At 40.9% G+C, this 60,991-nt stretch overlaps 1 protein-coding gene across 2 annotated transcripts; it reads right to left on the bottom strand.

Annotated features, from left to right (window-relative positions):
* Nucleotides 1-10,328: 10,328 nt before the first annotated feature.
* FST (follistatin) lies at nt 10,329-15,878 on the bottom strand. Of its 2 annotated transcripts, none has more exons than XM_004380458.3 (6): nt 15,449-15,878; nt 13,391-13,582; nt 12,732-12,950; nt 12,149-12,373; nt 11,200-11,430; nt 10,329-10,465 (listed from the first exon to the last, which is right to left on the bottom strand). In XM_004380458.3, exons 1-6 carry the CDS (start codon nt 15,531-15,533, stop codon nt 10,383-10,385), a joined length of 1,035 nt encoding a protein of 344 aa, XP_004380515.1. In that variant the 5' UTR covers nt 15,534-15,878; the 3' UTR covers nt 10,329-10,382. The 2 variants fall into 2 exon arrangements, with proteins under 2 accessions (XP_004380515.1, XP_023590739.1); XM_023734971.1 differs by having other exon boundaries at nt 11,200-11,427; nt 15,449-15,667.
* Nucleotides 15,879-60,991: the final 45,113 nt, after the last annotated feature.

Below are 60,991 nucleotides of genomic sequence, written 5' to 3'. Positions count from 1 at the left end.
GAAATGCAGATCAAAACTACAATGAGATATCATCTCACCCCAACAAGGCTAGCATTAATCCAAAAAACACAAAATAATAAATGCTGAGAGGTTGTGGAGAGACTGGAACACTTATACACTGTTGGTGGGAATGTTAAATGGTACAACCACTTTGGAAATCGATTTGGCACTTCCTTAAAAAGCTAGAAAAAGAAGTACCATACGATCCAGCTGTCCCACTCCTTGGACTATATCCTAGAGAAACAAGAACCATCACACGAATAGATATATGCACACCCATGTTCATCGCAGCACTGTTCACAATAGCAAAAAGATGGAAGCAACCTAAGTGCCCATCAATGGATGAATGGTTAAACAAACTATGGTATATCCACACAATGGAATATTATGCAACAATGAAGAACAATGATGAAGCTGTGAAACATCGTATAACTTGTTGGAAGCTGGAACTTATTACAATGAGTGAATGTAGTCAGTCACAGAAGGACAAATACTGTATAAGACCAACTATTATAAGAACTAAAGAAAAAGTTTAAACACAGAAGAAAACATTATTTGATGGTTACGGGGGTGGGGAGGGATGGTGAGGGGTATTCACTAACTAGATAGTAGATTAGAATGATCTCAGGTGAAGGGAAGGAAAGCACACACACTACAGGGGAAGCCAGCACAACTGGACTAAACCAAAGCTAAGAAGTTTCCTCAATACAATCAAATACTTTGAGAGACAGAGTAGCAGGGATGCGGGGTCTGGGGACCATGCTTTCAGGGGACATCTATGTCAATTGGCATAATAAAGCTTATTAAGAAAATGTTCTGCATCCTTCTTTGGTGAGTGGCGTCTGGGGTCTTAAAAGCTTGCAGACGGCCGTCTAAGATGCATCAATTGGTCTCAACCACTTGGAGTAAAGAAGAACGAAGAACACCAAAGACACAAGGAAAGTATTAGCTCAAGAGACAGAATGGGCCACATAAACCAGAGACTTCATCAGCCTCAGACCAGAAGAGCTAGATGGTGCCTGGCTACCACCAATGAACGTCCTGACAGGGAACACAGCAGAGGGTCCCTGATGGAGCAGTAGAACGATGGGATGCAGAACTCAAATTCTAGTAAGAAGACCAGACTTAATGGTCTGACTGAGACTGGAGGTGCCCAGGAAAGTATGGCCCCTCGTCTCTCTATCACTCCAGAACTAAAACAATTTCTGAGGCCAACACTTCAGACAGGGATTGGACTGGACTATGGGACAGAAAGTGATACTTGTGAAGCGTGTGCCTCTTAGTCAAGTAGATACAAGAGACCAAAGGGGTGGCTTCTGTCCAGTGGTGAAACGGGAAGAGAGAGAGAGCTGGTTGAATGTTCATGGGGAATCAGGGGCAGAGGGGAGGAGTGTGCTGTCGCAGAATGGGGTGAGTGGTTGGGGTATCATAACAATGTATGTAAAAAAAAAAAAATTCTGTATGGGAGACTAACTTGAAATGTAAACTTCATTTAATTACAACAATAAAAAAAAACTGTAAAAAAAAAAAAAAAAAGAAGAAGCATTTTGGTTGTACGTCTTCCAAGACAGATTTGTTCATTGGTCCCTCCTGATTACATGTCTGAAGTATGTGAGATGAAGTCTTGTCATGCTTCTAAGAAGCATTTTGGTTGTACGTCTTCCAAGACAGATTTGTTCATTCTTCTGGCAGTTTATGGTTTATTCAATATTCTTTGCCAACATTATAAAAATTATGTCTAGAGGGAGATAGTAGAAGGTTTTTGAGACCAATAGCTGGAGACGGGCATGAATGCTTGGTAAAGTAGAGGGTCAGTGAAAAAGAGGGAGACACTTAATGAGATGGATTGACACAGTGGCTTCAGCAATGGGTTCAAACATTGCAACGAATGTGAGGATGGTGAAGGACTGTGCAAAGATTTGTTCTCTTATGCATAAGGTTGTTATGATTCGGAGCCAACTTGAAGACACCTGACAACACCTACAACATATATATATATAACTTCAAATTAGATGAACTTTATTAATTTTATTATTTTAATTTCTACAACATTATAAACATTTTTTATGAAGCATATTTATAGACTCAGGTTAATAAAACCACTGTACAGGAAAATGATGGAGAGAAACATGGCGCAAGTTTCTCGAGATGGGAGGGATGTCGTGGTAAGCACATATATGAAAACGAGAATCTCCTAGATTGGAGGGAAGGAAATTAGAAATGGTATAGAATTGGGCAAATTTATGGGTGACATAAAGTTCACTGATTGTGGGTTGCGGGTAGATAGCTGCTTGAGGAGAGTGGTGAGGGTTTGGAAATACCAGAGAGCAGAATGGGAAAGAGAATGCACATAAAATATTGCTCAGGCTTTTAAAGAACCCAGTTGAGAGTAGATCTCATACTTGTGTAGGGGCACCAGTTGCTACTTTTTGCAGATTTCATGGCTGTTCTGCATCAGAGATGTATGTGTGGAGAAGGTGGATTTCACTGATCCACAGTTATGATTTTGGCAGGAGGGTGTGGAGAAATGGACATGAATTCACTGAACTAAGGCTCTAGAGAGATAATAGCTAAGATGCATCCGGTAGGAAAGGAGATGAGGCCTGGAGGAACAGAATGGCAGAAGGTGGAGAGACAGGATCCTTCATTTTTGGTTCAGGCTATAGACCTTGGGACCTTGTTGCTTCTGAGTACATCCCTTGGAGCATTTCACTTAAGATTGCCTCTAGCCTGCACTGCTAGTGCAGCTCGGTTGCTTAGGCGTCCTCGTTCTTAGAAGAGGTGTTATGAGATGAGTAGCCATTTTGGCTTGCTGACTGATAGATGAGGCTGAAGTTCCATTCTAAGAAGATGTGCAGAATTCTTGAAAGAAGTCGCAGGCAAGTGCCAAGAATGGGAAGTGGACAAAATGTTAGCTTTGAGGCAAGACCAGGGTTGGAATGTCACTACCCTTCATTCAGAATTCTAGTCTCTTCTTGGCATACTTAACAAATACATATGGCTGGGAGGGATGGTCAAGGCAAATCCACAATTCCTAGTCAGTTCAGCCTAGGTCTAACTGGGAGAGTCTCCTTTAAGACAGCAAAGAGTAAGAATATTTTGTTAGGAAAATTATGCCTCTGATGTCTATGGCAAAGTGCCTTTGTCACCAGCAGGTGCATTCCTGCAGCATAAGGCCAAATTGCACGTGAGGATCTTGGCCAGGTCAGGCTGGGGTCATACAGGCTGAACCTGGTTCCTCTGAAGGGTGAACAGAGACCAATGCATGGAAATTCTGGCTGCCTTTGGCGTGTCTGGCAGCTATGGCTTTTACAGGGCTTGAAGTGACTCTAGGGCAGTACTTCTCAAACTTCAGTGCACATAAGAATCACCTGGAGAGTTTGTTAAACCATAGATTCCCAGGCCCTGATCTCAGGGGATTTGATTCAGTAGTTCTGGAGTAGTATCTGAGAACTGTTTTAGGGTAAAAACATCACAAAGTTCAGTAAAGCAAAAAGTAAGCTTTTATTCAGCATATATTCAGAGGTAAAAGTGGGAAAATGGACAAGCATGATGCTAGAGCCATGTCTGTCTGAGTCCAAGGAATATTACAGAAAAGACAGAAGTGGGAAAAAGGATAAGTATGCTGCTAGAGTCATGTCTGTCAGAGTCCAAGGAATATTATAGAGTGATCAGTATATATTAACATTACAAATGGGCAAAACTATTGAGAGTTTCACCTTTTCACAGATTGGCTAGAAACTGTTAAGTCTCCTTGATTCTATATTTTGAATGTCTTTCTTATCATTAGTACAGGTTTCAGGTTTCAGGAGGGTCTTCATTGGTTCAACAAATCTTACATTCACTAAATGTTAATAGAAAAAGATAAGATTGGAAAGTCTTTTGTGTTCTGCTTGATGATTTGTTTATGTGAAAGTTTCCCTAAAAGATGTTTTCCAAGATTGTCCTAGCTATTGTCTTTATACCTCAAGGGCCCAGTTGATGTGTCCTTGTGAGTCCAGCTCCAGCTGCCTCACATTCTAGGACAGGGAATAATGGCTCCATTATTATCTCCTAAATCAGAACTCACACTTCTAACAAACTTCCAGGTAATATTGATGCTGCTGGTCCAGGTACTACACCTTGGATTAAACTATTCTGTATTTGGAAACTTCACTGATTAGGTCCTGGTTCCACATGCCCAGCAGGACTGGGCAGTGTTTCGTTCTGTTGTACATAGTGTCGCTATATGTTGGAAACAATTCTGTGGTACCTTACAACAACAGCAACAAGAAGTCCATTTTAGTGACTTTTCCTAGGACACTGATTCTACCTCAGGAGCTGCAGGTATTACTGGCCTTTTGAGTAAGCCACCCACTCTGTTACCTGCTGTCATTGAGTCATAGGCCCAAGGCAATCTCAAGAAACTAGAAGCTGGCCTTTACCTCCATCTTTCAATGCTTATGACTGCACCATGATCATGAAATCTCCTACCAATTTTCTTGGTGCTAAAAAAAAAAAAATTTCTACCAAGGTCCTTTCTTGGAACTGGGATGGATGTAGCAGCCCTCTCTTCCTCACCAGAATTGTAAGTTATCTCTGACTTTGGGCTAGGGCCCCAAGTCCTTGAGAAAAGCTTATACTTGCTCTTCAGCTAGAGACCTGAGTCCTTGGGGAATGAATACAAGAGACCTTTGGTGGGAGTGTATCTGTCTCCCAGCATGACCAGTTGGTTCCCTGGCCATATTCTTAAAATAGAAGAATGACAAATTATAGCTCTGCCAGAACTACATTTGATCTGATCCAGAGAATATGTTTTTAAGTGTCTGAAGGACTCAGCTGCAGGAATCTTGATGGTACCAGCCAAGATATCTGAAGTCCAGGGACGGCAAACCCCAGGGACCATCCAGTACTCCTGGTGGGGTTCCAGCTAAATAGAAGCAGGGATTTGGACATGTCTGGGCAGGTCTGCTGAATACGTAGGACAGGCATGCCTGGAGTTTATTTACATGACAATTTTTGGCTGAAGAAGGATTGAGTGCTGATCTGAATGGAAAGTGGAAAGGGGAGAACAGAAACATGTCAGTCTGAGGACCCAGGCTTTGAAAACTGTGTTTAATAAATGACATTCGTTAATTGAATAATGTGTGCAGCATTTTATATCTGATAATTGTACAATTACATGAAGATTTTTGATATTTTGGAAACGTTTATCCTATCGATATCTTTAGGAATCTATTGTACTCATGTAGGAAGTTATATTAAAATTAGAGAAGGCCGATTTTATTTTACTACCAGGAATTTTGTTGTACGTGTGATAAAAAGGGCAAAAGGCACATTCTATGGCTTTGCAAATTGTTGGTGGATAAATGAATTTCTTTCTAAAGTGGCATGATAAATACTATATGTAATCCTATTATCTTGAAATATGAACTTATGCTGTAATCCCTAGAACATCATGAAGTTTTGTTAAATATTAACATAGTTAAAATACTTAAAAACTATGTTTATCTCCCATTTAAAAAAAAAAAATTTCCACCCATGCTTATGATCTCAATTGGTGCCATCTCCCATTCATTGCACTTTCAGTGTAGGATTTGGTTGATCAGTCACAGTTCCACCTTTAATTTTTTTCTTTAATTAACAATTATCGTAATACTGTTGTTTTGTTGTTGTGTGTTGCCAAGTCGATTCCACCTCATAGCGACCCTATAGGACAGAGTAGAACTGCCCTGTAGAGTTTCCTAGGCAGTAATCTTTACAGGAGCAGATCGCCAAGTCTTTTCTCCTCTGGAGATGCTAGTGGGGGAGATGCTGTTGGGTTAGATCCATTGGGCTTTTGGTTAGCCGCCAAGTGCCTAACCATTGCGCCACCAGGGCTCCTTATTGTAATACTAGAGGAAATTTATTTAGTGACTTTTTTTTTACGTACTAGCCACTGATTTAAGCATCTTACACACATTATCTCTTTTAATCCTCACAACATTGTTATGAGGGAAGGACTTTTATTATCCTTATTACATAGATGAGGAAACTGAGGTATAGAGAGGTTAAATTGCTTGTCCAAATAATAAACACCCAGTAGTGGAAGAACGGGCTATTGGGTCTTTGGGGTAGTTTATGAAGATATTAATCACTCTAAATGTTAAAAAGATTCCAGAAAAGGGAAGGCTGTTTCTCAGTTTGGGAATGGTTTAGGTGTCAGAAATCCTGTTATTGCCAATTTTGATTCTCTAAGGTGAAGCCCTGGTGGCTCGGTGCTTAAGAGCTACAGCAAGCTACAGCTGCTAACCAAAAAGTCCACGGTTTAAAACCACCAGCGACTCCTTGGAAACTCTATGGGGCAGTTCTATTCTGTCCCATAGGGGTCACTATGAGTCAGAAAGGAATCGACTTGAGGACAACAAGTTTGGTTTTGGTTTTTAAGTGGCCCTAAAAGTGACTGGAGTTATTATCTAGAGTCTTTTGATCTTATGAAATGATTTTTTTTTTCATGACTCAGACATTTCAGTTGCTTCCCTAGAGAATGGGGAGAGCAGACTGCTGTATACCTCTCCTTCTTAAGAATGACTTTAAACTTTCTTTAGCTTATTATTTGGATACAATTTCACTTACCGAAATCTTGCAGAAACAAAGATAGCAAAAATACCCATACACCTTTTACTCAGATTCGCTTATTGTTGGCATTTTATTCCATTTTCTGTCATTTGTGTGCTCTTTCTCTTTTTGAATATTTGTGAAAAGAATATAAAAAATCAGTTTCAATGATAACTGTATTTCTCAGCAAATATATAAATTTTTGCTCTAAAACAGCTAATATTTTTCTTTCTAAATAATTTGAGGGTAAGTTATATACATTTTGGCCCTTTCGCCTAAATACTTCAGTGTGTATTTCCTAAATTTGGGAATATTCTCTTACATAACCACAGTGATCAATTTCAGTAAATTTAACATTGATAAACAATATTTTAATCCATGGAAACGATACTAATTTTGTCATTTGACCCAATAATGTTATTTATAGCATTTCCCTCCTAGGGTACAGGATCCAGTCTAGGGTAAGGTACCTCATTTTGCTGTCATGTTTGAGGATTATTTTAATTATGCCAGGTATTTTATTTTTGTCATACTCAAGAAGCCATAGTCCATATGGTACACAAAATCTTAATTTCAGTGCACATATGATGAAAATCAGACTTCTGATAGATTTTTTCATTGTTGATTTAATTTTGCAATTCCTAATGATTAGGATGCACTCATTAACTCTAGTTACTAGCAACTGTTCCTATTAACTACATTATACACAAAAGTGAATTAGACTTTTTTGGGTCGTAGTTGAAATTCCAAACAGTCTAAACCCAAAACCCGTTGCCATTGAGTCGATATCGACTCATAGCGCCCCTATAGGACAGGGTAGAACTGCCCCATAGGGTTTCCAAGGAGAGGCTGGTGGATTCGAACTGTAGACTTTTTGGTTAGCAGCAGTAACTCTAAACCACTATGCCACCAGGGCTCCAAAAACAGTCTACTGATATCAATCTAATTCTAATTTAAGAAGAGACCGTTTTTTGTACTAATTAGCTTAAAAGGAGCCCTGGTGGTTCAGTGGTTAAGAGCTGCAGCTGCTAACGAAAAGGTCGGTAATTCGAAACCACCAGCTGCTCTTTTGGAAACCCGACGGAGTAGTTCTACTCTGTCTTATAGGGTCACTATGAGTCAGAATCAACTTGACGGCAATAGTTTTTTTTTTTCGTACAGGGTCGCTGTGAGTCGGAATACACTCGACTGCAACCGTTTCGGTTTTCTGGTTTTTTTAATTAGCCTAATGCGGTATTACTGGAAAAGTAGGGAACTCGAAGAAGGAAAATGAGATACTGTCTGGTTTTTGAAAGGAATGATTGATACTGATAAATATGAAATCAAAATTTAAATAAATAATCTGGATGTTGTTTAAAAGGCAAGCTGTTGGTTTTACCGCTCCTCCTTGACAAGACACATCGGTGCCCGTTAAATTCGACATTTTTTCTCTGATCGTCAACGGCAGCTTTAAAGCATCTCTAGCATCCTAGGACAAAGTAACAAATCAGTTCAGGAAGGGCTGTGAAATGGAATCTGTCCAGCTCTTTCCTCTTCTGAGCCTATCCCTAGTGGCAAGCCAGTAGTCCTCTGCGCTGGTGAAGTTAAGACCCTAGTCTTCTTGTGGTTAATGGCAGCCTGCGTTTTCTGCACTTCCCTTTCCTCTCTGAGAACCTGAAAGCTGAAGGGCAACAAAACCTTTCAGGGTCCTAATCATTAAACAAACTTTGCCTACCAAAGAGGCTCCTTTCCCTTCATCAAATTTTTCATTTGGTGAGTTCAAGAGAAAGCCAACGTTCTCTGATAAACATTTTAATAATTATTCATATTAAAAGAGGGTTTTCACAAAAGGGAGAAACTTTTAAAAAGTTTCTGAACCACTGTCGTTAAAAGAAAGAACATATTTACTCAGCAGTGTTGGCTGTATTGACTGTTCTTTGCTTTTTACTCCCCCAGCACCACTCCTCACTTCTTTGATTTTTAATATACTTAGGCTTTGAGGATGTAGCACACAATGAATTGGAAATTTGCCTTATCTAATTTATGTATTATACAGGGACTACCAACTGATGCCTCTAATTGCAATCTGAGATTATAATCTTGTGATTTGGCCACATGTAAATGGCAAAATATTTACCATTTCCTCTTCTACCTTAAGGGTCATTATTTAATCTCAATGAACCATGGACATCATTGTAGAAATCCACCTAGCCACATCCTCACCTCACCTAGTCCCTGAAGCCTATTTCTATAGTCAAATATTCTGGTTTCTAGAATGTTCCTCATATAGGTTGCTTGTCAATTTTCACTTTTCCTTGTGATATGTTCTGTTTTTTAAAGCTCTAAGAGTCACTTTATTTAGATGAAGAAAATAGGGGAAATGGCACTTCTGGATATGAGGATAAGCTTCCAACATAGATGGTGTTTTTAAAGAAGAAACTTTATAGTCTTGTTATGTTAGCAGGGTGGAACCCACATCCACAGTCTGTTTCCTTCCATGGTTAATGACAAGTATGCTATCATTCCTAAAAGGTGATGTGGGACCTTAGATCCCTTTAACTTTCTAAGGTGATTTATAATTAACCTCAATTTGGAATGTCTACCACCCTGGCCACTTAATTTCAATGATAACTGTATTTCTAAGCGAAGATATTGTATACATTTTGCTCTAAAGCCTAAACAACTTTTTTAACATCATCAGGAATTGAGACCATTGGCTTTTTAAAATTTTTTTATTTTTTCACTCATCATGTATTTACAAATACACATTATAACTTTTATATACATTGCACATTTACATGGTAGAAAAGTACAAAACTATATATTTAAATGAATTTATATTTAACTTGCCATGTTTGAAAATATAAAATTGCATCAGAAAAAAGTATTATGAAAAGCAAGAAACTTGAACTGATAAAGCTTTGATATAACTTTTAGTGACACACTGAAAAAAAACTAATTTAAAAGGTACAACAGATTAGCTTAAAGGAAACACTTAGCAAAAGTTGAATGTGTAGCATTTCCTTTCTTCAGTCTTAAGACACCCATATCACTCAATTTCTTTGGATCTGTAACATCTTAAAAGTACATTATTAGAATTCTAACATTGCCATTACCCCTTCTCTCTCACAAACGTCTTCATCACAACAAGAGAACTGAACTAGGAGTTTTCTCAAAGATGCATCCACTGTACCTTGTATTTGAGTCAGTTATAATGCCTTTTGGTCAGTCAAGATTCCTTGTAAACAAAACCCGAGGGATCATGTAATCATGTATGTACAGAACAGGCAGCAGAGAATCCAATAAATAAACATGACAGAAACTGACATGCAAGTTTGTTAAAGTGGAAAAGTCTAACAGTGAAATGAGGGGAGACAGATGAGTGAGTGAAGAGTAAGGAATGGATTTAAATGGTTTACAAGGAAAAAAAAGCTTTTACTTTACAAGCAAGAGACCTCACAATAAATAACTGCTCTTCCTTTCACGAATAAATTTCTTCAAAAACAAGGTGTACAGTCAACCAGACATTTTATGTATAAATTATAAAACATGACACAGTATAAATAAATGTCTACAAGTCTCAACTATAGGCCTCATCCAGTAGACCTCACAATGACTGCCTCTCCGTGTCCAATGAGTAACAAGGTGGCCTGGGAGAGAGCTTTAGGACGAAGGTCCTTTATGTATAGATTTCCCCCCAAATAAATAAGCATACACTTATTTACAGTATGGACAATATATTTTTTTCTTTTTTTTAAGGTTTTTTTTGTTTCTTTTTTTTTTTTTTCGCCCAAAGGCTATATCAACACTGAACACTGGTGGAGGGTTTACCACTCTAGAATGGAAGATATAGGAAAGCTGTAGTCCTGGTCTTCATCTTCCTCCTCTTCCTCGGTATCTTCCGAAATGGCTAGATGGGGGAATACAGGGGAGCTGCTGTTTAAATATGGACAACAACAGCGCAGAAGCAGCTCAGTGTATGTTTTCAAAGCCCTCTGATACAGCCATATTACAGCGTTGCATTTTTATGTGACTTGCAGTGAGATGCTTTATTTTTTGGCAACTGCTGTTATGTAATAAGTTTAAATTTTTTTAAAAAAACAATCTATGAAGTCAAAAACTGCAGAAAGTTCTGAAGAATCAATGGCTCAGGTTTTACGGGAAGATTCCTGAAATCAGATAAAAAGCGCTCGTGTTCTAGGTATAACTGCTTTGGGTCCTTAATTCAGAGTTAGTAGAGGCAACTGCGAACAGCAGCAGCCCGTGTGTGATAATATAAAGCTGCCTTTGGAAAAGGAAAAGAAACAAAACAAAACTTTTGAAGCAGTTAGTTTAGATTCAAGTGTTAATCAAGCAGACAGCAAAGCACAGTACTAAAGCAAAAGAATTAAAGCAAACGACCGGAAATAGGTTTTAGCGGCAATCCCGGCAATCCCGTTGCTGATCACTGAACTAGTCCTAAAAGCCAGGAAACATTCCAGGGAATTTTTCTGTGGATCACTGAATTGCTGGTGAAATTTAGCAGCTACCTAACTTAAACAGAAATGGGCTTACGTGGGAGGTGTGCGTGCTTTTTAAGTTTCCATTCCCGAGGGCTTGCCTGGGAAAGCCTTAAATTGCAGCAAGGTTAAAAATCGCACTTACAGTTGCAAGATCCGGAGTGCTTTACTTCCAGCAGCACACCTGAGGAGCAGGCAGCTTCCTGCATGGCACATTCGCTGGCGTAAGTGGCATTGTCACTGGCACAGACAGGCTCGTCAGACTTACTCTCAGGGCACAGCTCATCACAGAGGGAACACCGGCCTCTGCCAACCTTGAAATCCCATAAACATTTTTTTCCACCAGTGCACTGGATATCTTCACAGGACTTTGCTTCTAGGATATAATACATCTGTGATGAGTAAACTGATTTCCCCTTCCTTCCTTTTCTACCTTTCTCTAGTCTCTCTCAATACATATGACATATATCTTACTCCTCACAAATGGCGGTAAAGGAGACATTAGGTAAAAATGCTTGATAATGAAGCTGAAACTCAAATTCAAACACATACTCACACACATACCACAAAACCCCACAGTTTCTTATGAACTACATTACAGCATGGAAATAGTAATTTTTGCATCAGGATTTCATGATCTCTTTGAGTTAAATATGTATCTGATTATTTCCCACAAGTGGGATTTTAAAAGGAAAGAATTCCCTCAATTATTGGAATCTGGTAATAGATTCTAGAACTGTGAAGTAATTATTTCTCTCTTCTAGCAAGTCTAGCCCTTAAAGAACAACCAGAAAGGAAAAAAACTTGTGAAACTGAGTGAATTCTAAGTTTTTTAAGATGAAACATGGCTTTCTGCTTCTTGCTGGCATTTGAATATATACATGCCACTGCTTCTGAAGACAATGATTTCCATGAGGAATGGTATGGTCAAGACAGTTTATTCAAACTGGAGAGTATTTATCCCTCTACGAAATTATGTGTTTGGGGAGGCAAATTTGGCTTTTATTGATTGGCTAGCCCCACAGCTCTAACACAAGAATCAGCCATCTGGCTCCTCTCTTTTCTCTTTTCCTTCCTCAATCCAGAATACCTACTGATACACTTTCCCTCGTAGGCTAATCCAATCGATCTGCCCAGCAGGCAGGTAGCCTTTCTCAGGTGACAGGCGCTGGAGTAAGTCACTCCGTCATTCCCACAGAGATACTGTTCAGAGGAGGTGGGCTCTGGGCAAATCCGATTACATGTCACACAGTAGGCATTATTGGTCTGGTCTACCACACACGTGGAGCTGCCTGGACAGTAAACATCCCGACAGGTCTCTGAAACAAAGACAGAAATATACATTAATAGGCATCTTCTGGTCCTTAAGGAGTGAACATTTGATATTATCAGGGAAATCATGAAACTGAAAAGCAGTTTTGAAAAGCTACTTCGGGAACCCTGTGGCTCCCAAATCTACTACTCTAGGTTTGTCCCTTTACCGTTCTTAATGAGTCTTTAGAAGTTAAGAAATGGTTCCTTTATTTGGTATCACCATTATTATGACAGTGATTATGATTAGGCTCTTACTACAGACTATCCCATCCCTGCCAGGGATTCCAGAGGGTCTACTTCAGGTAGAAAAGTGGCGGCGGGGGGTGGAGGGTAGGGTGGTTCACTCAAGGAGCAGTGACTTACTTTTGCATTTGCCCTGGTACTGAACCTCCAGTTCTGGCTGCTCTTTACATCTGGCCTTGAGGAGTGCACATTCATTGCGGTAGGTTTTGCCATCCAGCCCACAAACCGGGCCCTTCCAGGTGATGTTGGAACAATCAGGAGCGCAGACGCAGCGGGGTTTGTTCTTCTTGTTCATTCGGCATTTTTTACCCGGTCCACAGTCCACGTTTTCGCACGTTTCTATGAGTTGGAAAGAGGCATGGATTAGAACTAGGGCCAGGCAGTCTGCAGGTCAGCCAGGAGAGCTTCGGTGTCTTGCGCAATCTGCAGACGTGAGTTCGCACGGGGGAGCCCAGGCTCTCTCCTAGGAGCCAGCGAGGGGACTGAAGAAGTGGAAACAGTGGGTTGAGTCTCCATACGCACATCTCTCAAAGAGCAGGGTTGGCTGCCTTTACCACCACACTTGGCAAAGAAGTCTGAGAACCTCTGACAACCCTATTTTGCCTGCCTGCAGCATCTAACAGGCCGGATTCGACCCCAGTGGCTTACTAGGACTAGGGGAAGGAAGGGGGAACCCACAAACAAAGCTTTCCCAGTCCCAACCCCCAGCCAGGCAGTGAGGAAGCTGAGGGCAAGATGCCATCTACTGAAGGCCTCAAGTTGGGGAGGAATAGTCCTACCTTTACACGGGATGCAGTTGGGGGCACCTCCATTGAAAATCATCCACTTGAAGAGAGTGTTGTCATTCACGTCCTCCTCGGTCCACGAGGTGCTCAAGCGGCCGGTGCTGCAGCACTCCTCCTTGCTCAGTTCGGTCTTGTACAGGACTTGGCAGCGGCCGTTCTTAGCCTGGCGGAGCCAGCAATTCCCAGCTGCAAAGAGACAGGGTGGGGAGGTGGGTGAGTGCGCGGCGGGGTAGGGGGAGGGAGGCTGCAAGCGCTGGAGGGAAGGAGACAGAGAGGGATGGGGAGGGGGTGAGCGTGGAGGAGGGGATAAGAGAGCCAGAGCGAGAAAAGCAGAGAATAAATCCAAGGGGGTGGGGGTAGGAAAAGAGAGGGTGGAGAAGGCTCACACAGGAGAGTTGGGAGGTGGGCGAGAGGCAGGGAGGGCGAGGGCCAGAAGCCAGAGGGCCCCAGCCATATCAATGTCAGTTAGCAGTGACCCAGACAAAACACGTGCAGCTTGCATTGACTTTTACTAGACTGTTTACTTTTATTCGTCCCATTTCATAACCTGCAGCGACTCGAAGAGCAGATTAAAGAACCTGATAAAAACAGGATGCGACGGATGTTTTTACATGTTGGTTTCACGTAGGCGGTACGGGTATTATTTGTGACAGGGGATAAGAAAGTAGAACTTGAGAGAGAGGCAGAGACAGACACACATAGGAGCAGATTAAGCAAAAGGCACTTGTGAAAAATGAAAGCAAAAAAGCATCTGGGCCCGGTTGGGAGCTGCCTCAGAGGCCTCCAGGCGCAGTCCGCCCGACGGGCCCGTTTTGCAATCGGCCAGCCCCGGAGGACGCCCGCGGCCACCACAATCTTTCGAAATCTCCGAGGGCTGCGTCCCCGGGCTCCCACGTCCCCGGCACCGAGGCAGCGCCGCTGCGCAAGGCGGCAACCAAAGCGGGGCGATGCAGACAGAGGCAGTGCCCAGGGGGCCGGTTCACAGCGTACTTAAAAACGTTAACGCGAAAGCAGGTAAAGTTACACGTTCTGTCTCCCGGGAAGTGTAGAGTGTAAGAAAAGGAGGAACGCTTCCCACAATTTCATGGCTACATAGACCTAGCTCCTACCTACAAATAAATATTTGCAAGCAATTTCTCTCCCTCCTCCCGCCCCCTCCCTGGTTAATGTTCGGAATTTGGTCAGGAAAAGCTCCCATGAATCACCAATATGACTTCTCCAACAATTGGACCTCAAGTTGCTATTATGATTTCTAAGTTTTGACAAAAAATCCTGCCCAAAGACTAAACGAAATAAAAAATCGAATTTGAAAGGGCACACTTTAAAAATGGGCTGTTAATACAGCTCAGAATTGGAGTCAGTTGTGGGCTCACTGTTCTACAGAAAGTTAAATCAGAGGAATTAGGCAAAGGAAAAAAAAATGTAAAACTACTCTTAAAAACACTCCGGGTTAATAGTTTGAGGATTTTTTTTTTTTTTTTTGCGGGGTGTGTGTGGGGGAGGGGGTTGGAAGAAGCATCCACTAGGCAGAAAGCTACTTCCCTCTAAAAATTTCAGCACCCACATTTCCAAGTTTGGGCAAAGTTTCTGAAACCACATCGCCCAGCCACCGAAGAAAATTCAGCATCTGCCCCCCCTCTGGTCATTTTTTAAAGTATCCAAAAGATGTGGGAGGGAGAAATGTTAAGGTTGCAAATAGGTCGACTGAAATCTCCAGGCTACTGATGCTTGTCCTGTCCCCTTCTTCAGAGCCAAACAGGGGAGATAACATCTCAACTCATTATGGCAGAACTTGGAGTATCTAACCCTAACTACTGAGAGAGCCTCCAGCTCAGTCCCTTTCCTTTTTAAGGATAACCGAGCTCCAAACTCCTCTTTCCGTCCGAAAGTGTCACTACCTTCAGTTTTCCCACTCCTCTCCATCCCAGAGTCGTTAAGTTGGTCCAACATCTTCCAGGAGCTGCGATGCTCACAAGAGACAAAGTGGAAACGACAGAAAAGTCCAAACCCGTGTCCGCAGTCGAGCCTCCCCAAAGCGTCCCCCTCGCTTACCCTGGGCGCTGCGGTCCTCCATGAACTGGCAGAGCAGCAGCAGCAGGAGGCAAAGCCCGCCGGGCTGGTGCCTCGGACGGACCATCCTGGGGGCTGGTGCTGGGCAAGGAGCGCAGTGGGCGCAGCGACTGGTGGCTCAGGCAAGCGGCGCGCGTCGCAGAGGCGAGCGGCGGAGGGCGCAGCGATCCCGGCGCAGCCCTGCGCTCGCCGCCGGCCGCCCGCGCGATTCAATGGACGTCAGAAGCCGGGCGCAGCCGCGCTTTAAATCTAGACGGGGGTCTCTGCGGTTTGCGGTGGGCGGTCTCCCAGTGTGTGGGGCTGTGGGAGGGCGGCCGCGAGCTAGGGTGTGCGCGGCTCCTGGGGGTGGGGAGCTTTTAAAAGTTCAGTGTGAATCAGGTGATATTTCCCACCTTCTGGAAACCCTTCCCAATTATCTGTTGGAGGTGCCTGAAATCAAAGCGGCAGGAGGGGAATCGCCGAGTTCTTATTTGCGTAGGAGCGGGAGGGAGGGGGAAGGCGACGCTTCGGGGGTGGGGAGTGGGGAAGAACACCCACTTCAAGTCTTGCACGCCGCCGCTCGCAGGCAGCGCCGGCGCGCCCGGGGTGGCGGGTGTGTGTGTGTGTATGTGTGTGTGTGTATGTGCGCGCGCGCGCGCGAGTGTGTGTGCGAGTGAGCGCGGTGGGGGCGCTGGAGGCGGCGGCGGCGGGCCGAGCGGGGGAACCCGGGAGTTTGTCTCCGCACCACCGCTCCTCCGCTCCAGACAGACTTTGCAAACGCCCAGAGAGCCCCGGGCTGCCAAAATAGCCCACTTCGGCTTGGGGCAGACCGCGCCGGCCTGGTGGCTCCGCCGGGGCGTGCTGCAGTTTTCGGTTCCCGCAGCCTGGGCGCGGGACCCGGCGACGTTTTGTATCTGGGTCTGTGCGACCCTTACTTTGCTGCCGCCCCCAGCCCAGAGTTAGTCCCAATAACCCCGGCCCCTTCCACACTGGCCAAGCGCACCCGAAACACGGCCCTTCGTATGGACGAGTCAGAAGCAAACAAAAATGTTTAACACCTCAGGCCCAGCCTCCCCCCTAGTCACAGTCGCGCCCTCTCCCTTTCTTTTCTTCCCTTTCACTTCGCTGTGTCTGGAGTCGGAGCCCCGAGCCGGGGCGCCGACGTAGGCGGTCTGCTCACCGCCACCCTCCCCCCTCGGCCCCACAGCTCAGAGACTCCCCGGTTTCTGTCCTGTATGTCTCGTGTCTCTGTCTCTCCCAGTCTCCTTCTCGACTCCCCGGTCGTTCCCTCTCTTTCCCTCCCTCTTTCTCCCTCTCTCGGTTCGTGGAATAAAAAGGATTGCAACATCGATAATGAACTTCTGTAGCCTCAGTTTATTAAGCACAGTGCCTGGCATTCTTCGCTGAAAGTTGGCGGGTCTCTCATTTATAACATTTTTGGCATCGCTGAATGAAACTGAGGAGGCGATATTTCCTTTTATAAAAAACGATTACTTCACGGAAAATGCTATATTGTTTATTCCAAAGCTGCCTTTTTAATTTCTATTCTTTTTGCTTCTGAAGCCCGAAGGACAACAGACAGCGAAGTATGCAGACAAAATTCTTGGACATTTGCAGGTCACTGGGATTTGTTCTCTTACGGATTTCAAATCCGCCCCTCTTCGCCCCCCTCAACTCTTCCGCCAGCTACCCCCCCAGTCTTCCTCTCGCACTCCCGCCCCCCCATCTTCCACCAACCCCCCTCCCATCTTCCACCAACCCCCCTCCCATCCCCTCCACAACTGCAAATAACTCAGTGATAACAGATTTTTTTCCACCAACTGCAGGAGATAGTGCTAATCTTTTAATAAAAGATCCCATTACAATGGGATCTGTCTGGACAGACTATAATAGATCCCGAAATACAGCCGTGCTAATATTAGAAGACAGTTGTTTGGGTGCCTCTCAGACGGGCCCAAACCCCCCTTTGAAAGTGGGCATGAATCACAAAACCCCGCGGCCGCCGCACCTGCACCGCGCGCATTCAGTGCAGCAGCCTGGTAAAAACGGGTGACCTCGCCGCTGCTTTTCGCTTTATAATTACCGTCGTGAGGACGGGAGGGGAGGGGCGCGGGCGGCCCAGGGGAGGCTGGCGTTTTGCTCACTTCAGACGGCTCTGGGGGCTCCACATCCTTCTTAATCTTTCCAGATTCATTCCCTCTCTCTCTCACTCCTCTTCTCCCTCTTTTCCTCCCGTCCTCCCACCTCTTCCCCTCTTTTCTTTTCCTCTCTCTTCCCCCACTCTGCTCCTTCTCTCTCCCCACCCCCCTTCTCCCTCCCTTCTTTTCCCGTCTCCCTTTCTCTCTTCCCTCCAACGCAGCAGTAATGTAGGGTTGTTTAGTGCCCTCTAATGGCAGACGACATTAACAATTAATAGCAAACTGTCCCCTTTGCAGGAGCCGCCACTCAATGGCAGAGTTCCAAAGCCGAATTTATTTGTTCTTTATTCAGGGAGATGGATATAGTTCTTCTAAATGTGCTGAGCGAAAGTTTGTTTTCTCCCCTTTAAGGTTCCTCCTCCCCCCACTCCCACCTAAGGGAAAACGTAGTTGAAAGGAAGGGGAAAGACAACAATTTTTGTTCCTTGACTTTTTTCTTTTTAAGAAATTCGTCTTTTTAATAGCAGCCAGAGACACAGATTCTGTTTTAGCTAGGGTTATCAAACCGTGTATCTAGGTTTGCAAAAATAAATTAAATATCATAAATACATAAAAGATCTTAGATGGTAGGTGGTTGGATCTTATGGTAGTGCTATACCAATGGGCATTACAAAAATTTTAATACCCAAACATACTTACATGATTTTTACATTTGCCCTGAGTTTAAATACATTTATTGACCCTGAATCTGCCTGTAGCCTCTGAAAGCTGGGGTCTTTTTCTCAGACTTTTCACCCTAGGACCATCAAAACATGTACATTTCAGTCACTCCCAGTTGTACATGAAGCCACCTTGCTAGAGAAATATAGGGTCACATTTTAACCTACAGTGACAGGACCATAATTTTCCTATATTTTATAACACTGAAACAGAAAAAATAGTGATATAACTTGCATGTTCTTATTAGACTTAAATCTTGTTCATTTACATATGCACATATTGATATAAAAAGGAGTGTACAGGTAAAGGGACGGGTTTCTGTGGCTAAATGAAACATATAATAGAGATAATTTTGGAGGTTAATAAAAAAATATTTATCTGGATTTTTGAGCAATAGTATTTAGTTTATCCAGATAGTTTATGTATATAGAAGTAACTGGTGTCATAAAAACATTCTAAATCAATTTAATCCAAGATGTGTTCTCACAATTCCAGTATAACTGGGTAAAAGAGTAAAAATTTAGTTTCTACTTTTTTTGGTCTAAATAATGCCAAATACTCTGACCAGACATTTGACTAAATCGACTGCACTGACTAGTTATTTTAGCATCATGTAATTGCCTTGGCGAGGCCCAAGCAGACTTAGTACTCTCATTGTAGAACATGTCACCACTCAGAGGCGTCCTCCAGCACCAGAGGCAGACCCAACATAGGATTCTTACCCCTGAGAGGGTGGTTCTGCAGGTCAGGGTTGAGGTCACTGGCAAATACACTGTGGAAAACAGAAATGCTGTGTTGCTTTTGCCCTTGTGAATAAGCAGCTTGGTGTTTGTTTAACGGTACAAGCTCATCCTGTTTTTCAGCTGCACCTTGGATAGTATTGATCTGTTTGGGAGAAAGTCTGCTCTGAGTCTACACAGATCAGTCGTCAGGACTCTTGTCGCCCCAGGTTATTTTTTGGCCATACCTGAGAAAGTGAGACACAGGTCAGTACTGTTTCCATATGGGTCTCCTGTGGACATCAACAAGAGATCCATCCAATTTCAGTGGTATGAAGTGATATCACACCTGTTCAGTGGCATCACAGAGAAACAGCTGCTGTTTCTTTTATTGTTTTATCTCCCGTAAATGTTAAATATTGGGTTTGTAGAGATCTAAAATGTCAAGCAGACATTTTAAAATGAAAATGCCTTCTTTCATTTTTGTTGTATGCCTCCAAGTTTGACTTCTTCTTTTTTTCCTTTCTGCATTGCCAAAAAAGTAAATGTAAATTATGTGAAACACAATAGGACCACTTTGTAACTGAATTTCTGGGCAACACACAAAAAGACTGCTGTTTTCTGATTGTTTTTTGTCAGCCTCAAACGATATCTTCCTTCTGAAGTTTATAAATTTAAAATATTAGACTTTAGCAAATGATTCAACGTAGCTCCCAAGATGGCTACTTGAAATCATATTAAATTGCTTTTTGAGACCAAAATTGGTCTGATTAAATCTTATTTCCTAAAAAGAGAATATGTAAGGGGTATGGTGAGGTTATTATGGAAAACTGGAAAATGATGCACTGAGCAGCTTTTATTTTGTGCCTGAAAATTAAATGCCTACATTTTTCGAAGTTAGGTGTTGTGCAAAATGAATGTTAAGTCTGCAAATGCAAATAATCAATCTTGATTAAGAAACAGAATTAAAGCATTTGAGTAGTAGGCTGAAATTATTTTAAAATCAGATTTTGTTCTTCTAGGTAGAAAAACAATTACTTAATGTGTCACCATGGTCTTTGGAATTGGGCAACTTCATAGGGCTAGAATGAGGATTTGAGGTGGAGGGTGGAGGCAAGAGTTTTGTATTGGCTGAATTGTTGCAGAACTAAGAAGTTAAGAAATGTGAGTACATAAAAGCAGTATTTATCCAAGGTGTCCAAACCACCAGTTGATTAAGCTTTTTTAAGAAGTCATCACAATATATATTTTCTATACAGTACTGAGAAAACAGTTAATCGATTAATCGAACTTTTCTCTTTTCAGTATTGCTTTGGTATTATGTTGAGTCAATCGTGGAGCCTCCTTTCTTTTTGAAACTACTTGTTTCTGTATAAAAATTTTATGGTCTTATTTTCCCCTCTAATTTTAGAAATATTTTGGATTTTCAGAAGTTGTCTATATGTGCTATATAGTCACTTAAACTAGCAATATCAGCATATTCAAATTTATCATAAATTAAGTCATTAAGAAACCTTAGTAAATGATTCAAATTATGCCTCTAGTTAGGAATGTTCTGTTGGATTAATAGAAACTTCTAAGTATTTTACTGTAGTTTAGGTCAGTTTGACAATACAAATGATTCATTTATTTAGACGTGACTGAAAAATAACAATATAAGAGTGACCTTTAGCACTTTTAACCCTGATTCCATTTACACTTTCTATTGCATAGAATATGTGAGGAGGGTCAACCAGTATTTGCTGTTCTCTTTCCCTACTTTTTGTTCAAAGCAGGAAGTCGATCAAGATCCAGGTAAGCACCACTCTTCCTGGATTATTGTTTGGCTGATGGTCAGTTGGTATGTTGCAGTTTCTTTTGTGCGTTTTGGTTTCCACTACCTCATTCTAGCTTTCCATGGAGTAGCAGTGATTTACACGTTTTATAATTAGTTCTTTTATAAGTGTTTGCTTATTCAGTATTGCAATCAGCAGTTGATACAATTGCTGTTTGATCATCCATCATGTTGCCACCCTCGATTTTTTTATTTGATGTGAATCCTGTCTCGTCTCTGATGCATAATTGGTCCAAGAGGTGAAGTATTATGTTTATGATAGGTCCAAAATTCACAAGGCAGTTAGGCATGATTTTAGACAGCCTACTGCATGCCCTACGTATTTCCATTTAGTCATCTTTCATCAAAGGGGAATTCATTGCAGGTCCATTTTGCATCTTGCTTTTGCACCTTTGTCAAAAATCAAATGGCCTCATAAGTGTGGATCTATTTTTGGGCTCTCTATTCTGCTCCAGCGATCTATTTGTTGATCCTATGCCAGTACCACAGTACCTTGATTACTTTAGCTTTATAGTAAGTAGTGAAGTCAGGTACTATAATTCCTCCAACTTTGTTCTTGTTTTTCAGGATTTCTTTGGATATTGTAGTTGCATTTTCATATAACTTCTACAATCAGCTTGTCAATTTTTACAAAAAAGCTTGATGGGATTATGATTGGAATAGATCAATTTGGGGGAGAATTGACACTTTAACAACATTGAGTCTTCCAAACCCTAAGTATGGTATATCTTTTCATTTATTTGGGTTTTTAAAAATTTATCTCAACTATGTTTTATAGATCCATTTTGTATTTTGGCTGCCATTGAAAAACATTGTTGAAATAGGATAAGCTATGCAGTTTCAGCTCTGTATCTCAAAGAAACTCAATGGGTTATAAAGATGTCCTGGTGCAGGCTAATACTTATCTTCATACTCCGTAAGGTTGGTTTCCACAGCCAGTCAAAAATATTGTATTAAGCATACTCTTCAGGAGTGGTGTGCTAATGTATCAAAATCACTTGCATGCCTTCTTTTGGTGTTTCTTTTAGACCATAGTCACTCCCTTAAATGAATAATCTCCGTCACCATGAGATTTATACTCAGTGAGTGTTAAAAAAAAAATCCTGTATTGGATAGTGTTTTGTGGAATATTATTTCATCATTTTCATGTGAATAAGTTTCTACTCAAAACAATCCATTATTGCTTAAGTTTTGAGAGGTGGAAACATTTCATAACATACATTTATATACATCCCAACATTTGAGTGGCTGTTACTTCCTGAATTTATTCTTTATTGGATAATTATGGCATCTTTTCTGTTGTTATAGCTCTCCCTGATCAATTCATCCTCCTTATAGTTTCCTCTACCTTAACATCTTATTTTCCATTCATTAGAATGGTAAGTACTTAAACCTAAACTTGTACCTTTTACAGCATGTATTGACTTATTTTTTTATGTAAAAGACACACTCAAAAGTAAACTATACTTTGTATTGTTTATCCAACAGTACTATTAAATATTTAACAATAAGTTGAGGTCAAATTGTGATGACACAACATGTGGAAATACAGGACAGATGATGCATTAAGTGTTGAAATAAATTATTTCAACACATGGCAAGCCTCGCTATTTTTTGGAGTAGAATAGAAATATATGAACGTATATTATGAAAACTAATAGATGAATGACTTAAAGGCAGTCTTGGTCAATGTGTGCTAATCTCCCATAAATAGCCACTCTTTAACAGCATAGAATTGTTAGTATATACAGAAGGCTCATTTATTTGGTTTTCCAATACATTAGATAAATGATTCTTTTGAACTGGTTTCAGTGCAGTTTCTTTGCAAACGAGGATACGAACATCATCAACAGAAAGCATGTATTAATGGCTCATATGCTGGACAGATGGAAACGTAGTATAGAAGAACCACTTGGTTGAGTTTATTTTGGTCCCAATATTTCTAATCTTTGCCTTAGCAGAACATATTACTTTGGCCAGCCAGATGACATACCACCACACAGTCAATATTACAATTCTTGCCAGAAAACCAGATTTCCTAAAGAATTTTTTTTCTTGTTCACAGGTCCTCTGAGAAGGTATTGAAAGCCATGAACCATCTCCTCAGAATAGTGCATAGACACAAACACACGTACACACATACACAACATTGTACATTATTTTTTAAGGAGATCATAGACACTTTTAAGTCCATACACAAGTCTTGTAGGGTTTCATGGACTCCAGATTAAGACTCCTGATTGTGAATGAACCAGATGCTAGAAGGGCTGATTATTCTACCAGTACATTGCAATCAGTCTATTTGCCTTTTAAGATGTCTTCAGACGCTCAATCAGAGTGTCCTTTGGTTTTGCTACTCCCTGGCATAACTCCATATATTAGAGTGTCTTACAGAATCAACCACTGTCACCATTACAGAAATTGTCTTGAAAGAATTCAATACACACACACACACACACACACACACACACCCCACATACACCCAGAGATGCATTTATCTGTTATTTTGTTCTTTAATAATTGTTGGCATTAACTGCTGATCTGTCAGCCTCTGACTCATGATGACCCCATGCACAATGGAACTAAATGCTGCCCGGTGCTGCGCTATCCCCATGACTGGTTGTGGGTCAAACCATTGTGATTTGTGATGTTTTCCTTGGCTGATTTTAGAAGTAGATCATCAGGCCTTTCTTCTTAGTCTATCTTAGTCTAGAAACTCAACTGAAACCTGCTCAACATCAGAGCAACACTCAAGCCTCCGCCAACAGATAAGTAGTGGCTGAGCATGAGGTGCATTGGCTGGTAATCGAATCCAGGTCTCCTACATGGGAGGTGAAAATTCTACCACTGAACCACCAATACCTCCACCCCCTTTAATAATAGCTACCATGTATCAAGTAGCTATTTCATACCAGGCACTTAAAATGTATCGACTCTATTCCTCATAAACACCTTGCCAAATAGATAATATTATCACCATATCTCGATCCCTCCAACATATAGGGCAAGGCTGAGGCAGGAGAATTTTACAGCTCAGTATTTAGAAAGAGACTGAAATTTAGGATTCCCAAGGAGTAAGAAGCAAAAGAAACAGCTCCATAATTACTACTGTATTCTAAACAGCATTCTTTTAAAGATAATGTTTTTCAGCTGCTATTCATAAAATCTGCAGTTGAGGCACACAAAATACGCAAATGCAAACAGACTTAGGCTTTCTGAGGTTTAGTTGTCAACAAAATTTGAACAAATATTTATTAAACGTCTATTATGTTCTCCAGATTCTGTGCTGCGGATAGAGAAACAAATAAGACAAACCTAGTGGAGCTTCTAGAATAGCAGAGCTAGCAGATATTAAACAAGTAAGTAAAATATATTGTGATGAAGAGGGTCAGGGAAGGTCTTTCTGATGAAGTGACAATTAGCTGAGACCTTAAAAATGAGAAGGGGTTACCCAGGAGAAGGTGGTGCTTGGGAGAGATGGTGGAAGACTATTTCTGAAGCCCAGGAGGCAAGAGATAGGATGCCCCATTAGAGGAACCAAAAGAACCAAGTTAAGTGTGGTATGACAAAAGCACAGAGTTAGAAGAGTGGAAAGTGAGGAGACAGGAGAAGTTGATGGGCCAGATTATGTAAGCTCTTGTAAAACTTTGAGTTTATTTGTTTTGCAGAGGGAAGCCGTGGGAATACTATACGTAGGGGATGGCATGAGCTGCTATTTACTTAGAAATGCTCTCTCTGCCAGAACTGTGAAGATATATTGGAAGGCACTAGCACTCGTGAAAGGGCCACCTTTTGGGATTCCATTCCAATAGCAGGACTGTATGAGGGGATGGCACTTGGATTGAAGAGAAGAATAGATTCAAGAGATGATTAAGATGTAGAATCCATAGGATCTGCTGATTGAATGTCGGGGATGAGGAAAAAAAAGGAGATAAGGATGACTCTTGAGTTCCTGTCATAATTAATTGGGTGGCTGGTGCTATCATTTCCTGAGATAGGCTATGTTTTAGGCTGGGTTCTCTAGAGAAGTAAAACCAGTAAAATGTATAAATGTATACACAGAGAGATTTATATCAAGGAACTGGCTCACACAGTTGTAGAGACTGGAATGTCCCAAGTTTGTGGGTCAGGCTGGGAGCTTCTCCTGATTCATGTAGCCACAAGGGCTGGCAAACCCAAGATCAGCAGGTCAGAGAGCAGGGCTGTGGAGGTCGGCGAATCCCTAGATTGGCAGGCAAGACCACAGGTAAGCTGCTAGCTCAAGTCCCAAGAACCGGAGGTTAGACAAATAGGAGCCAGCTGAAGGATCCAGAGTGAGCAAAAGTCTGTGAGCCTTGCCAGAATGTCCACTTATATTTGATGCAGGCCACATGCCCAAGGAACCACCCTTTCAACTGATTGGCTACTCACAGAAGATCTCATCATGGGGTGATCATATTATATCAAATCTCAAAATGAAAATGCTTACAACGTCATAAGACTGCCAAACCACTGAGATTCGTGTCCCTCCAAGTTGACACACAATCTTAATCATCAGAGTCCACCCCTTGTCAACTTGGCACCTGTACACATCTCCTTAAACCATACATAATCTCTGAATAAAGACAATTATAAAGTCATACTTGGCACCTAACATGATACAATGAACGCGCATACAACTGAAAATGCACTAGCCATGTTTACATCCTATATTTTATAAGTGAAGAATACAAAAATATTTGATGCACACATACAAATTAGAAACTCTCACAACAATTACAGCCCTCAATTATACAACCAGTCACGTGGTCATAACTGGTATTTAGAACTTCCTTCTTCTACCACCCATTCCATATTCCCTTTGCCCTCAGCAAGCACCTCAGCTAATAGTGGTTCCTGAAGGATCTGGGCCATTAGTAGTCATGTCGGAATTGAGTTGCTATAGTTTTCCATTGACTTTAATTACCGGGCATGGTAATACTAAGAGATGCCCTAAGGGATCTCCTTTATTCCAGACATACTCTTCTTTACCTCCATTATGTAATATCAATCCAATTTCCTCTTGGTAATCAGGATTAATCATCAAAACAGCCAGTATGGTACTCCCTTCTTTGCCTGTTGACCCAGAGGCATAAGGAGCCCAAAGTGGCCAGGTGGCATTCTTAGCTTCCAGTTCAATGGAATTAGTGATGTGTCTCCAGGTGGGAGCATTCCTTCCTTTGGAATTAAGACCTCTAGACCTGCAGAGCATAAGGTCTCTGGAACAGGAAGCAAAAATCTTGTGAGTGGGTCATTAGGGATAATAGTGAGTGGTACCACTCCCATTTCCACCCCTTGATTCCTGGACCCATGAATCCTGGTCATGGGAGATACAGCATCATATACTGAACGCTAGTTTAGAGCATATACAGCCTCCTGGAGAGCATTGCCCCAACCTTCCAAGGTATAGCCACCTAGCTTGTGCTGTAATTGTGTCTTTAGAAGGCCATTCTATCATTTTATCAAGCCAGCTGCTTCAGGATGATGGGGAACATGGTAAGACCAGTGAATTCCCTGAGCATGGGCCCACTGCTGCACTTCTTTTGCTGTGAAGTGAGTCCTTTGATCTGTCGCGATGCTGTGTGGGATATCATGATGGTAGATAAGGCATTTTGTTAAGTCCATGGGTGGTAGTTTGGCAGAAGCATTGCATGTAGGGAAGGCAAATCCATATCAGAATAAGTGTCTATTCCAATAAGAAAAAAATGCTGCCCTTTCCATGATGAAAGTGGTCCAATGTAATCAACCTGCCACAAGCTTGGTGGCTGATCACCTTGAGGGATGGTGCCATATCAAGGACTCGGTGTTGGTCTCTGCTGCTGGCAGATTGGGCACTTAGCAGTGGCTACAGCCAAGTCAGACTTGGTGAGTAGAAGTCCATGTCGCTGAGCCCATGCATAACCTCCATCCCTGCCACCATGGCCACTTTGTCCATGAGTCCATTGAGCAATTATGGGAGTAGCTGGGGAAAGAAGATGACTGGTTTCCACAGACCACATCATCCTGTCCATTGATTCTTAAAATCCTCTTCTGCTGAGGTCACCTTTTGTTGAGCATTCACATAAGACACAAATATCTTCACTTCTTTGGTCCATTCAGAGAGGTCTATCCACATACCTCTTCCCCATACCTCCTCCCCATACCTCCTTGTCTCCAATTTTCCAATTATGTTCCTTCCCAGTCCCTGACCATGCAGCCAAACCATTGGCCACAGCCCATGAATCAGTATACAATAGCACATCTGACCATTTCTTCTTCCAAGCAAAGTGAACAACCAGGTACACTGCTTGAAATTCTGCCCACTGGGAGAATTTCCCTTGACCATTGTCCTTCAGGGAGGTCCCAGAAAGGGACGGTAATGCTGCCTCTGTCCACTTTCGAGTGGTGCCTGCGTATTGCACAGAACCACCTGTAAACCAGGCATGATTTTCTCTTCTTCAGTCAACTGATCATAAGGAACTCCCCGTGAGGCCATAGATGCAGACTTGGAAATGGAAGGTAATGTGACTGGAGTGGAGCCATGGGCATTTGGGCCACTTCCTCATGCAACTTACTTGTGCCTTCAGGTCCTGCTTGGGCCTGATTTTGTATATACCACTTCCATTTAATGATAGAGTGCTGCTGTGCACGTCCAACTTTATGACTCTGTGGGTCAGACAACACCCAGTTCATGATGGGCAGCTAAGGCCACATGGTGACTTGGTGGCCCATGGTTAAGCATTAAGTCTCTACTAAGGCCCAGTAACAAGCCAAAAGCTGTTTCTCAAAAGAAGAGTAGTTATCTGCAGAGGATGGCAGGGATTTGCTCCAAAATCCTAAGGGTCTGTGCTGTGATTAACCAATAAGGGCCAGCCAAAGACTCCAAACAGCAACTGTATCTGCCACTGACACTTTGAGTACCATTGGATCAGCTGGATCATATGGCCCAAGGGGTAGAGTGGCTTGCACTGCAGCCTGAACCTATTGCAGAGCCTTCTCTTGTTCTGAGTCCCACTCAAAACTAGCAGCTTTTTGACTCATTTGATAAATAGGTTGGAGTAGCACACTGTGTTGCCTCCAAAATCCAAAGAGGCCCATTAGGCATTGTGACTCCTTTTTTAGTTGTGGGAGGAGCCAGATGCAATAACTTATCCTTCACCTTAGAAGGAATATCTCAACAATGTCCACACCTCTGGACTCCTAGAAATTTCACTGAGGTGGAAGGCACCTGAATTTTTGTGGGATTAATTTTCCACCCTCTAGCATGCAAATATTTTACCAATAAATCCAGAGTCATTGATGCTTCTTCCTTACTAGGTCCAATCAGCATAATGTCATCAGTGTAATGGACCAGTGTGATGTCTTGTGGAAGGGAAAGGTGATCAAGTTCCCTGTGGATTAATTATGACATAGGGCTGGAGAGTTGATGTAGCCCTGAGGTAGGTAACTGAAGGTGTATTGCTGGCCTTGCTAGCTGAAGGCAAACTGCTTCTGATGGTCCTTTGAAACAGGTATAGAGAAAAAGGCATTAGCCAGATCAATAGCTGCATACCAGGTACCAGGAGATGTATTAATTTGCTCAAGCAATGAAACTACATTTGGAACAGCAGCTGCAATTGGAGTCACTACCTGGTTAAATTTTTGATAATCCATTCTCATTCTCCAAGATCCATCCATTTTTTGCACAGGTCAAATAGGTGAGTTGAATGGAGATGTGGTGGAAATCACCACCCCTGCATTCGTCAAGTCCTTGATGGTGGTGGTAATCTCCACAGTCCCTCCAGGAATGCGATATTGCTTTTGGTTTACTATTTTCCTAGGTAGTGGCAGTTCTAATGGCTTTTCCTACCGTAATAACCCTTACTCCATTTGTCAGGGATCCAATGTGGGGATTCAGCCAGTTGCTGAGTATATCTATTCCAATTATGCATTGTGGAACTGGGGAAATCACTACAGGAATGGGTTAAGGACCCACTGGGCCTACTGTGAGATGGACATGAGCTAAGACTCTATTAATAACCTGACCTTTCTCTGCCCCCCTGTGAGTGGTGGGCCACAGTGACATTTTGGGTCTCTTGGAATTAGTGTCAGTTCAGAGCTAGTATCCAGTAATCTCCAAAGTTTGATTATTTGCTTTTCCCCAGTGAACAGTCACTCTCATAAAAGGCCATAGATCCCTTTGGGGAAGGCTGGGAGAAAGATTAATAGTATAAGTTTTTGGCAGCATATTGGAGTCCTTCCTCAAGGGGATCTGCTCTTCCGTTCATTCAATGGGCTGTGGGTCTTTAAACTTGCTCAAGTCTGGGAATTGATTGACAGACCATGACTCTCTATTCTGGCGATTCAAGTTAGACTGCTGTTCACTTGACCTAGAATTCATGCTCATGTACAGATCAAGTAAATATTTAGTAGATTTCCTGTCTATTTCACTCCTAGGGACACCATGACTAAGTAGCCAATGCTATATGTCCATATGAGTCAGACTATTTTGATTACTGCTTTGACTCTGCTGTCCATTATGGTAACCACACCCACCTTGTCTTTGTTAATTGAGTGCCACCACTTGGCCCCTACTACCGTGGGGTCCAAACAGCCCCATTGTAGGTGGGTGTCTTAATTCAGTTAGGGTAGTTCCCACTGTCAAATCCAACTTACATAAAATAGCAGTCACAGCAGTCTTCAAAGATGCTGGGGCTCCCTTCACAAATTTGTTCCTCACCGCTGTGGTAAAAGATGTGTCCTCTGGGCACTCCATGGCTGGGTCTGAGGGTCTAATCCACTCTAGCATACTAATTTCCCTAAGCCTTTGGATACCTTCTTCTACAGTATATATACCAAGGCAGGTCCGGTATTTCAACTTGATTTAGTGTAGGCAACTGCATAATCCATGTTTCAGTAACCCAAACAAATAAACTATTAGATCCTCTCCTAACTTCTCAAGCTGAAACACTGAATGAACAATCTGTGCTTAGTGGGCCCATATCAGTAAACTCAGACTGATCCATCTTTATGTTCTTTGCTCCATTATTCCACATCCTAAATAGCCATTCCCACACATATTCCCCAAGTTTCTGTTTGTACATATTAGAAAAGTCAAGCAGTTCTTTTGGAGTGTAGCTTACCTCCTCCTGGGTCACACTTTGTACTTCACCTTTTGGTGTTTGCTAGGACTTAAGTCTAGTTATAGGTCTAGAAGCCAAAATTGGTAGTAGGGAAATGTTTTGAGAACATTCAGCATTGCCTTGTAAAGCATCTGCCTCAGGCGATGCCCCAGGCAATGACTCAAAGGTTCTTTAGAGGCAGCTGGGTTAATCTCATTAGGTGAGAGTGGAGGGGCTAATGGTTTTACTGGGAAGGGTGCTTTAGCAGACACACATGGAGTAATCTCTTTAGATGGGAATGAGAGGGCTGGTTCTGTTGACAGGAGTGATTCAATAGAATTTAGGGGCTCAGTGTCTCTAGCTTCCTGATTATCTGCCCATATGTCCCCATTTCAAGTTTCAGGATTCCATTTCTTCCCAATCAATGCCCTCACTTTAACTTCAGACACCTCTTGAGGTTGACAATTGTGTTGGCGTTATAATTCAGCCATTCTTACAATAAGACTCTGGGTTTGGTTTTTGGCAATATCAGCGCTATTACTACCAGAAATAAGGCTTTCTTTCAAGGAACGAGTGGAAACTTTGAGGTCTTTTATGAGGCACTTGAGCTTTGACTCTAAAGCCCTGAGCTCATCTATTTCTTTCACCAGTTTGTCTATCGAAAGTAGGACTAACCAACCAGCTTCCTTATACTTCGCATTATGAAAAAATTGTAGAACGGTATTACACGTACAATCACCCAGAGCCTCACCTTTCACCAATGACTGATCTATTGGTGGTGATATTTTGCATATTTGTATTGCCACCTCACAGCATGGATTAGCAGTGCCCTCTTTACTACTGGAAGCAGAGTCATTAACATCTTTAAGACTAACCAGATTTGAGGACCAATTTAGAAAACTCATCCTTACAATTTTGTTTCTCTAGAACCATTCTCGGTATCAAATGTCTTAGACTGGGTTCTCTGGAGAAGCAAAACCAGTAAAGAATATATATATACATAGAGCAATTTATATCAAGGAAATGACTCACATGGTTGTAGAGACTAGAATGTCCTGAGTCCATGGGTCAGGCTGGAGGTTTCTCCTGATTCATGTAGCTGCAGGGGCTGGCAAACCCAAGATCGCAGGTCAGAGACAGGGCTGTTGCTCATAGGCTGTGAAGATCAACGAATCCCAAGATTGGCAGGCAAAACGGCAGGTAAGCTGCTAGCTCAAGTCCCAAGAACCAGAGGTCAGACAAACAGGAGCCAGCTGCAGGATCTGGAGTGAGCAAAAGCCCATGAGCCTTGCTAGAATTTCCACTTATATTTGCTGCAGGCCACACCCAAGGAACCTCCATTTTAACTGATTGACTACTCACTGCAGATCCCATCATGGAAGTAATCACATAATATCAAATCTCAACATAGAAGTGATCACAAAATCATAAGACTGCCAAACCACTGAGATGTCCCTCCAAGTTGACACACAATCTTAACCATCACAGGATGTAAGGGAGGAAGAGCAGATTTATGTTTGGAACTAGAATTCAAGGAGCCTGTGGGATTCAAGAAATTTTGAATGTCCTAAATTGCCAGGCTCACCTTTGCATAAATCTATTATCTGTAACACAGATCAGTCTTCATTTCTGACTCTTGAAACAGATAGATCTACCTAGACATGGAGCCATTACAGCCAAGAAGAGAGTATATAGGGATGAACTAACCAAATGAATGAAGGAAAATCAGGGGCTGTTTTCTAAACCGGTGCCAAAGAAATTACATGGTTTCCCTTGCACATTCCAAGCACTAAATTTAAAGGATAGCAGTAACTCAAGCTAAAGACTCACATGAGGATAGGGTGAAAGGGGCCCAAATACTCTCAGTGTACACAACTGTTTGGGAAACTTTGTCATGTAAAGAACAATCTCTGAATCTCCTGAAGGCATTGCCATCTAGGACCCAATGCCTGGGATGGTAGTGGGGACACTGGAAGATGAGAAATTTATCCTCAGATATCTCTGACACTTATTCATATATTGTTGTTGTTAGGTACTATTGTTGGTTCTGACTCATAGTGACCCTATATTCAACAGGACGAAACACTGCCCCGTCCTGCACCATCCTCACAATCATTGCTGTGCTCGAACCCATTGTTGCAGCCACTGTGTCAATCCATTTTGCTAAGGGTTTTCCTCTTTTTTGCTGACACTCTACCTTACCAAGCATGATGTCCTTCTTCAGGGACTGGTCCCTCCTGATAACATGTCCAAAGTATGTGAGTTGAAGTCTTACTATCTTCTCTTCCCAGGAGCACTCTGGCTGTACTTCTTCCAAGATAGACTTGTTTGTTCTTCTGGCAGTCCATGGCATATTCAGTATTCTTCGCCAACACCATAATTTAAATGGGTCTTCTTTAGTCTTTCTTATTCATTGTCCAGCTTTCGCATGCATAGGAGGCGATTGAAAATTCATACATTGGACAATGTTTATTGAGTACTTTCTGTATTTACTGAGTACAACTGAGTACCAATTGATATTACAACTACTAGGTGAATGGTTGATGGGGAATTGACATATGGTGCCAAAGTAACCATATGAATGTTTCTTGTTTCAAGGAGAGAACCACAACTGCATAATGGAGGGATCAGGTTGTCATCACCCTAATGCAGTGTCAATTTTTGTATCAATATGCTCAGGAGCCCTGGTGGTGTAGTGGTTAAGAGCTCAGCAACTAACCAAAAGTTCAGCAGTTGAAATCCACCATCTGCTCCTTGGAAACCCTATGGTGCAGTTCTACTCTGTCCTACAGGGTCGCTAAGAGTCGGAACCTACTCGACCACACTTAACAACAACATGGTGGGACAATCATCTATAATTGTGTCCCAGTGTGATAGACAGCAAACAAATATCATCACCTATGATGTCTTCTAGCCCAAAATGTGTAAATAGAAGCTAATCAAGACTTTAGCTTTAGCTTCAGCTTCCCATTTACAAGACATTCAGAAGGTAGAAGAATCACACCACAATGAAGCAATCAGATAAAGCCAGAAACTAGGTCATTCTACGGAACAACTGATCTGATTGCTTCAATAAGGAAGGCTGTGAATAACTGCTTGCACTTTATTCCCCTCAGTTGGATGGTCCTGGGAAAAGTTTCAGGTTGTCCCGTGGGATTGAGCAACCAGTCACTGTAGAGGTGGCCAGCTCAGTAACTCACCTTTGTATTGGCTTTCATTTTCTTCTTCAATCCCTCATCACACACTATTGACCACTGAACCATGCTCCCCAGTAAACAGTTTGCACTTCTTTTAGGCTTTGCTTTTTGGAGAGGAAGTGAAGCTCTGCTCAAAGGCTTAAGGAACCAATGAGACAATGAAATTAAATAGTATACAACATTATACAAAGTTATATAGTATACAAAGTTATATAGTATACAATGTAGACTTCTCACTCAATTAGGACAAAAGTTACATGTTAGATGCTTCTTAAGATTATAGAACAGACATAGCAAATAGAGAAATTTGATCTAAAGATGGCAGAAAAAGAGATTGCTGATTTATTATATCCTTAGAATCTAAGGATACAACAAATTGCTAAATTTACTTAGGGTCTAAGGATATAATAAATTAGCAATATCTGTCTAGGGTATCACATGAAGGAATGACATCCACCCATATGTGCCATCCTTAGACTAAAAGATAAATATGATCAAGGAGAGAAGATAGGAAGTACTTACACACACTGTTGGAGCAACAAAAAAGACCCTTGTTTTAAGGTGATTTAGACAGAATCATTTTTAAAAACCCTAGGCAGTGCTGTCAGTTTGTTGTACTGTGGTGGCTTGTGTGTTGTTATGATGCTGGAAGCTATGCCACCAGTGTTTCAAACATCAGCAGGGTCATCCATGGTGGGCAGGTTTCAGCAGAACTTCCAGACTAACACAGACTAGGAAGAAGGACCTGGCAGTCTACTTCTAAAAAAACTGAGAAATGAAAACCTTACGAATCACAGCAGAACATTGTCTGATATAGTGCTGGAAGATGAGAACCTCAGGTTGGAAGGCACTCAAAATATGAATGGGTAAGAGTGTGTCCTCAAAGTGAAGTCGACTTTAATGATGTGGTTGGAGTAAAGCTTTTGGGCAGGACCTTCATTTGCTGATGTGGCATAACTCAAAATAAAAAGAAATAGCTGCAAACACCCATTAATAATAGGGATGTGGAATGTATGAAGTATGAATGTAGGAAAATTGGAAGTCATCAAAAATGAAATAGACTGCATAAAGATCCATATCCTAGGCATTAGTGAGCTGAAATGGACTGGTATTGGCCATTTTGAATCAGACAATCATACTGGCCTACTAGGCCAGGAATCACAAACTGAAGAGGAATTGCGTTGCACTCATCATCAAAAAAAAAAAACAAAAAAAACAAAAAAAACATTTCAAGATCTATCCTGAAGTACAATGCTGTCAGTGATAGGATACTATCCATATGCCTCCCAGGAAGACCAGTTAATAGGACTACTATTCAAATTTACTCACCAACCACTAATACCAAAGATGAAGAAACTGAAGATTTTTACAAACGTTTGCAGGCTAAAGTTGATCAAACATGAAATCAAGATGCACTGATAATTACTGGTGATTGGAATGTGAAAGACGGAAACAAAAAAAGAAAGATCAGTAGTTGGAACATATGGCCTTGGTGATAGAAATTACACCAGAGATTGCATAATAGAGTTTTGCAAGACCAATGACTTATTCATTGCACATATCTTTTTTCAACAACATAAATGGTGACTATACACGTGGACTTCACCAGATGGAAGATACAGGGATCAAATTGACTACCTCTGTGGAAAGAGATGATGGAAAACCTAAATATTATCAGTGAAAACAAGGCCAGGGGCCAACTACAGAACAGACTATCAATTGCTCATATGCAAGGTCCAGTTGAAGTGGAAGAAAATTAGCATAAGTCTGCAAAAGCCACAATATGACCTTCAGTATATCCCACCTGAATTTGGAGACCATCTCAAGAATAGATTTGATGCATTGAACACTAATGACTGAAGACCAGACAGGTTGTGGGATGAAATGAAGGATATCATACATGAAGAAAGGAAAGGGTCATCAAAAAGACAGGAAAGAAAGAAAAGACCAAAATGGATGTCAGAAGAGACTCTGAAAGCTGCTCTTGAATGTAGAGTAGCTAAAGGGAGTGGAAGAAATGAAATAAAAGCTGAACAGAAGATTTCAAAAGGCAGCTTGAGAAGACAAAGTAAATTATTATAACGAAATTGCAAAGACTTAGAATTGGAAAACCGAAAGGGAACAACATGCTCAGCATTTCTCAAGCTGAAAGAACTGAAGAAAATATTCAAGGCTCAAGTTGCAATATTGAAGGATTCTATGGGCAAAATATTGAACGACACTGAAAGCATAAAGGGAAGATGGAAGGAATACACAGAGCCACTGTACGAAAAAGAATTGGTCTACATTCAGCCATTTCAGGAGGTAGCATATGATTTAGAACTGATGGTATTGGAGGAAGAAGTTCATGCTGCACTGAAGGCATCGATGAAAAAGAAGGCTCTAGGAATTGCAGGAATACAAATTGAGATGTATTTGCCAAGAAATTTGGAAAACAGCTACCTGGCCAACCAACTGGAAGAGGTCCATATTTGAGCCCATTCCAAAGAAAGGTGGTCCAACAGAATGCAGAAATTATCGAACAATATCATTAATATCACACAGAAGTAAAATTTTGCTGAAGATCATTCAAAAACGGTTGCAGCAGTACATTGACAGGGAACTACCAGAAATTCAACCTGGATTCAGAAGAGGCTGTGGAATGACAGATTTCATTGCTGGTGTCAGATGGATCTTGGCTGAAAGCAGAGAATACCAGAGAGATGTTTACCTGTGTTTTACTGACAATGCAAAAGCTGAACAATGAATAAGGAAGACTGAAGAAGAATTGATACCTTTCAATTAGGGTGTTGGCAAAGAATATTGAATATACCATGGTCTGCCAGAAGAATGAACAGTCTATTTTGGAAAAAGTACAGCCAGAGTGCTCCGTGCAAGAGAGGATGGTGAGACTTCAACTCAAGTATTTTGAACATGTTATCAGGAGGGACCAGTCCCTGGAGAAGGGCATCATGCTTGGTAAGGTGGGGTGTCAGTGAAAAAGAGGAGGACCCTCAAGGAGATGGATTGACACAGTGGCTGCAACAATGAGCTCAAACACAGCAAGGATTGTGAGGATGGTGCAGGACCGGGCAGTGTTTCATTCTGTTGTATGCAGGGTCACTGTGAGTCAGAACAGGCTCCATGGCACCTAACAACAGGCAGTGCTCATAGGTATTTTTCTCGCATTGTTTTTTACTTCATTTTCTACCATTCTCCTTCATTCCTCTGAAGTCTCACTGATCTCCAAACATACTCCTGCCTCAGAACATTGCATTTGTTGCTCCTTCTACCTGGACTCTCTAGATGCGTGCATGGCTTGCTTCCTCACTTCCTTCAGGTTTGCTCAAATGTCTTTTTGTTGTTGTTGTTAGTTGCCATGGAGTTGATTCTGACTCATGGCAACCCCATATGTGGTGAGTAGAACTACTCCATAGGTTTTTCAGCCCTGTGACCTTTCAGAAGCAGATTGCCAGGCCTTACGTTCGAGATGCTTCTGGATCGGCTCGAACTGCCAACTTCTCGGCTAGTAGTTGGGTGCTTAACCATTTGTGCCACCCAGGGACTCAAAAGTCTTTTTATTAGTGGGGAAATTGGGGAAATTACATCTATCTATCTATCTGCCTATCTATCTATCTATCATCTATCGACCAACCGACTGACCTACCTACCTACCTACTCACCTACTTGCCTACCTAGCTACCTACCTACCTGTCTGTCTCTGTCTACCTACCTACCTGCCTACCTATCTATCTATCTATCTGTCTATCTATCTATCTATCTACATCATTGGGGCTAGTTGATGGAAATTTAATTTCTACTAAACAGGCAGGATAAATGCTTATTTTTCCCCTTTACATTTTTTCAAAGTAAGATTTATTTTTTCCCCACTTATCTGTAGTCTAACTTTTTTTTAAAAATTATACTTTAGAGGAAGGTTTACAGAACAAACTAGTTTCTCATTAAACAGTTAGTACACATATTGTTTTATGACATTGGTTAACAACCCCACAACATGTCAACACTCTCCCTTCTCTGCCTTGAGTTCCCTATCACCAGCTTTCCTGTACCCTTCTGCCTTCTAGTCCTTGCCCCTGGGCTGGTGTGCCCCTTTAGCCTCATTTTGTTTTATGGGCCTGTCTAATCTTTGGCTGAAGGGTGAACCTCAGGAGTGACTTCATTACTGAGCTAAAATGGTGTCTGGGGGCCATACCCTTGGAGTTTCTATAGTTTCTGTCAGGCTGGTAAATCTGGTCTTTTTTTGTGAGGTAGAATTTTTGTTTTACATTTTTCTCCAGCTCTGTCCAGGACCCTCTATTGTGATCCCTGTCAGAGCAGCCGGTGGTGGTAGCCAGGCACCATCTAGCTGTCCTGGACTCAGTCTGGTGGAGGCCGTGGTAGTTGTGGTCTATTAGTCCTTTGGACTAATTTTTCCCTTGTATCTTTAGTTTTCTGCATTCTCCCTTGCTCCTGAATGGGTGAGACCAGTGGAGTATCTTAGATGGCCGCTCACAGGCTTTTAAGACCCCAGATGTAACTCACCAAGGTAGAATGTAGAATATTTTCTTTATAAACTGTGTCATGCCAACTGGGCTAGATGTTCCTTGTGACCATGGTCCCACAGTCCTCAGCTCAGCAATTCCGTCCCTCAGGGAGTTTGGATGTGTCTATGGAGCTTCCATGACCTTGCCAAAGTAAGATGTTTGTTGAATGGCTATTTCAATGTTGTTGACAAATAAGGTTTCTATTTGTGTGTGTGTTTTCTTTTTCAAAGAATGGTTCCCAAAGAATACCATTATGGACTTATGGTTATTGATGGATTCAATTTAATTTTCCGTCAAGTACAATCATTGTTATTTTATTTCCTAAATTATCATAATTTTGGCCAATGGAAGTCCCTTCAAGGTAGCCTGTGTATCCTTTTCACACGATTCCATTAATCTTGGAAAGTTTCTTTCTGGGACAAAATGACGTAGACTGACCTTATATCTTTGCTTCCCCAGACAAGGAATCAGCCTTTCTCCAAGGAACCGTGATTTATTTTTTGGGAAATGGCATTAGAGGTCAAAATCTGGGTGCTAGGAGTCCTCATCGCTACTGGACTGACATTGTTTCTAGGAGATTTTAATGGGCAGAGAGAAAAAATACATTTTAAAAAACATAAATTTATCACTATTTCCAGTTAAAAATTTAAAAATAACAGCTTTATTGAGGTATGATTCACATGCTGTAAAATTAACCCTTTTAAAAGGCAAAATTTAGTGGTTTGTGGTATATGCAGCCTCCAGTCGTCTGTCAGTTTGTCATACTGTGTTGGTTGCATGTTGCTGTAATGCTGGAAGCTATGCCACCAGTATTTCAAATATCAGCAGGGTCACCCATGTTGGACAGGTTTCAGCAGAACTTCCATTCTAAGACTAGGAAGAAGGATCTGGCGATCTACTTCTAAAAAAACTTGGAAGTGAAAACCTTATGAATAGCAGTAGAACATTGTCTGATATAGTGCCGGAAGAAGGCAATCAAAATATGACTGGGGAAGAGCTGTCTCCTCAAAGTGAAGTCAACCTTAATGACGTGGCTGGAGTAAAGCTTTCAGTTGGGACTGTCATTTGCTGATGTGGCATGACTCAAAATGGGAAGAAACAGCTGCAAACATCCATTAATAATAGGAAAGTGGAATGTACAAAGTATGAATCTAGCAAAATTGGAAATCGTCTGGGAAGAAGTACATCCAGAATGTTCCTTAGGAGCGAGGAGGGTAAGACTTTGTCTCATGTGTTTTGGACATGTTGTCAGGAGGGACCAGTCCCTGCAGAAGGACATCATGCTTGGTAAAGCAGAGCGTCAGCGTTAAAAAAGAAGACCCTCAACAAGATGTATTGACACAGTGGCTGCAACAATGGGCCCAAACATAGCAAGGATTGTGAGGATGGTGCTGGACCAGGCAGTGTTTTGTTTTGTTGTACATAGCATCGCTATGAGTCAGAACAGACTTGATGGCACCTAACAACCACACTATATTCAGAGTTGTGCACCTATCACAGCCAACTATTTCCAGAACATTTTCATCACTCAAAAGAAATTCCATGCCCATTAGAAGTCATTCTCCAGTCTCCCTTTCCCTTAGTCCTGGCAAATGCTAATCTACTGTCCATCTCTATGGATTTGTCTATTCTGGATATTTCATTTAAATGGGATTGTATAATATGTGGCCTTTTGTATCTGGCTTCTTTCACTTAGCATGTTTTCAAGGTTCATCTATGTTGTAGCATGTATCAGTACTTTATTTCCTTTTTATGGTCAAATAATATACCTTTATATGGCTGTACCATATTTTGTTTATCTATTCATCAGTTGACGGACATTTGGGTTGTGTCTGCTTTTTAGCTATTATGAATAATGAACATTATTATGAGCATTCATATATACGATTTGTATGGACATGCTTTCATTTTTCGTAGGTATATAAGTAGGCCAATACCAGTCCATTTCAACTCACTAATGCCTAGGATATCGATGTTTATGTGTTCCGTTTCATTTTTTGATGATTTCCAATTTTCCTAGATTCATACTTCATACATTTCAAGTTCCAATTATTAATGGATGTTTGCAGATGTTTTTTCTCATTTTAGGTTGTGCCACATCAGCAAATGAAGGTCCCAAAAGCTTGACTCCATCCATGTAATTAAGGTTGACTCTACTTTGAGGAGACAGCTCTTCCCCAGTTGTCTTTTGAGAGCCTTCCAAACTGGGGCGCTCATCTTCCGGCACTATATCAGACAATGTTCCACTGGTATTCATAAGCTTTTCACTGGCTAATGCTTTTCAGAAGTAGACTGCTGGGTGCTTCTTCCTAGTCTGTCTTAGTCTGGAAGCTCAGCTGAAACCTCTCCACCATGGGTGGCCCAGCATCTACTATGCTGGGAGTGACAACTTGAAGAGGAATGGCATTGCATTCATAGTCAAAAAGAACATTTTAAGATCTAGCCTGAAGTACAATGCTGTCAGTGATAGGATAATATCCATACACCTATAAGGAAGACCAGTTAATACAACTATTATTCAAATTTACGCACCAACTGCTAAGGCCAAAAATGAAGAAATTGAAGATTTTTACCAGCTTCTGCAATCTGAAATTTATTGAACACGCAATCAGGATGCATTGATAGTTACTGGTGACTGGAAAGCAAAAGCTGGAAACAAAGAAGAAGGATCAGTATTTAGAAAATATGGCCTTTATGATAGAAACGATGCCAGACATCATGTGATAGAATTTTGCAAGACCAACGACTTCTTCATTGTAATTACCTTTTTTCACCAACATAAATGGCGAGTATACACACAGACCTTGCTAGATGGAATACACAGGAATCAAATCAACTACTTCTGTGGAAAGAGATGATGGAGAAGCTCAATGTCATCCGTCAGAAAAAGGCCAGGGGCCGACTGCGGAACAGCCCATCAATTGTTCATATGCAAGTTCAAGTTGAAACTGAAGAAAATTAGAACTAGTCCACGAGAGCCACAGTACAGCCTTGAGTATATCCCACCTGAATTTAGAGACCATTTCAAGAATAGATTTGACATACTGTACACCAGTGACTGAAGGCCAGATGCGTTGTGGAATGACATCAAGGACATCCTACATGAAGAAAGCAAGAGGTAATTAAAATGACAGGAAAGAAAGAAAAGACCAAAATGGACCTCAAAAGAGACTCTGAAACTTGCTTTTGAATGTAGAGTAGCTAAAACAAAAGGAAGAAAAGATGAAGTGAACAGAACAGAATATTTCAAAGGGTGGCTCGAGAAGACAAAGTAAAGTATTATAGTGACATGTGCAAAGAGCTGGAGATAGAGAACCAAAAGAGAAGAACAAGCACAGCATTTCTCAAGCTGAAAGAACTGAAGGAAAAATTCAAGCCTCGAGTTGCAATAGTGAGGGATTCTATGTGGAAAATATTAAACAATGCAGGAAGCATCAAAATAAGATGGAAGGAATATACAGAGTCATTATACTGAAAAGAACTGGTCGACGTTCAACCATTTCAAGAGGTAGCATATGATCAGGAACTGATGGTACTGAAGTAAGAAGTCCAACCTGCACTGAAAGCATTGGTAAGAAAGAAGGCTCCAGGAATGGATGGAATATCAATTTAGATGTTTCAACAAATGGATGCAGCCCTGGAAGCGTTCACACATCTATGCCAAGAAATTTGGAAGACAGCTACCTGGCCAATTGACGGGAAGAGATCCATATTTGTGGCCATTCCAAAGAAAGGTGATCCAACACAATGTGAAAATTATCGAACAATATCATTAATATCAACACAAGTAAAATTTTGCTGAAGATCATCCAAAAGCAGCTGCAGCAGTATATCGACAAGGAACACTTAATTGTGCTCATGAGGAACCTGTACATAAATCAAGAGGCTGTTGCTCTGACAGAACAAGGGATTATTGCATGTTTAATGTGAGGAAAAGTGTGCGTCAGGATTGCATCTTTCACCATACCTATTCAGTCTGTATGCTGAGCAAATAATCTGAGAAGCTGGACTATATGAAGAAGAACGGGGCATCAAGTTTGGAGGAAGAGTCATTAACAACCTTCATTATGCAGATGACACAACCTTGCTTGCTGAAAGTGAAGAGGGCTTGAAGCACTTACTGATAAAGATTAAAGACCACAGCCTTCTGTATGGATTACACCTCAACATAAAACAAAAATCCTCACAACTGTACCAATAAGCAACATCATGATAAATGGAGAAAAGATTGAAGTTGTCAAGGATTTCATTTTACTTGGATCCACAATCAACACCCATGGAAGCAGCAGTCAGGAAATCAAAAGATGCATTGTATTGGGCAAATCTGCTGCAAAAGACTCTTTAAAGTGTGGAAAAGCAAAGTAGTCATCTTGAAGACTAAAGTTTGCCTGGCCCAAGCCATGATATTTTCATTTGCCTCATGTGTGTGCGAAAGCTGCATCATGAATAAGGAAGACCAAAGAAGAACTGACGCCTTTGAATTGCGGTGTTGGTGAAGAATGCTGAAGATACCATGGGCTGCCAAAAGAATGAACAAATCTGTCTTGGAAGAAGTACAACCAGATGCTCCTTAGAAGCAAGGATGGTGAGACTACATCTCACATACTTTGGACATGTTGTCAGGAGGAATCAGTCCCTGGAGAAGGACATCATGCTTGGTAAAGTACAGGGTCAGCGAAAAAGAGGAAGACCCTCAGTGAGATGGATTAAAACAGTGGCTGCAACAATGGGCTCAAGCATAACAACGGTTGTGAGCATGGTGCAGGACTGGGCAGTGTTTCGTTCTATAGTACACAGAGTGGCTATGAGTTGGAACTGACTCCATGGCACCTAACAACAACAACAACAATATAAGTAGGAATGGAATTGCTGGATTATACGGCAACTCTGTCTTTAACTTTTTAAGGAACTACCAAAATGCTTTCCAGACAGTATTTTTAAAATTGTTCGCATCATTTTACATTCTCACCAACAACGTATGAAGCTTCCATTTTCTCCACATCTCATCAATGCTTGTTATTAGCTGTCTTTTTGATTATAGCCATATTAATAGGTGTCAAGTGATATCCCATTGTGGTTTTGATTTGCATTTTCCAAGTCAGTTTTAACATTACATTATTTTAATCTAATTTTTTATTTTATAATTTTTAACTTAAATTTTATTTTATAATTCTCATGGTGCTGTGAAACTTTTGATTCCTTATAGCTTTAATAAATCACTTTTCTTTCTTTCTATGATATAAAAGATGTGGTTTCAAAACCTTGCCTTTTGAAATTACAGAAGGTATTTAAATCTTTAAAAAAATTCTTCTCTTAGAATTTGGTTTTTAGATCTTGATTTCCGTTATGGAGACAAAGCTGTTTTTGACTAGGGTAGATTTGGAAAAAGAAGAGAGAATTTGCTGAGGCAGAAAAACTGGGAAAGAAGTGCTATGTTTCGGTGAATTTTAAAACAAAACACACACAATTTTTTCTTTTTCCTGAGTACAAAAGTAATATGTGTCAATGCAGAACATTTGGGTACTATATAGCCCCCCAAATCAAGCCCATTGCCATTGAGTCCACTCCGATTCATAGTGATCCTTTAGGACAGAGTAGATCTGCCCCATAGGATTTTCAAGGCACTAAATCTTTATGGAAGCAGACTGCCACATCTTTCTCCCATGAAGTGGCTGGTAGGTTTGAACTGCCAATCTTTTGGTTAACAGCCAAAGCTTAACCACTCCTCCACCAGGGCTCCTTGGGCACTATTGTTGTTGTTGGATGCCTTCGGGTCAATCCCAACTCATAGCGACCCTATAGGACAGAGTAGAACTGCACCATAGGGTTTCCAAAGAGCAGTTGGTGGATTTGAACTGCAAACTTTTTGGTTAGCAGCCTGAGTTCTTAACCACTTCACCACCAGGGCTCCTTGGGCACTATAAATCAAAAACCAAACCTGTTGCCGTGGAGTTGATTCCGACTCATAGCACTATAGTAAGGGATATAATTGAAATCATGTGTTTCCTTACCACCCAGAGATAACTATTATTAATGCTCTGGTACATAGCATCCAGATTTTTTTCTATGTATAAATGCAATGATCCTAATACTACTACAATCATACAGGCAGAACCTTACCTACAGGTATTCCACAATATATGGGAATGACAACATTTTTCAGGATCCCTGCCAATATGCTGGGTCTAGCTCTGGGAAAGAAGGCTGACAGGAAGTAGAAAGGCTTCAGGGTCGTCAGCTTGCAGACTGTTTCCGGTAGGGTTCCATATCTGTTTGTCAATGAAGAAGATATGGGAGAGAGCCTGGAAACCTCCTGGGCCTGGGGAAAGTGACTTGTTCCCAAGCTCCGTAAGAATGGTGGGGTTATGACTACTGAGTGTTTCTTTTTCCCACTAGGACTATCTCAGGAAAGGGGGTACACTTGGCCTCTATCAATGCTGCTTATCAGAGGCTCTAACCGTGGGTTCTGGGAAAGAGAAAGGCAGGGAACCAAAACAAGGACTAATATTGTACAGGCTGAAAATGAGTCTTATTTACAATTAATATTAAATATTTTCTGAAAGAAATCTTTAAAACTATTTTTTAACATAGTAACTATTTTCCCCCCTAGCCCAAGCTACTAGTGGGCTTAGTTGAATGTTTAAAGAAGCACTGGAGAGATGGTCTCATAGAATATATCATGTTAATGACTGTTCTTAATGGAAGAAGCAGAAAATTGCATTGTGTTACAGAAGGCAATTAGAGATATTTGAGGAATGTGTACTCCTGTTGCCCTTACAACAGCTAAACAGCTTTTAGCTTTCAGTCAGAGTATTTTTTTTTTTTTGGCCAGAAAGTTCTAATAAAATGCAAGTTACACATCGGTAGAGTGCCTGGTCCACTCGTGGGTGTTTTATAAATATTAAACACTAGCAACAATCGTTGAAGTTTCCCATGTTTCCAGAAAGGACTTGTTCAGTTAGAACTATGGATTCTGGATAGCCTGAGGCTGCAAGAAAGACAGTCTAGAAATTTTGCCCGCAGTCCAATCCCACACACCAATGTGCATGAACAAAAAGATCGGTACATGGCGGTAACACCTGCAGTCCTCCTGGCACACTGAGCAGCCTTTTTTTGCATAAGGAGTTGAATAAGGAGTTGAATCAGTCTGTGATAAGGCAATTGAGAAGCGCTGGCAGTTTGAAAGGATAACCTGTGAATATGGTCTTGGGTTTTACTTACATGTTTACATCTCCCCAGGTCTAGCTGCAATTTGAGAAGAAGTTGGGAATAAGGAGATAAGTATTCTTTCGCCCACATGAAGGGCAGAAGTCAGTCTCCCCTCTGATCTGCAGTCTGGATCTCGTATCTGCAAACTGAATCTCTACTGCATAAGGGACAAGTGCAGATTGTGCAACAGAGGGCTCCTGTGTGCATCTGACAGGAGAAGTTTGTTCCGAATGTCACAGTGTTGTTTTCATCTTGATAGACTAGCACAGTCTGGGTGAAATGGCGGGGGGAGGGTGCTCGGGGAAAGGAGAAGTGCTCAGGTAGCTGAACAATGAAACCTTACTGCTATATGTACAGAAATGAAAGGGAGAACACAGACGGCTCCATGAAACCACCCATTAGCTGAAGGAACTGAGCAAGTGGAGTGAGGATTTCAGGAAGAAGAACATTTGTGAAGGCGGAAATAATCGAGAAAATCAGAAATGAGTACTGGAAAAGTGTTGGGAAATACTGCAACATGTCCATTAGCTGTAGCACCATCACCATCAATCATCCTTAGTCAATGACGAGAATTCAAAACTCAAGAGAGACCCGTCTTGGTCTATGTCTATATTTCATGTTGAAGTATTTATTTTTGTCCTTGGTATTAGGAGATACTGCTGCTGATGGCATTACCATTCATGTGTGTGAGTGGGGCTCAGAGCTGCCCTATTAATGACACACAGTCCAATCTTATCTAAGTACACATGTAGACAGGCTGTCTGTCACTGTTGGTGGCTTTGCCTCTTCACCTCTGGAGCTACAGGAAATCTCTGTTGACAAAAAGCCCCTCCAGGTCTGAAGTACGCAGCATCGATCTGTTGACTGCTATGGTTTCCCAGGAGTCAAAAGATATGCATTTCTAACTGTTGAGCTTCTACACATTCTCTTTGGTTGACCCTGCTTTTAATCAGTCCCCTTTGGCTTGTAGTAGGTGCAGCTACTGTGGTTTAGTGCACATGTCAAGGGGCAGAGATTCATTGAGCAGAGCTTAAATGCTGACGGAGTGGCGACACTCTCGATCTTTGTTTTTGGCACCCTGTATTCCCACTGATGTTAATTATGGCCCATGGGTGATGCTGTGGAGGCTGCTGGGGGAAGTGGATGGGTGTCCTAGTCACCACCATTCTTCCTTTGGATAGACACTTACAGTGCAGATGTTTACTTTGGTTGACTGCTTGGTGCATGTCTGGGTCTTTTTGTGGTGATTTCCAGCAGCTTTTTTGGGTAAGTGTCCTATTTTATTAGGCTGTTTATGCATCTCTGAAAAACAGAGGTGGAATTAGTTCTGTCACCAATAGATTTATGGAGATTTTCTCTGTGAAGGTAGCTACACAACCGCGGGATTTAGATTACATTTTTACATTGGGAGGGTTCTTTGTCACCCATTAGAGACTCCAGTGGAATCTCATATATTTTCTTGCATTTGGGATTTAGAAGTACAGTCACTGAATATATAGAAATTCCTGAATGATTACACCAAGGCTGCCTTCTGTGCTGGTGTGTTTTTAAAGAGGATGCTGGGCATAGTCTGATTCTGGCTTTTAGAAGCATGGTTTTGTCTAGCACACTGCACAAATAGATGTGCCCAAACTCAACTGGTGGTGGAGAGCAGATTTCATTGCTTTAGTGAAGTCTGCCATCGAATCTAATATGCTGGCTTCACCATAATTGCAGGAGTTCAGAGAAATTTTCTTTTCAAGATACCTAATTGTTAAGAATCAGGTAGAAGAGTCTGAGTTGGGCAAAGAAAGGACATTGAATCAATAACATCAATTATGTAGAAATAAAATGGATCAGGATTAAATTGAAGTTCAAGACTTAAATTCTATGCTTTTTAAAAAAATATTTTACTATATTTTTGGTGAAAGTGTACACAGCAAAATAGGTTTCCAAACAACAAATTCTACACATATCTTTCAGTGACATTGATTATATTCTTCACATTGTGTTCTAGTTGTTCTCTTTCCCATAACTGAGTCTCCCTTCTCCCCTCCCCCCTCCTCATCTATGCTTTAGAGTATTTGTTCACCATTTGTCTCATATAGATGATTTTTTAAAAGAGCGCAGTATTCAAGGGTGGTATTTTTTACCTTATGGACTAATCTGCTATTTACCTAAAAGGTGACTTAAAGGGATAAATTATGTCTTGGTCATCTAGTGCTGCTGTAACCGAAATACCCAAGTGGATGGCTTTAACAAAGAGAAATCTATTTTCTCACAGTCTAGTAGGCTAGAAGTCCACATTCAGGGCGTCAGCTCTAGGGAGAGGCTTTCTCTATCTGTCGGCTCTGGAGAAAGGTTTTTCTCATCAATCTTCCCCTGGCCTAGGAGCTTCTCTGCACAGGAACCCCAGGTCCAAAGGACACCCTCTGCTCCCGGCACTGCTTTCTTAGTGGTATGAGGTCCCCATCTCTCTGCTTGCTTCCCTCTCCTTTTATCTCTTGTAAGATAAAAGGTGGTGCAGACCACATCCCAGGGAAACTCCCTTTACATTGGATCAGGTATGTGACCTTAGTAAGGGTGTTAGACTCCCACCCTAATGCTGTTTAATATAATCTAATCTTGCCTCATTAACCACAGAGAGAGATGAGGATTTACAACCCATAGGAAAATTACAATCACAAAATGGAGGACAATCACACAATACTGGGAATCATAGCTAACCAAGTTGACACATATTTTTGGGGGACACAATTCAGTCCATGACATTTTTGGTTTGAAGTTTAAAGAGTGTCTCAGGGCAATAGATTTCAGGGATTCTTCCAGTCTCAATCGGTCCAGTAAGCCTGGATTTTTTGAGAATTTGGAATTCTATTCCACATTTTTCTTCCTTTCTATCAGGATTCACCTATTGTGTCCCTGATCAGAATGTTCAGTAGTGGTAACCAGCCACCATCTAGTTCTTCTGGTCTCAGCATAGAGAAAGTCATGGTTCATGTAGACAATTATCTTGTAGATTGGTTCCGTTTTGGAATCCTGGATTTCCTTCTTTCTCTTTTGATTCAGATGAACAGAGACCAATAGTTGAAGTTTTATGCTTTTTCAGGACGGAGTCTGATACCACTGAGGGAAAAAAAAAAAAAAAAAAAACATGTCTGTAAGACAGATATGACATTTGGGCACTTGTTTTCTTTACTGCATTCTATACTCAAAATACTGCTTCTTATCAAAACTGCTCTTTTACAGATAAGTTTATAAGTCTTGGTCAAAATAAGAATAAAAGAAATGAAGTATAAACATAAGAAGATTGCTATTATTTATTAAGTAAAAAATAGGGACGTTATAGAAGAGTTCATATATGAATTTATCTCTTTAAAAATTAGAAAAAGCATATATTAAATATATATGAAATATTGAGCATATGTAGACATGATAAGATACCTTAAACACTATATAATAAATTGATATAGTGGAGGATTAAGAAAATTTTTGTCTTTCTATTTTTTGGTGTTCCTTGAATTTTTGTAATCAGTATATTAATTTTGTAAAGAAAAAATGTGTTTATTGGCCAACTTGGCTATTTTTGAGGAGGATTTAGACCCCAAGTTTTGTGTAATGTGAAGCAGAATCTTTTTATAGCTTCTTAACAGCCTAAGGAGAAAAGATAATTTCTGACAGTCCCTTGGTCAGATAAAGGAACCTTCAGTATTAGGGATTAGGAATTGTCAGAGATAAAATCACACAATAAACCCTAAGAGTTAAAGTTTTTGAATAAAGAATGAAGGTTGCCCATATTTATAAATATATGGCTGGAGGTGATCCAAGGTGGCAGTGTAGTTAGACACTTCATAATGTCCCTCTTACAACAAAGACCCAAGAAAACAAGTGAATTGGATATAGATGACAACTTTGAAACCCTGAGTATCAAAGGCAAGGCTGAAGAATTGGACCTAGTGCCAAGTGGAAGGAGAGACTGTACAAAAACAGGGGACATGGAGAATTATGGATCACTGGCACCCTACCAGCTGAACCTGCACAGTGCGGCAATATTGAGACAAAGCAAACAGCGTTCCCAGCCAAAGCCCCCATCACCTGGTACAGCCAAGCAGGAGTGACTCTGAATCCATGTCCAGAGCCAGGTTGGAGTGCTCCCCGTCCTGTGAAAGTTAAGTACACTCATCTCACCCACTGCACACTACCCAGTACCCTGGGCTGGAGACACACAGACCTGCAGTGTCCTCCCCCCAACACCTCCCTATACCCCCCCATATGTGATTGTGGTCTGGTGGCACCCACCACCACCCCACCCCCTGAGCTGGGGGCCCACAGACTGCTGGTGCCGTCTCTCTGCCTGGCCACTGGTGCCAGGGACCCGTAGAATGGTGGTGCTCAGTCCTCTGCCTACCAGCCCACCCTGGGGGTGGGGGGTGGTCTGTGAACCAGTAGCATCCCCTCTTCTGCCCACCAAACTGTGCTGGGGGCCCAAGATCTGGTGATGCCTGCTTCTCTGCCCAGCCACCTGTGCAAAGACCCCATGGACAGGCAGCATTCCCTCTTCTGCCTGCCCACCTGTGCCGGGAATCCATGGTCTGGCAGCACACTCTCTCCTGTCCACCCACCCATGCTGGGGGCCTGTAGACTGACAGTGCCCCCTCCTAAGCCCAGCCACTGGAACCGGGGCCCATGGATCAGTGACATCTACTTCTCCACCTGGCTGCTGGCACTGAGGACCCAAGGATCAGTGGCACCACCTCTTCTGCCCAGCCGCTGGTGCCAGGAGCCTGCAAACTGAAGGCTCCCATTCCTACACCCAGACACCCAGGCCAGGAGCCTGCAGACCAGTGACACTTCCTACTTGCTCCAGCCATCTGCTCTGGGGGCCTGAAGACCAGTGGCACACCATCCCCCAGGTCATACTTTAGCAGACAGGGCATGCCTTCCCAGTAGGCACCCATGGACTGGTGTCATCCACCCTCTCTTGCCCCCCACACTGACCTCCCATGTGACTGGGGCTTGTGCCTACTCCAACCATACCCTTGCAGACCTGTTCACTTGTTCACCCATCTGTTGCTCACACACAACACCCAACCTAGTGACCAGTGAAAACGCTCCCTGCACTCAAGTCCAGGTTACTGGCTGGACAGACATATCACCTCACCAGCAAGGCTAGCTACATTCTCAGCCACCTTGCAAGACCAGCAAATAGAGACCTGCACTCGTATACCCAGATGTTGCCCCACCCACTCAGAGACAGGTGGTGAGAGCTCCAGTGCAGCCAGATTACTGACCAGAGTGGCATGCACGCCCTGCTTACTCGGATATATCAAAACAAAAGAAAACAAAAAGACCAGGAGGCAGTAAACAAACATACAATAAATAAATAAAGCACCTTAATGCCTCGGGGACAACTGAAAACAAAACAAACAAACAAACCTGTGGCCATCGAGTTGATTTGGACTCATAGTGATCCTATAGCACAGAGTAGAAGCTTCATAGGGCTTCCAAAGAGTGGTTGGTGGACTCGAAATGCTGACCTTTTGGTTAGCAGCTGTGTTCTTAACCACTGCACCACTAGGGCTCCTTGGAGACAACAGACAATAAAAAAACAGGACAAGATAACTCCAGCAAGTGAGCAAAATAAAGAACCAGAAAACTTTCTGAGGAAGAAATGGTAATGAAACTACCTGATAAGAAATTAAAACGACTGATGTATAAGGTTCTCCAAGCATTCAAAAAAGAGATCAAGGAAAACAGATGAAACCAAAGAAAACACAAACAAAGCAATAGAAGAATTCAGGAAAACAGTACAAGAACAAAAAAACAAAATAAATAGAAACCATACAAAAACAGCAACTAGGAATCTAAAAGATAAACAATAAAATTTCAGAAATAGACAACTCAATAGAAGGACACAAGAGTGGAATTGAATCAACGGAAGACAGAATCAGCAAAATTGAGGACAAATCCCTTGACACCAATTTGTTTGAGGAAAAATCAGAAAAAAGAATGAATAAAAAATGAAGAAACACTAAGAATTATGCAGGGCACTATCAAGAGGAAAAATTTATGTGTGAATGGAATTTCAGAACAGAAGGAGGCAAAAAAAAAAAAAAAAAAGCAAAAACAAAAACCCACAGAGAGAATTGCTGAAGATTTGCTGGCAGAAAAATTCCATAACCTCATGAAAGGTGAGAAGATATCCATCCAAGAAGCTCAATGAACCTGATACAGGATAGATCCCAAAAGAAAGTCACCAAGACATCATAGTCAAACTTGCCAAAACCAAAGACAAAGAATTTTGAGAGTAACTTGGAAAAAAAGAAAGTCATCTACAAAGGGGAACCAATAAGACTAAGCTCTGAATACTCAGCAGAAACCATGCAGGCAAGAAGGCAATGGATGACATACATAAATCTTTGAAAGAAAAAAATTGTCAACCAGGAATTATATATGCAGCAAAATTGTCTCTTAGATACGATGGTGAAATTAGGACATTTCCAGATAAACAGAAAGGGAGTCCTTCAGACAGAGAACCAACAAATTCAGACAACAACCTATGATTATGACACAAGACAGCATCAGCCCAAAACAAACCCAGATAAAGAATTCTCAAAACTAAAACAAAGCTAAAAGACTGAAAACAGGGAACCAGAGATGTCAATCTGTAAATGATGACAATGTCAAAACAAAAAGGTGGAATAAATGGTGTATGGTTATAGAATTTTCATATGGAGAGGAAGTCAAGGTGATATCAAGAAATAAATGACTGCTTTAAACTCAGGAATATAAGGGTAAATTTCAAGTAATCATAAAGAAAGTTAACAAACTTTCTCATTGAAATAAAAAAGAAGAAAAACCTAAAGACTCAGTAAACACAAAATCAACAACAATGAAATAAATGAAAAGAAAATTCACAAACAAAAAGAACTCAGCACAGAAAATTAAGCAGAACAAAATTGTCAATACTACACCAAAAAAAAAGAAAAAAAAAACCCACAACAAAATGACAGCAGCAAATTCATGCTTGTTGATATTTACACTGAATGTAAATGGCTTAAATGCACCAGTAAAGAAATAGAGAGTGGCAGAATAGATTAAAAAAAAAAATGACCCATCAATATGCTGTCTACAAGAGGCACACCTTAGACACAAAAACACAAGAAAACTAAAATTCAAAGGATGGGAAAAATATATCAAGCAAACAATAACCAAAAAAAAAGCAGGAGTAGCAATATTAATCTCAGATAAAATAGACTTCAAGGCAAAAAACACCATAAAAGATAAGGAAGGATATTATATAATGATTAGTCAATCCACCAAGAGGCTATAACAATAATAAATATATATGCACCCAATGACAGGGCTCCAAAATACATACACTCTAACTGCATTGAACAGAGAAAGACAGTCCAACAATAATAGTAGGAGACTTTAACACACCACTTTCAGTGAAGGACAAATGATCTAAATGCAACAACCAATTTGACCTCAAGACATATACAGAACACTCTACCCAACAGCAAAATATATACATTCTTCTCCAATGCACATGGATCATTTTCCAGAATAGGCTACATTTTAGACCACAAAGCAAACCTCAGTAAAATTTAAAACCTTGAAATAATATAAAGCATTTTCTCTGATCACACACTATAAAAGTAGAAATCAATAACCGGAAGAACAAGGAAAAAAAAAAGTCAAATACATGGAAACTGAATAACATCTTGCTAAAAAACCACTGGGTAATTGAAGAAATCAAAGATTAAATAAAAAAATTAAACACAACATACCAAAACCTTTGGGACACAGCAAAGACAGTGCTCAGGGGTCAACTGATAGCAATAAATTCATATACCCAAAAAGAAAGGGACAAAATCAAAACACTAAACCTACAACTCGAGCACATAGAAAGACAGCAGCAAAAGAAGCTCACAATTACCAAAAGAAAGGAAATAATAAAGATTAGAGGGGAAATAATGAAACAGAGAACAAAAAAACAGTAGAAAGAATTAATAAGACCCGAAGTTGGTTCTTTGAAACAATCAATAAAATTGACAAACCACTGGCAAACTGACAAAAGGAAACCAGGAGAAGAAGCAAATAACCCAAATAAGAAATGAGATGGGTGCTATTACAACAGACTCAACTGAAATAAAAAAGGATCATAACAGAATATTAAGAAAAAATGTACTTCAATAAATTTGAAAACCTAGAGGGGATACTGAGTGGTTTAAAGTCAGGAAAGGTGTGCATCAGGGTTGTATCATTTCACCATACATATTCAAACTGTACGCTAAGCAAATAATCTGAGAAGCTGGACTATATGAAGAACAGGGCATCACTATTGGAGGAAGACTCATTAACAACCTGTGTTATGCAGATGACACAACCTTGCTTGCTGAAAGTGAAGGGGACTTGAAGCATTTACTGATGAAGATCAAAGACCACAGCCTTCAGTATGGATTACACCTCAACATAAAGAAAACAAAAATCCTCACAGCTGGACCAATAAGCAACATCATGATAAACAGAGAAAAGATTGAAGTTGTCAAGGATTTCATTTTACTTGGTTCCACGATCAATGCCCATGGAAGCAGCAGTCAAGAAATCAAAAGACGCATTGCATTGGGCAGATATGCCACAAAAGACTTCTCTGAAGTGTTGAAAACCAAAGATGTCACCTTGAAGACTAAGGTGCACCTGACCCAAGCCATGATATTTTCAATTGCCTCATATGCATGTGAAAGCTGGACGATAAATGAGGAAGACAGAAGAAGAATTGACGCCTTTGAACTGTGGTGTTGGTGAAGAATGCTGAATATACCATGGACTGCCAAAAGAATGAACAAATCTGTTTTGGAATAAGTACAACCAGAATGCTCTTTAAAAGCAAAGATGGCAAGACTACATCTCACATACTTTGGACATGTTATCAGGAGGAATAAGTCCCTGGAGAAGGATATCATGCTTGGCAAAGTAGAGGGTCAACGAAAAAGAGGAAGACCCTCAACAAGATGGATTGACACAGTGGCTGCAGCAATGGGCTCAAGCATAACAACAATTGTGAGGATGGCACAGACCAGGCAGTGTTTCATTCTTTTGTACATAGGGTCACTATGAGTCAGAACTGATTTGATGGCACCTAACAATAACAACAAGAGGAAATGGACAAATTTCTAAAATACACTACCTACCTAAACTAACACTGGGATAGAAAAACTGAACAAACCCACAACAAAAGAAGAGATTGAAGAGGTAATAAGAAAACTACCCCCCCCCCAAAAAAAAAAAAATCCCAGATGGCTTCACTGGAGAATTCTACAAACATTCAGAGAAGATCTCATACCAATAGTACTCAAACTATTTCAGAGCATAAAAAGGGCAGGAATACTCCCAAATTCATTCTCTGAATCCAGCATAACCCTGATACCAAAATCAGGCAAAGATACAACACACAAAAAAAATTACAGACCAATATCCCTCATAAATACAGAAGCAAAAATTCTTAACAAAATTCCAGCCGATAGAAGTCAATAGCATATCAGAAAAATAACACATTATGACTAAGGGATTCATACCAGGTATGCAAGGATGGTTCAACATTAGACAGTCAATCAATGTAATCTACCACACAAATAAAATAAAAGAATCATATGATCATCTCAATCGATGCAGAAAAAGCATTTGATAAAGTCCGATACCCATTCCTGATAAAAACTCTTAGCAAAATAGGTATAGAAGAGAAATTCCTCAACATAATAAAAGCTATTTGTACAAAACCAACAGCCAACATTATTCTCAGTGGAGAGAGACTGAAAACATTCCCCTTGAAAGCAAGAACCAGACAAGGATTCCCTTTATCACTACTCTTATTTAACATTGTAATGGAAGTCCTAGCTAGAGCAATAAGGCAAGAAAAGAAACTAAAGCACATTCAAATTGGTAATGAAGATGGAAAACTATTCCTATTTGCGGGTGATAGGATCCTATACATAGAAAATCCCAAAAATTCCACGAGAAAGCTACTGGAACTAATAGAAGAATTCACCCAAGTAGCAGGATACAAGATCAATGTACAAAAATCAGTTGGGTTCCACTACACCAACAAAGAGAACTTCGAAAGGAAATCAGAAAAACAATACCATTTACAATAGCCCCCAAAAGATAAAGTACTTAGGAATAAATCTAACCAGGGGCGTAAAAGACCTATAAAAGAAAACTACAAAAAACTACTGCAAGAAACCTATATAAATGGGAAAACATACCATGCTCATGGATAGGAAGACTTAACATTGTGAAAATGTCAATACTATCCGAAGCTATCTACAAATATAATGCAATCCACATTGAAATTCCAACAGCATTCTTTACCAAGATGGAAAAACTAACTGCTAACTTTATATGGAAAGGAAGGAGGCGTTGGATAAGTAAAGCATTATTGTAGAAGAAGAACAAAGTAGGGGACCTCACACTACCAGATCTCAGAACCTACTATACAGTCATGGTAGTTAAAACAGCTGGTAATAGTACTATGACAGACACACACAACAATGGAACAGAATAGAGAGCCCAGATGTAAATCCATCCACATATGGACAGCTGATCTTCTACAAAGGGCTGAAGTTCAGCCTCTTTAACAAACGGTGCTGGCAAAACTGGATGTCTACCTGTAGAAAAATGAAACAGAGCCCATACCTCACACCATACACAAAAACTAACTCAAAATGGATCAAAGACCTAAATATAAAACCTAAAACCATAAAGATTATGAAAAAAGGGACAACTCTAGGGGCCCTAATATATGGCATAAATGGAATACCAAACATAACTAAAAATGCACAAAAATCAGAAGATGAACTAGATAAATGAGACCTCCTAAAAATAAAACACTTATGCTCATCAAAAGATTTCTTCAACAGAGTAAAAATAGAAACTACAGATTGGGAAAAATTTCTGGCTACGACATATCCAACAAGGGGCTAAGCTCTAAAATTCATAGAAAACTTCAACACTTCAACAACCCAAAGACAAACAATCCAATTAAAAAATGGGCAAAGGATATGAACAGACACTTCACCAAAGAAGACATTCAGGCAGCTAACAAACACATGAAGAAATGCTCTGGATCATTAGCCATTAGAGAGATGCAAATCAAAACTACAATGAGATACCATCTCACCCAGACAATAATGGCACTAATCAAAAAAAACAGAAAATAACAAATGTTGGTGAGGTTGTGGGGATATGGGAACTCATATACACTGCTGGTGGGAATGTAAAACGGTAAAATCACTATGGAAAACATTATGGAGCTTCCTTAAAAAGCTAGAAATAGAAAAACCATATGATCCAGCAATCCCACTCCTAGGTATATACCCTAAAGAAAGAAAAGATATTACACGGATAGATATATTCACACACATGTTCATCGCAGCATTATTCACAATAGCAAAAAAGATGAAAACAACCTAATTGCCTATCAATTATTCCATACACACAATGGAATAATACCCAATGATAAAGAAGAACAATAATCTATGAAATATCTCACAATGTAGATGAATTCATTATGCTGAGTGAAATAAGTTAATCACAAAAGGACAAATATTGTATGAGACCACTATTATAAATCAACAAGAAAATGTTTACTCACAGAAAAAAAATTTGATGGTTACTATGGATGGGAGGGGAAGGGAGGGGAAATTACTAGCTAGATTGTTGTTAGGTGCCCTCAAGTCAGTTCCAACTCATAGCGACCCTATGTACAACAGAACGAAACACTGCCCGGTCCTGCACCATCTTCACAATCTTTGTTATTTTTGAGCCCATTGTTGCAGCCACTGTGTCGTTCTGTCTCGTTGAGGGTCTTCCTCTTTTTCGCTGATCCTCTACTTTATCAAGCATGATGTCCTTCTCCAGGGACTGATCCCTCCTGATAACATGCCCAAAGTTATGTAAGAAGTAGTCTCGCCATCCTCGCTTCTAAGGAGCATTCTTGTACTTATTCCAAGACAGATTTGTTCGTTCTTTTGGCGGTCCATGGTATACTCAGCATTCTTTGCCAACATCACAATTTAAAGGCATCAATTCTTCTTTGGCCTTCGTTATTCATCGTCCAGCTTCCGCATGCGTATTCGTAGATTGAAAACTCCATGGCTTGGGTCAGGCTAACGTTAGTCCTTAAAGTGACATCTTTACTTTTTAACATTTTGAAGTGGTCTTTTGCAGCAGATTTGCCCAATGCAATTCATCCTTTGATTTCTTGGCTGCTGCTTCCGTGGGCGTTGATTGTGGATCCAAATAAAATGAAATCCTTGACAACTTCAATATTTTCTCCATTTATCATGATATTGCTTGTGGGTCCCGTTGTGAGGATTTTTGTTTCCTTTATGTTAAGGTGTAGTCCATATTGAAGGCTGTAGTCTTTGATCTTCATCACTAAGTACTTCAAGTCCTCTTCACTTTCAGCAAGCAAGGTTGTGTCATCTGCATAACACAGGTTATTAATGAGTCTTCCTCTGTTCTTCTTCATATAGTCCACCTCTTGGATTATTTGCTCAGCATACAAACTGAGTAAGTATGGTGAAATTATACAATCCTGACACACATCTTTCCTGATTTTAAACCACACAACATCCCCTTATTCTGTTTGAACGACTGTGTCTTGGTCTACGTACACGTTCCCATGAGCACAATTAAGTGTAGTGGAATTCCCATTCTTTGTAATGTTATCCATAATTTGTTATGGTCCACACAGTCAAATGCCTTTGCATAGTCCATAAAACACAGGTAAACATCTTTCTGGTATTCTCTGCTTTCAGCCAACATCCATCTGACATTAGCAGTGATATCCCTTGTTTCATGTCCTTTTCTGAATCTGGCTTGAATTTCTGACAGTTCCCTGTTGATGTATTGCTGCAACTGGTTTTGTATAGTCTTCAGCAAAATTTTACTTCTGTGTGATATTAATGATGCTGTTGGATAATTTCCGTATTTCTTTGGATCACCTGTTTTTGGAATGTGCACAAATATGGATCTCTTCCATGAGTTGGCCAGGTAGTTGTCTTCCAAATTTCTTAGCATAGATGAGTGAGCACTTCCAGCGCTGCATCCATTTGTTGAAACATCTCAGTTTGTATTCCATCAATTCCTGGAGCCTTATTTGTCACCAGTGTCTTCAGTGCAGTTTGGACTTCTTCTTGAAGTACCATTGGTTCTTTATCATAAGCTACCTCCTGAAATGGTTGAATGTCAACCAATTGATTTTGGTACAGTGACTCTATGTTCCTTCCACCTTCTTTTAATATTTTCCCTGTAGAATTCTTCAATATTGCAACTTGAGGGTTGAATTTTCTCTTCAGTTCTTTCAGCTTGAGAAATGCCAAGCCTGTTATTCCTTTTTGGTTTTCTAACTCTAAGTCCTTGCATATTTCATTGTAATACTTTACTTTGTCTTCTCGAGCCACCCTTTGAAGTCCTCTGTTCAGCTCTTTTATTTCATCATTTCTTCCTTTTGCTTTAGCTACTCGACGTTCAAGAGCAAGTTTCAGAGTCTCTTCTGACATCCACTTTGGTCTTTTCTTTCTTTCCTGTCTTTTTAATGATATTTTGCCTTCTTCATGGATGATGTCATTCCACAATTCATCTGGTCTTCGGTCGTTAGTGTTTAATGCGTCAAATCTATTCTTGACATGTTCTCTAAATTCAGGTAGAATATACTAAAAGGTGGTACTTTGGCTCCTGTGGAGTTGTTCTAATTTTCTTTAGCTTCAACTTGAATTTACATATGAGCAACTGATGGTCTGTTCCACAGTCTGCCCCTTTCCTTGTTCTGATTGATGAAATTGAGTTTTTCCATCATCCCTTTCCACAGATGTAGTCAATTCGATTCCTGTGTATTTCATCTGGTAAGGTCCATGTGCATAGTCACCATTTATTGTGGTGAAAAAAGGCATTTGCAATGAAGAAGTCATTGGTATTGCAAAATTTTATCTTATGATATCCGGATTCATTTCTATCACCAAGGCCATATTTTCCAACTACTGTTCTTTCTTCTTCATTTCCAACTTTCACATTCCAAGTACTAGTAATTATCAATGCATCTTGATTGCATGTTTGATCAATTTCAGCCTGCAGAAGTTGGTAAAAATCTTCAATTTCCTCATCTTTGGCATTACTGGTTGGTGTATAAATTTGAATAATAGTCATATTAACGGGTCTTCCTTGTAGGCATATGGATATTATCCTATCACTGACAGCGTTATACTTCAGGCTAGATCTTGAAATGTACTTTTTGATGATGAATGCAATGCCATTCCTCTTCAATTTGTCATTCCTGGCATGGTATACCATATGATTGTCCAATTCCAAATGGCCAATATCAGTCCATTTTACTTCATTAATGCCTAGGATATCGATGTTTATGCATTCCATTTAGTTCTTAACAACTTCCAATTTTCCTAGATTGATACTTTGTGCATTCCATGTTCTGATTATTAATGGATGTTTGCAGCTGTTTCTTCACATTTTGAGTTGTGCCACATCAACAAATGAAGGTCTCAGAAGCTTGACTCCAACCACGTCATTAAGGTTGACGCTACTTTGAGGAGGCAGCTCTTCCCCAGTCGTAATTTGAGTGCCTTCCAACCTGGGGGGCTCATCTTCTGGCACAGCAATTAGCCCAAAGGAGTAATGGACCGCATGAACCACAGCCTATACCACCCCAAGAACAGAAGAACTAGGTGGTGCCTGGTTACACTACCTACCCGCTCTGACTGGGATCACAACAGAGGGTACTGGACAGAGTGGGAGAAAAATGTAGAATAAAAAATCAAATTCACATAAATGACAGCTTACAGGTCTGACAGAGACTGGAGGAACCCCCAAGACTATGGCCCTAAGACACCCCTCTGACCTGGAACTGAAGACATTCCCAGAGATCACCTTTCAGCAAAACAATAACCAGGCCCATAAAATAAACAATAACACCAGAGAGGAACATGTTCCTTAGAACAATCAATTATATGAGATCAAAAGGACAGCATTTGCCCAAAAGCAAAGATGAGAAGACAGGAAAGGGTAGACAATCCAAGAGAAAGGAAATGGGGAACCCAGGGTGGAAATGGGGAGAATGCTGACACATTTGTGGGGGCATGCAACCAATGTTATGAAACACTTTATGTTCAGACTATTGAATAGGAAACAAAATTTCTCTGCAAACTTTCACCTAAAGCATAATAAAAAAATTTGAATAAAAAAAAAATGTGGCTGTTATTATAGGGCCACTATGAGCTGGAATCAACTTGGCGGCAGTGGGTTCACTTTATTATATGCAGCTACTGTGATGGATGCTTTTGACCCACAAGGGAACACAAGAAGAGATGGATGTGATCTCTTCCCTTAACCAACTAACAGCCAATCAGTTGCTTTGGAGTTCATTCCTACTCATGGTGACCCCATGTGTGTCAGAGAAAACAGGTCTGTGTTGAGCATTACGCTCTTTGAAGAACTATTTATATGGGATCAAATTGACAACAACAACTCAAAAGATTAGATAAGAACCTTAGGGGACAATGAGTTTATGTTAATGAGGGTGGAACAATCAGAAAAAGAAGGTGAGAAAGGTTGCACAAGAAGAATGTTATCAATGTCACTAAATTATACATGTAGAAACTGTTGAATTGGTATAAGTTTTTCTATGTATATTCTCAACAACAGCAACAAAATAAAATCTAGGAGAAAAAGAAAATGATCCTTTCTTGGAAATACAATGCACCTGACTAGCTAAGTTACCGGATCCATACAGACTATTTTTTCCTATCTTGAATTCCCTTAGAAATTATGTACGCCTTTTTTACCACACTGTCATTCACTTGGTTTTAGGTTGCTTTGGAACTAGTTCGTTGTTGTTTCATGTCTTTGCTCTCTACCTTAATCAGACACTCCTTAATGGAAAAAGGAGTCCCTGGGTGGTGCAAACTGTTAGTGTGCTTGGCCACCAACGAAAAAGTTGGAAGTTTGAGTCCACCTGGAACCACCACACTGTTTTCTACAACGGCTTTAACACTTTGCATTCCCACCAGCAATGGATAAGGGTTCCAATTTCCCCACATCCCTGCCAACATTT

The sequence above is a fragment of the Trichechus manatus genome, unplaced genomic scaffold (assembly GCF_000243295.1).
Source record: "Trichechus manatus latirostris isolate Lorelei unplaced genomic scaffold, TriManLat1.0 scaffold00074, whole genome shotgun sequence".
In the NCBI taxonomy this organism is placed as follows: Eukaryota; Metazoa; Chordata; class Mammalia; order Sirenia; family Trichechidae; genus Trichechus; species Trichechus manatus.
The sequence above is the reverse complement of the archived record's forward strand: the minus strand, read 5'-3'. Positions and strand labels throughout refer to the sequence as shown.

Excerpts from the sequence above, each read along its gene's own strand:
- FST (XM_004380458.3), bottom strand. The coding sequence starts at position 15,533 with ATGGTCCGTCCGAGGCACCAGCCCGGCGGGCTTTGCCTCCTGCTGCTG. Across the intron at positions 13,583-15,448 it reads GGAGGACCGCAGCGCCCAGG|CTGGGAATTGCTGGCTCCGC; the intron begins GTAAGCGAGGGG and ends GTCTCTTTGCAG. Across the intron at positions 10,466-11,199 it reads GCACTCCGGATCTTGCAACT|CCATTTCGGAAGATACCGAG; the intron begins GTAAGTGCGATT and ends TCCCCCATCTAG.